The following is a 72089-nucleotide window of genomic DNA, read 5'->3' as shown; positions in this document are numbered from 1 at the left end:
AAAGCCATATTAGGATGCATGAGAACTAGAAACAATTAACCAACAAGACTAAAAATTGTAAATTTAATTGTAATGAATATGCACTTATGGAACATGTTTAGAGCATACAACTAATCTAAGACACAAAAAAGAAATAATATAAAATTGAATGAACAAAGAGATAGGTCATACACCAAGAGGACTCAAAGATACCGATGTGGAAATGCCTTGATGCCAGGATTGTACGCCTCTAATCTAAGTCCTAAGGGGGCGCAAAACAAAACATGAGTGGACCAAGTTGATATATAAGTAATACTAAAGTAGTTATTCATAAATGTACTAACCCCCAAAGTTTATGAAAACTCAATAGTATAATATGTAATAGGTTTTGCTAAAAACCCTAGCATGACATAAAACCTTTCATAAAACATATATCATATATAATGTGCTTGGTAGTGGTATCAAAATCGCCCAAACGCTCTCTATCACACACCTGTAGGCAGATCATTCACTCGTAGGTAGGACAGATGCCCATAGGCAGAACATACGCCTATAGGCATAACAGTGACCACTAGATAAGCCCAAAAACGTTGTATATAATCTTTCCAACATAAGTACACATATCTCAACGGAGCTCAGTATCTCAAACATCATATCTCAAAACATCTTCATAGTATATAGTCATCTATTATATACACTACAAAGAACATGAAATCGATAAAGTATGGTATTCCGAAATATTCTCAGTAAAGCATGATATCTCATAAAAAGTAAAGTCTAATTTACTCATAAAACGGTTCATAAAACGTAACCACTAAATCATGCTTTTCATGTATGCATTTCTAATAGAAATTATGCATCTTGGAAGGGGTCCACTCACAAATACTCCGTCGTCGATGAGCCGTGTGAAATAGGAATGACGAAAACACCACTAATAAACGCACCTAAGCACATAAAAGGTCCAATTAATAAAACTCTACCATAGCGATTGAATTTCAAAAAATGGATGTCATAAATGGATTTAGGATGTCGAAAAACATAAGGGGGGACCTCAGGTACCCCCACACATCGCCGCACGCGCCATCGTAAGGTGGTGGCCCTGATGGCCACGTGTCGAGATGGGTTACTGGAAAGTTCATCGGAAAAGTCATTGGTGCCGTCATGATCACCACTGTTCCATGCGCCGGCACAAGCGGCCATTCATGCATGCTCACGCACAAACCCACGCACCATTTACACATGGCCTGGGTTCTAGGATTCGATTGGGTCTGGTCTGGATATGGGTTAGGTCTAGGCTTAGTTCCTGGGTTTAGGCTGAGGGTTTTGGATTGCAAGGTTGGGCATAAGCACTGGACCAAAGGTTCGATAGCCCAAAGGCCTAGGTTTGAGTTTTGGGCTTAAGGATTTAGCGTTGGGTTATATTGGGCTTGGGCTTGAAAGCCCGACCTAAGTGCTTGGGCTGGTACAATGAGTTTTGGGTTACTGGGTCGGGTCAACTTTGTTTTTAGGCTAGTTTCGATGAGGAATAAGACTGGAGCTTCCCAAGCTCTGATCAACACCGATTCTCAACCATTTCCAAAGATTTAAAAGCCAAAATAAAGGTGGAAAGATAAGGAATGAGATCGTATGTTTGTGGTCCATCGTCATGGCTGGAGCTAGCCAAAAATTGGCTCGAAATTTGTTAGACTCGCTGGAAAAACTAGGAAAACACCTCCCTGAGTTGATTTTCGTGTTTAAACCTTCACTAACCCCTTCCCCCTCGCCAAAGCTTTAGGGTTTTATGGTTGGTAGGTGTTGCCGTTGATATATGAGTATGGGCAGGTGTGTGGGTGTTGCAAGAGAGGGGAGAGCACAGAGAAAGCTTCGAAGAGAAAGTGAAGAAGAGAGAGAAAAGTCTGAGATTGTGCGGAGGGAGAGAGAGCATGGGTCCAAAGGGGAGGAAATGATGGTGGGCCGAGGGACAACCCAAAAGCAAGTGGCCCTACAAGGCACATAAAATAAGGCCCAAAAGCAAACCCAAAAGAAAATATCTAGCCCACAAGGGTAAAATTACCAAAATACCCTCATTCCAAAAATCCGTAAATAAATATCAGGACGGGTTGTTACATTTTGCATGATGGGCCATTAGAGGACGAAGCTTTTTGTAAAGAAAAATGTTGTAGTGCTATGAAGGTACACATTCATCACGTAATGTTTGGAAAAAAGGCAGTAAAATCCTAGTTTGGCACTAGAAAATTGGGCAACAAACCAAATGCGTTGTGCAAAGTTTTACGCAACATTATAGTTCTCTATTGTGTAAAGGGTATTTGTGCAACGCGATTGATCCGTCTCGCAATTTTCTAAAAAAAGTCGGTAAAATACTGGTTTGGCGCCAGAAAATTGAGCGATGGATCAAATGTGTTGCGCAAAGGATTTTTGTGCAACGTTATAGTTCTTTATTGCACAAAGATCCTTTGTGAGATGCGGTTGATCTGTTGCCCAATTTTCTAGAAAAAAATGCAGTAATGTTTCGTGCCAAACAGTATAAGCAACATTGTTTGATACTTTGCGCGACTTGACCTTCGTCGCACAAAGTCCATGAGTATTTCTAGATAACAAAGCATCTGGGAGGCAGAAATTGCAAACCAAATTGTAGCAGCTATCTCCCTCCCTCATCTCTTTTGAAAACCTTCTCCAATCCTTCCCTTGCTCTTAAATTGATCTATCCCAATCTTGTAAGTGGTTTGATTTTGTATATGTAACTTTGAATTGAGAATTCAAATTAAAACAATTAAATTTGTTTTGTGCAAGATTTTTGTATGCGAATATCATTGAAGAACGAATTTGTAGTATTTTTTTTCGCTAAATCAATCTTTATTAATTTTATCTATTTTATTTAGTTTTAGTAATTATTGTGATTTAATTTATTTGTATGCAAATATTTTTGTACATCGCATACAAAATTGTTTTGTGTTGTACGAAGTTAATACTACTTAACTTCATACACTTTTTTTTCAAGAAAAGCTTACCCTCCCATTTGAGAATTAGTTAGATTTTGTTCATGGATGCGAAAGCATGACTGCAATCCAATTAATTCTTAAATTGTCCCATCTTTTGGACAGTTTGGGAATGCATAGTTATGTGTCATAGTTTACGGTTCATGGATTAGGTTTCGATAATGGGATTTTTGGTAACATTCCATGACGTTCTTCGAGTGCATGGTAGATATTATATATCTACGATGTGGACTTGAAGAACTGTAAGAAGATGTTGCTGAAATTTGCCCACGTCAAAATTTATTCCAATGGAACCGTAAATTACGAGACATAATTGTGCATTCCTAAATGGGATAGGGCCTTTATTGGAAGCATAAGATGACAAGACAATAGTTGAAGTTGTTGTAATTGATGAGTCAATTTCATATTATATATTTTACCCTATTCTTAGTATGTTTTGGTAATTATTTTGGTAGAATTTTGATACTTTGCTTTATATTTTCAATATAGGACATTCGACTTCCTCTAGAGCAAAATGTGATGAAATGGACGAATTTTGAAGTGATTCAAATTGGAGGACGTTTGTGTGTCCAATTGTTCATGTAAAAATTTTGGCTTTTTCTACCAAACGGTTATTTTCTGGCGATGAAATAAAGAAGTAGTGCGCAGTGCGGTCAAAGTGACGTTTTGAGCTTATTTGGGCTTTTCGACATCCAAGATGATGACTTTTGGGTTCGAGGCCTTCTGCAATTATAATCAGGACATCTCGAGATTTATTTCTAGTAATTTTGGGCCTCTTTTGGAGTCCTGAAGATCTTGAAACGTGATGTTCTTTGTGGCTGGATAGATTTCCCAAAGTTAGAATATGAATCATTTCTTAGTTATCTTATTCTATTATGTTTCCTAATTTTTAGAAGACCTTTTCTAGTAAGGATCTTAATTGTTTACTAGTATAAATAAGGTTTTTTAGCCATTAGTGTTAAAGAGGGAGAGAAGAGAAGAATGCATTACTTTAGAGAATTCGGCTTAGAGAGCTTTTGATGATTCAAGTTTATTTATAGGGTATTTTCTATCCTTGTTTTGAATAATATGTCGTTTTATGATTGTTCGTAACTAATTTCTTTTTGCTAGCATGAGACCACAAGCCATAGCAAGAATACGTAGTTTCTTTTCAATTTGCTTATGCCATTATGCATGTAGGTTTTGAATTATCAATCACCAGTTTAAACTATGTATTTGTCTTAATGCTTGATCACCATTAGGATATTTAGAAAAGTAATTTGATGCAATTTGATGCAATTTTGGTCGGAGGTCGGTCCTTAAAATTGACGAAGGTCTCTTGTGGTTAATATGTGCAAGTTCACTTAGGATGAATACCATGTCTTAAGGGTTGCATGGTTTTTCAAAAGGTTTCACAAAGTTTAATGAGTCTTGCATGTTTAGATTTGATCTGAATAACACAAATGGGTTGCATATTTAATATACGCTCTATGTTGGGGTCCAATTAGGCATACTTAGGAAAAAAGACCTAACCTTCAAAATATGCATGTGTAATTCATAAGTAATTGGAAGAATTGTATTAAGGTGACGGCAGAATCCTAGTGCTTTTACAATTTAATTTTCAATAACCCTTTTTTTTTTAACTTTATTTTATTTTGCCGATTTATTTAATTATTTCCATTAAATTTATTTTTATTAATTTAAATCACAAAATCAACATTTTCTCAAACTTTGTTTTAAATAATTAACTAAGATTTGATTTTACATAAATTATTCATTCAATCCTTGTGGAAAACGACTTTGCTAGAGTTGTTATACTACGACTACCTTGTACTCTTGCAAGTATTTAAGTGTTTTTATCCTACTTTTGATGTGGTAAAAGTCTCATCAGTAATTCTTGTATTTTTATTGTGATTGCAGACAAAATGGACAGATAATGGATATAGAATCAGAATAGATGTGGTGCTGAGTACTTGGATGGAATAGATGAGTTCATTGAATTCGCAAGTAGACACAACATGAGTTCAACTCATATCTGGTGTCCATGTCACAGATGTAACAACTCAATGTGGGAGAGATTCAAAAATGTTCAATTTCATTTAGTAAGAAATTAGATGATAGAGACTTATGCTACTTGGAATCATCATGAGGAACGATTAGACCATGCTTTGTGTTCATACGTGACATAGGTGGAAATTGTTGAATATAATGTGCATCCTAACGAACAAGTTATGGATATTCTAAATGACATTTATCCATATACCTTGACCAACACCAATTAGGAAGGGGGAGATGACGTCCCTCCAACCATGAATAGTGAGGCATTCAAAAACTATGAAAACTATTGAAAAATGGCAAGCAAGAATTATACCCGAGTTGTGAGAACTTTTCGATGCTTACGATAATTGTGGAGTTGATACATGGCAAGATCAAGTTTCGTATGTCAAACAAGTGTTTTGATTACTTTTATAAAGTTATCAAGAGGATGCTTCCAAAGAACAATTGTTTACCTCAAGATCAAAAAAAGCCCAAAAAGTGTTGAATGGTCTCGGATTAGGGTATGAAAAAAATCCACACGTGTAAAAAAATTTATATTGTTCTATAAGAAGAACAAATAGTTGGATAAATGCCTTGTATGCAATGAGCTAAGGTTTAAAATGACATCATAGAATAGAAATGCCAAGATTCCATAAAAAAGTAATGCGTTATTAAAGCCTAGGTTGCAGCAATTATACATGTCGATGCATATCACAAGCGACATAAGATGGCATAAGGAAGGATGGGTAAATGACGATGTTATAAGGAATCCTGCAGACGGAGAGGCATGGAAAGAGTTCGATCAGATGTATCCTGATTTTGCAGCTGACCCGCACAACGTCAGATTGGGACTTGCCATTGACATATTTAATCCATTCGGGGTTATAAACCAAACCCACATCACTTGGCATGTCGTCATGTTTCCTTACAATTTGCCGCCTTAGAACTGCATGTAAAAAAAAAAAAAAAAATACATGATGTTGGCTCTATTAATTACCGAAGATCCAGGAAAGTCCATTGATGTTTATTTGCGATCGCTGGTTAATGAGCTAAAGGATTTATAAGAAAATGGTGTTCGTACATATGATAAGTATACTAGGTAGGTGTTCACCATGCGAGCAGCAGTGATGTGAACTGTAAAAAAAAAATTTCACGTATGCAATGGTTTCCAAGTAGATGACGAGGGGTTACTTGGCATGGCCAATATGCAAGGAGAACGTAACATCATCTTAGTATGCAGGAAAAGTTTTTTTATCTTGGTCATTATAGATGGCTCCTTTAGGACAACGAGTGGTGTCAAATAATAAAGCCTTCCACAACACAATAGAGACTTGCCCAAGACCAATAGAATGGTCTGACATAAGATTTTGGATCAATTAAACTGTTTGGATTTTGATCATTTTAGCAAAGGGGCTGTACGATTAAACCAAATACACATCTAAACTAGATGCACAATAGTATGTTATTTGAATTCCCGTATTGGTCAAAGTTAAAAATGAGACACAACCTTGATGTTATGCATGTTGCGAAAAATGTATTTGATACTTTGGTCAAGACAATTCTAGACATTGAAGGAAAAACGAAGGACACGATCAAATCTCACCTTGATTTGGAATGAATGGGCATTAAGTCATCCTTGTGGATGAAGAGAGTTGGTAGTACATTGAAGAAAGACCATCTGTTTTTTACAATTAAGTCGGATAAGAAGAAAAAGTTTTCAACTTTATTTAGTCTATAAAGTTTCCAGATGGGCATGCTTCCAATATTTGACATTGCGTTAACGTGAGGAGATGTAAATTTTCTGGACTGAAGAGTCATGACTATCATGTGATACTCGAAAGCCTTCTTTCGGTTGGAATTTGACACCTAGTGAAACTAATCGTGTTGTCGATATTTTTTTCGCAATTGGCTGCAAGGTGTTTGCGGAAGTTGAATGTTAAACAGTTGCGCGACGACATTGTGAACATCCTATGCAAGTTTGAACATATATTTCCTTCAGCTTTCTTTACAAGTATGATTCATGTGATGATTCACTTGTCAGATGAGGCATTGCTTGGTGAACCAATCAACTGCCAATAGATGTATCCATAGAAGGGTACTTCATTAGGCATCTATATATATAATAGATTCATGATCTATGAACGCTTTGAATAGTTTGTATCATGCCTTTTATTTGTACAGATTTCTTGCTGAGTTGAAAAAGTGTGTCCAAAACAAAGCAAAGCCTGAAAGATCACTTTTGGAGGCATGGGTCGCATAAGAGTCGCTTACATTTTGTGCAATGCATCTTGAAGATGCTGAGAAGGCTTTCGATCATCCTTAACGCAATAATGATGATAGTGTAAGAATAGAGAAACTGTCTATTTTTTACCAAATCACGAGACCCTTAGGGGATCCTGTAAAAGGTGAATCGTTTACCAAAAAGAACATGGAGGTAACGCATTGGTTCATACTCAACAATTGTGACGAGGCTGTGCCATACCTTGAAGAGCATGAATAGTTGATGAAGCAGGAACATCCTTCACATTTATATGCCAAGAAGCACTGTGAATTGTTTCCTTATTCGTTTTGCGAATATGTAAGTTGTATGTGTTTTGTATTAAGCATATTTTTCAAATTGTTCATGCCCGTCTTTAAATATGGCATATTTTTCAAATTATTCATGCCCGTCTTTAAATTTGGTTACACTAACAAGTTAACTTTTTGTATATGTTATATTAGATGAACAAATTGAAGGAATTGAATTCACCCTCTTATAATGAAGGATTATATAACTTGGCGAGATGACCGCTTCACGTTGAATTGTACTCGGGTTGTCATGTTAATGGGATCAAGTTCTTAGGGGCAACACGTGATGACAAGTCGTCTACTCAAAATAGTGGTGCCCTTATCCCGGGTGCGGACAACAGTGAAGATCTTAATTTTAATGGTAAACTAACTAGTGTAGTACAATTGCTTTACAAAGACAGGTGTTAAGTGATCCTGTTTAACTATCTTTGGTTTGATACAAACCCACGTAACCGAACGAGTGTTAAGCAAGACCATAGTTTACTATTAGTAAACACTACCAGACGTTGGTACGATGAAGACCCATACATTTTGGCAACTATAGCAAAACAAATATTTTATCTAAAGAACCCTAGAGCTAGCAGTGGTTAGAAAGTTGTTCAGAAGATTGATCAAAGAGGGCTATATGATATTCCGTAACTAGATCATGATGACAACAACGGCAACGTTGCTGACCAACAGCTATCATCTTCAATATAAATGGTGAATAAACACTCCAGGATACGAATGTTGTCTAAGAACCATTTCAATTAGCTGGAGTTCTTGAAATCAAAATACCAATACAGTCAATTACAATTGACCTAGGTGATCTACCACGATACAATGCACTGGAAGAGGCAAATGAAGATGAGGATGAACAGGAATTCGAAAATGATAGTAGTAAGGATATCGATAGTTATTATTGTAGTTTAGATGAGGATTAATGTAAACTTGTTAAATTGAATGGTATACATATTCATTAAGTAGCTTTATATTTTAGTTATTTTGTATGTACAATAAATTTTATAATCATTTTTTTTTAATATAACTTGCTCAACGCCACATTGTGCAAAAACCAATCGCGCGATGCCACGAAGGGATCATTACGCAAAAACCAATAGAGCGATGCATAATGGCTTGTTGCGCAGAAGCCCATTGCGCAATCCCATACAAGGCTCGTCATGCAAACACCCATAGCGTGACGTTGTATACATGCGTTGTGTAATTTGTTAAATTTTGGCGTCCAACTAGAAGAAATGGCCTTTTTTTTAATTCCAAATTTCAAGGTCTTTTTAATATCAGAGTCCCCCTCCCTTTCTCGCCTTCTCTCTCACTCTGCTTTCTTTCCCCCTCCACCGTTTCGTTCTTGGTCCACTGCAAATCGAAACGAAAAATTGCTCACTCAAACCAATTTCAGTTCACTCGCACCTCAGCACTCCGTTAATATCCCCCACCAGCGGACTCAATGACGTTTACTAAATTCCTCTTCACTAAAGTTAATAGAAAGTAGGTTACCCTCTTCACCTCCTCAAGTAAATTTGATTATCTATTAATTCATCAACTTGTTTATAAATGTTTGTTTACTTTGTACTAGTAACTACAATACCTTAAATGTATTGTTCTCTACTGGGGTCTTATTCATCGATCAAAATGATATATATGGGTCTCTAGGATTATTTAAAAATGTTTGTTTATGGTTCAAAAATGTATTGATGTTGTAGTTGATCACTCCTTGTTAGGGTGTGACCAATGCGTCTCCCGCATCTTCAGCACCTACCGTTGCAGCTGTGAGTTCCCTATAGACTGGGGAGCCTACATCGGTTACTCATGCTGCTCTCGGGGTGTCGGTTTAGCCGTTCAATGCACGGTGACCTCACTAGCGCCACTGTCATTTGTAGTCTTCAGATTACACTTCCTCAGCATCCATAAATGAGGGTGGAGGCTCTCAGCCAGGCAGTTTTTTCTAATTCGCACTACATCGTATTTTTTTCATTCTAAAACTATTATTTTTATGATTGTGAAAAATTGTTGGATTGTGAAAATGTGTTGTGGATGTGAATTACTGTTATTTTACTATTTCTAAGTTTTGGGAAATGATATACTATTAGTGGAGGTTCCACCGAATTTTTGGTAGAAATTTTAGAGTAGGGTTTTTGACCAATCTTTTTTTTTTTTTTTTTTGGATGGCTAAAAAAAATAACAAGGGGCCTAATCGAATGTTGAAGCCGGCGCACAACGTACATGTGTCCAACGAATTGATCAAGATTGTGTATAACCCGTGACATAGTGGAGCGGCTACATCACAACAGCATAGCAACATCATTACTAGCGTTGGTTTTGTTATTCAGTGGCATTGTCTTATGCAGTGGGAGTCTTAGGCTGAAATTTTTTAGTAAACGAAGGCAGCGGTGCGACATGAGTTGTTGGTTATTATTTTCATTTTTAGTCCTTATCCTTTTTTAATTTTGTTTACAAATACTATAAACTTAACTACATGAGTTGTTGGTTAGTATATTATCTTAATATTATTAAATTTCTTACTGTTATTTTATTATTTTCATATTTGTAGTACAATTATAATCTTAAGGACATATCCCCCGAGGCCACTGCCTACTTAGAGAAGAACTTAGCAACCTGGTACAAACATTGGAAGTGCGATAGAACCCGAAGCCAATGAACTCTCAAAAGATCTCGTGCTAGGTAGAGATGGGAATATACATATAAGGCTTACAGGATCTGCTCCCCTAAGCGATGTGGGATGTTACAATCCACCCCCTTTAGGGGCCCGACGTCCTCGTTGGCATACCATAGCCAGGGTTAGGCTCTGATACCAAATTGTCACATTATGGTTCGGGGTCCACCACATCCCGGCCCCGCTCCCCCACCGTAGCATGATATTGTCCGCTTTGGGCCCCGACCACACCCTCACGATTTTGTTTCTGGGAACTCACACGAGAACTTCCCAATGGGTCACCCATCCTGGGATTACTCTCACACGAACTCACTTAACTTCGAAGTTCTGATAGAACCTGAAGCCAGTGAGCAACCAAAAAGCCTCACGCTAGGTAGAGATGGGAATATATATATATATATATATATATATATATATAAGGCTTATTTTATTTTATTTTTTTAATAACATTTTCTTTTTTTTTTTTTTTTTTTTTTTTTGGGGCTTCAAAAGGCTTCTAAGTTCCCAAAGCTCGACATGTTTTTATGTTCAACCCGGTGATGAGACCGTTGAGTAGCTCCATGTAAGTATATGTAATTGTCACGATTTGTGCCAATGTTATACATTTCGTTAGCCAACCGTTAATTTGTCAGTTAAATGCTGACGTGGCTTGATCCAGACCCCACTTTCTATTAAAAAATTAAAAAAATATTAAAAAAAACTTAAAAAAAATATTTTATATTTGTAAATAATAAAGAAAATTTAAAAAAAAAAAAAAAAACAAAACAAAACCTTTCGTCCCTTCCACCCCCTCCACCCTCTCTCTCTCCCCATCTTCATCTTCTTCCCTACTTAATCTTTAACCAAAAAAAAAAAAAAAAAAATTGAAAACCCATCAACCCTCCCCCCCCCCCCGGGGGGAAGAAAAAGAAGAAGAAGAAGAAGAAGGAGAAGGAAGAAGAAGAAGAAGAAGAAGAAGAAAAAAAAAAAACCCAACCTAGTTCGTCGCCCCCTCAAAAACAAATCCAACTCCTTGCAACCCAGAAAGAAGAATGAAGAGGAGAAGGAAGAAAAATAATAATAATAAATATAAAAAACCCAGATCCCATTCGCCAGGCTGATTCCGCAGGGGGGTGCGAGGTTAGGTGCAGAGGGTGGATGTGAGGGGAAGACAAACTGGGATTTTTTTTTTTTTTTTTTTTTTTTTGGGTTGCAAGTAGGGGTTTGGGTAGGGGAGAAAATGGGGTGGGTGGGGATAGGGGAGAAGAGAGAGGGACGCAGGGGGAAGGGGAAAAGATGAAGTTTTTTTTTTTTTTTTTTTTTTTTTCTTCTTCTTTTTTTTTCTGGGTTGCAGCAGGTAGATGGGGGGAAAAGAGAGAAGGACACATGGGGAGGGGGAAGGGATGAAGTTTTGTTTCTTTTTTTTTTTTTCTTCTTCTTCTTTTTTCTAGGTTGCAGCAGGTAGATGAGGGAAGGGGGAGGGAGGGAGGGAGGGATGGAGGGGGAAAGGGACGAAAGGTTTTGTTTTGTTTGTTTTTTTTTGTTTTTTTTTTTTTTTTTACTTTTCTTTATTATTTTAATATTTAAAAAATATTAAATGATTTTTTTTAAGTTTTTAATAATATTTTATTAAATTTTTTAATAAAAAGTGGGCCTTGAATCAAGCCACGTCAGCATTTAACTGAGAAATTCACACCAAGCTAACGGAAGGTATAACATTGGCACAAATTCGTAAGTTGAGGTATGACATTGTCAATTTTAAAAGATAAGGTATGAAAGTATCGTGACACCAATAGTTGAGGTAGTTTTTTGTGCTTTACCCTAATTATTATTATTATTCTTATATCTATAAACCGCTTAAATATTAATTACATTTTTATTAAATATTAATTTTTTTTTCTTATTATTACAGGCTGCTAAGCGGCATCCCAACTTCCCCTGGAAATCCCGATCAAGGACGTCACTATACTCGAGGACGCGAGTCTTCAGATCTTGACTAAGACCCTAGATCAGACGTTCGGTCATCGTCATGGCAAGGCTATTCAGGGGATGGGGAAGGTGCGGGTTTGTGAGTCGAGTGCCTCCTCTTCCAGACCGACCACGGGACAGGTCGTCGCCCTGATGGAAGAAGCTGCAACCCTGAAAGGTAAGATTGTAGCTTAGAAAGCCCAGATTACGACCCGAGATGCCCAGATTGTGCCGAAGACGAGAAGATGAGCATGATCTTACGGACCTTTGAGTTGTCCAGCCTCCAAATCCCGATGCCAGCACCTAATCTTGCTCCACCTTCGACCTCCCAACCGCTTCGTCCAGTCGACACTTAGTAGCCTGATGCATAAAACTCAGACGATTATTTGTTGTATTTTTTTTTTCTTTTTGGACAGCTTATACGTACATTTTCATATATTTATAATTAAACACTTTTTTTTGGTTTATTAATAATTTTTATAATTTAATTAAAATATTTATAAAAATTAAATAAAAAATATATTGTAAAAAAAATAAAATAATAATAATAACTTTGCAGTACGACGGTGTAAGCTACGACAATAACCAACATTGCGCACCTATCTTTGCGCAATAATGAGAGAAAGCTACATCGGCAAAAGATTTTGCGCTACATAGGTTATTGTCATCGTGCAAAGACCTTTTGCGCAACATAGCTTATGTCATCATTGCACAAACCCTTCTTCCACGACCTTTGTGCGACGAACTGTGCTTCTTCGTGCAAACTGTTAATTATAGTAGTGGTAAGAGAAGGGCAAAATGTGTACCAGAGAAAAGAAAAGAGATAAAAGTATATTTCTTGTTCTTGTTCTTTCTAGTTTTTCATCGACTCTTAATCCTAGAAGCTTGGCAAGGTTATCTCGTGTAATTGTGATAACCCGTCCTTAATTTTCTATGTAACTTCTCCCCAAGCGTGTAAATTGATATTTATGCCTAGGTTGGCAAAGTGACGTGGACATGTTTATGCAGCTTTAAATTATTTTTCTCGTTATCGTAATTAAATAGTATTCATTGGTACGATCATGTGAGCATGAGTTAGACTCGAATTGGATTTGTAACGAAAAGTTACGTTACATTAAAGTACGTAAATGATGGGTAGAATCGTACACGTGTGCGTGTTAATTTATCAATGTTAGAATCACTATTTTGGATAGATTTCGTCTGATTACTTTTGTACAAACCCTATCCTTTTCCTTCTTTAAAACCAGATCCGTGCCTTACACCTCACCACCAATCAATTTTCACTCCTCAATTATCTCACCCAACCAGACAATTTCCCTCACTTTTCCACCAATTAGAAAAGTTGTTAGTCTCTTTCTCTTTCACCTTCTTCCTCTCTCTCTAACCCGTACTCTCTCATTCTTTGCAACAAAGAAGAACAACACCAAATCTTCACAGATCGAACTTAAAAACACTACCATTGTGTTCCTCTCGTCATCATGAACCCAGCCATACCAACCGATTCTCAAATGGACGAGTTTAGACTCATTGACTCGGAAGCTCCGACTCGAACGACTTAGATTCAACATGATCCCGATCAAGTTACGAAGTTTTGAAGGTTGTAGAAACTCCAACTCAACTCCCTGAGGCTCCGAGTACAAGTTTAGAGAAGGTTCGACGTGAAAACAAGCGAGTTTAAGGAGTTAAGTTTTTTACCGAACTTTTCGAGGCTTTTTCAATCTTTTTCCGTTCACCTTTTCGACTTCTAAGAGGTAAAATCATGTTCTCCTTGTCACAAGCTTCAAATCTATATAAATTTCATGAAAAATGGTTGAGAAATGGGCAAGATATAAAGGTTTGAAAATTTTCCAGAAACCGACGAAAAATCCTATTAGATCCCACATCGCCCAGGGGAGAGGATCCTCTATGCCTTATATGTACATGCCCACCTCCATATAGCACAAGGCCTTTTGGGAGCTAACTGGCTTTGAAGTTCATCAGAACTCAGAAGTTAAGCGAGTTCGGGCGAGAGCAATCTAAGGATGGGTAACCCACTGGGAAGTTCTCGTATGAGTTCCCAGAAACAAAACCATGAGGTATAGTCGGGGCCCAAAGCAGACAATATTGTACTATGGCAGAGTCGAGGCCGGGATGTAGTAAAGCCTGGGTCGGGATGTGACAATTTGGTATTAGAGCCAATCCTTGATCGAAAGTGTGCCGACGAGGACGTCAGGCCCCTAAGGGGGATGGATTGTTAGATCCCACATCACCCAAGGGAGAGGATCATATATGCCTAATATGTACATGCCCACCTCCATATAGCACGAGGCCTTTTGGGAACTCATTGGCTCTGGATTCCATCGGAACTTGAAGTTAAGCGAGTTTAAGCGAAAGCAATTCTAGGATAGGTAACCCCCTGGGAAGTTCTCGTGTGAGTTCCCAAAAATAAAACCATGAGGGCGTGGTCGAGGCCCAAAGCGGAGAATATCATGTTACGGTAGAGTCGAGCTTGGGTCAGGATGTGACAAATCCCCAGTTTTCAACGAGCCAAAAGCGGTGCCGGCGGACGACGAGGCTCACTGGAGAAGACGACGAATATTCCGTCAGACTTGACAGAATATTCTAACGACGTCAGATTCCGTTAACTGTATAACAGAATATTCCGTCAACTGTGACGGAATATTCCTATCTTTTGTCAATTCTACTAGGCACGTGCCTGCTGTGACCGCTCGTGTGGCCATGAGTTGGGCGACGCGTCCAACCTTCAGTGAATGGTTGATACGTGTAGGTCCGTGACTTCGAGTAGAACATTTTCGTATATTAAAACTTTTCGTTTGAGCAAATTATGGGGAGTTTTTCCTAGCTTTTTCGTATATGTGTTAGTTAAGTAATTATTATTAATTGTTTCGCATATAAGGGAAACTTACCCTGAGGACGTATGTGGACAAGTGAGACTAGGGGGTTACGATCCATCGACATACCAATGAGTGGGCATTTTTGTTTTCATATATATATATATATATATATATATAAACTTTATAGTTTCCACAAATACTTTTAAATTGATTTATGCATATTATGCCATGATTTACTTAAGATGTTATGTGGTTGAGATTTATATCGTCATGGCATATTCATATGCAATTTACCTGCTCATAAATATTATACTATTTTGTAATGCTAAAGAAATTATACTAGACGGGCATGTAAGTTCAGCTAAGTTCATTGTGTTGGTTACAATCATTGAATCATTATGGTATGCATATATTCATGTACTGCTCATCCCTGCTGCACTTCGGTGTTAGTCCTCCCGCCCCGGGCTAGGGCTAGTCCTTCACGTGATGTTTACCTCCCGCACCGCACGCTCGCCTCGGATCCAAGTAGGTGTTAGCCCTATTTTACAAGACGCACTAGGCGACTCTGACTCGTAGATGACCCACGCATAACGCTAGTCTTCACGTGATCATAGCACTAGAGCATATATTATTACACCTAGCCCAGTCGTACAGGTCATATCAGGTGACTCTAACTCGTGTGCTAGCATAGATTGATGAGCGATAGGTGCAGTCGTACAGGTCACATTAGGTGACTCCGACTTGCGTGCTAGTATAAGTTATTGAGCACATTATTATATTTATATTGTTAATGAGACATTGAGCTGTGTCATATTTCTAGTTTTACTGTTAGCATGCATTTAATTTCATACTTATATATAGTATGATATTCTGGAAACTATACATGTTTTACAACGATGGGTTAGTATGTTCAGAAAATAGATGGATTTTACAAATCTTGATTTTTGTGCCCACTCACCCTTCTGTTTTTCGCCCCTCTAGGTCCTAGATAGTTGAACACTCTACGGCGTGCGAAGATTTGACAACGATTCTGACATACCTCCATTTTAGAATAGGAACTTATCCCAGTTGTGTAATAAGTACTTTTGTAGTACGATTGCTTTACCTGTATGTTATCTATGCTTTGAACATTTGTAGTTTATGGGTTCTACCCACTACTGCGCACTCACTTTATTAGTTTAAATAAGTTCTATTTTTTATTTTAATTTTTACACATTTTCTTACATCACTTAAACTTTTGGTTATGTCACCTGCGGGTGACGGCCAGCATGCCTCGACTCCAGTCGGGGTGTGTCAGTTTTGGTATCAGAGCATAGGTTTTAGGCAGTCCTGCATACCTCATTTGTGCTATAAGTCCTAATAATTTTTTATCTCTTATGTCAAAATCATGCCACCTCATAGAGAGCCACGTCTCCCATCTGAGGCTAATTTCCCAGATTTTAGGCAAAATGGCGATGCCATTGCCAGTAATATTCAGTCTTCACTTCATCCTCCTCAACGGGCTTCTTCACTTCATCTTCCTCAACGGGTTTCTTTAGAGGTAGTGTCCCATCTTCAGATCAATAACCTCTTTGGCAATGAGGGACCTGAGAAAACAGATATTTGGCTCGATCATGTTGAGAGAACTTTCCGAGTTATACAGCGATACGGGAACCTTTCACCAGAGACATGGGTCAAGACAGCGACGTAGTTCCTTCGTTTGGGAGCTGCATCATAGTGGACTCATGAGTTAATTCCATTGTTTGCTCAAGAGGCCATGGATTTGGATGTTTTTAAATGGCTATTTGAGGCTATATTCACTCATCTTGAGTATAAAGATCGGAAGAAAGAAGAATTCACAAACCTAAAGCAAGGTAAGATGTCGGTCACAGAATACCATCAAAAATTCATGGACTTGTCCCAATATTGTCTTAAGATCGCAAGGAATCCTAGGGAGATGCTCCAATACTTTAAGAAGGGGAAAGGCAAGCGGTTGCATTCTATGACGACTACTATTGTCTTGAGATCGCAAGGAATCTTAGGGAGATGCTCCGATACTTTAAGAAGGGGACTGGCAAGCGGTTACATTCTATGACGACTACTACTCCATGTGCTACCTATTAAGAATTCTTCGAGGCTCTACCTCAGGTTGAAGATTCCAAGAATGCTCTAGATTATGATGATGATGATGATGATGATGAAGATAATAATAATATTCAGAGGAACAATAATAGGGGGCAGTCTACCTTGGCCCTGAAAATACCCAGAATTTCAAGCGAAGTGGAAATAATTCTGATCATTGAGCGGTTGTTCAAATTTCAATACGCCATGAGGAGGCAGCAAGTCCACAGGTGGATTTCGCTTTCAGAATTAGAGGAACCCTAGTAATTTTGGTACTCTGCTCTGTTGCAGATGTAATAACCACCATTTCAGTAAGTGTAGGAGAGGAAGTAATGGATATTTCACATGTGGACAGATGGGGCATAAAGCTAATCACTACTCGTAGAATTAAAAACCTCAGCCTCCTACCTACTCTACTACATGTAATTCCTCTACAGCAGATTTAAGGACCTCGTGCCTACACGCCAATAAGTTATGAGGGTGCTTTTCATTATCAGGGTAACGTAGCTTAGTATCCAGGATGAGCATATCAGTACCTACCTGATCTTTATTACCAGGGCAGTTATACACAGTACCAGGGGGCGCTATACGTAGTATACGCCGTATTAGTGCAGCAGATCGCAGTGGTATGTCGAGGGCTAATCCCAGAACCTTAAGGTAGTTCTAGCAGTGGCTCATCAACCAAGCAGCCTGATCTAACAAATCATGGTCGAGGTAACCAGGGACTAGGAAATCAGAACGAAGGAAACAGGGGTCGAGGAGGCCAACAACAGGCACAGGGTTGAGTCAATCACATCACCTTGCAGGATATGCAAAGTAACCCTGACTTGATTATGGGTACATTAAATGTTCTTGGCCATTTTGCTAGAATATTAATTGACTCTGGTGCTACACATTCAATTATTTCCCATATGCTCAAAAAACCCAACCACACCCCACTCCTCTCGGTCATGAGTTAGAGTTCTTGATGCCTAGGGGTGAAGTTTGTTATGTGGGTTGGGGGTATCAAGGATGTCCCGTTCTTATCGAGAACGTCGTGATGCCAACTAATCTTTTTCATTTGGATATCGCTGATTTTTACATTATCTTGGGCAGGGATTGGTTACATTACAATTGTGCCAAGTTCGATTATTACCAGAAGATTGTTACTTTTCACCGACTGGGCATGCCAATTATCACGATTGTTGGTGAATGTAACGGTCTGAAACATAGAGTTATCTCTGCCGTGAGGGCAAAACGGTTGTTGAAGAAGGTTTGCAAGGCTACTTGGCTCATGTAGTGGCGACTGAAAATAATTCTGCTCGCGTGGAAGATGTTCGGGTAGTCAGATATTTTCCTGACGTTTTTCCCAATGATTGACCTGGCTTATCACCGGAACATGAAGTGGAGTTCACTATCGACCTAATTCCAGTTACCTATCCTGTTTCTTTAACTCCCTATTGTATGGCTCCTATTGAGTTAAGAGAATTGAAAACCCAATTGCAAGAACTTATGGATAAGGGTTTTATTCAGCCGAGTACATCTCCTTGGGAAGCTCCAGTCTTGTTCATAAGGAAGAAAGATAGAACTTTAAGGCTATGCATTGATTACAGACAGTTAAATCGGGTGACGATTAAAAACCGTTATCCGTTGCCTCATATCGATGAATCGATGATCTCTTTGATCAGCTCTGCGGTGCTAGTGTCTTTTCAAAAATTTATCTAAGGTCCGGTTACTACCAGCTGAAGATCAAAAGAGATGACTTTCCGAAAACAGCCTTCAGAACTCAATATGGTCATTATGAGTTTCTTTTGATGCCATTGAGGTTGACTAATGGCCCAGCAGCTTTTATGGACCTGATGAATTGGGTATTTCCTCTGTACCTCGACAGGTTCATAATCTTCATTATTGATGACATTCTGATATACTCTAAGAGCGAGGCTGAGCATGTTAGACATCTACGTCTGGTTCTAAAGAAGTTAAGGGAGAATCAGTTGTACGCCAAGTTCAGTAAGTGCTAGTTCTGGCTGGATTAATTGTCATTCTTAGGACACATGATATTAGCTTAAGGTGTTCTCGTGGATCTCCAAAAAGTAGTAGCAGTAGAAAATTGGGAGCAATCTAGGACTGTCACATAAGTTCATTGTTTTCTTGGTCTTACAGGCTACCATCAATGCTTTGTGAAATACTTCTCAACTATAGCCCTACTTCTGACAAGGTTGACCAGGAAATGAGTAATTTTTTAGTGGAGTGATGATTATGAATGAAGTTTCCAACAGCTAAAGTACTATCTCACACATGCACATGTCCTGGCACTTCACAATGATAGTGGGAATTTCGAGATCTATAATGATGCCTCTCTAAATGGTATGGGTTATGTATTGATGTAGCATGGAATGGTGATTGTGTATGCTTTATGACTGTTAAAGCCCCATGAGATGAACTATCCTACTGATGATCTCGAGTTGGCAGCAATCGTTTTCGCTCTGAAATTTTGGAGGCATTATCTTTATGGGGAAAACTGTAAAATCTTCACTGACCATAAGAGCCTCTAGTATATCTTCACTCTGAAAGAGCGTAATCTCCAGCAACGAAGATGGATAGAGTTGCTCAGTGACTATGACTATACTATCGAGTATCACCCCGGCGTGTGAATACTTTAGCTGATGCCCTCAGCAGGAAATCTCACAACCGACTTAATGCTCTTTATGCATGTCGTGTTCCTCTTCTCACTGACCTAAGATTTACTGAAGCAGCTTTAGAAATGGATTAACATGGAGCCCTACTTATCAGTTTTCAAGTCAGACCATATTGTTGGATCATGTTCTCAAGGCCTAGATGAAAGACTCAGAATCCCAGGCGTTAAAACAGGTAGTGTTGAGCAGCAAAATAAGAGATCGCAGGATTCGAAGGCCTAATGGTATGCTGATGCAAGATGATCAAATGTATATGCCAAATGTGGAAGAACTGAATAAAGAAATTCTCGATGAATCGCATATCCCAGCTTATGCGATGCATCCCGAGAATACAAAGATGTATCATACTATCCGACCTTTCTATTACTGGCCAGGTATGAAAAAAGAAATTGCAGAGTATGTGAGTCGTTGTTCAATCTGTCAACATGTCAAAGCGTAAAGAAATAAGTCATTTGGGTCGCTACAGCCACTATCAATACCCCAATGGAAATGGGAAGATATTACCATGGATTTTGTGTACAAGCTGCCTCGTACGTGAAATAACTATAACGGCATAATCATCACATTTTTTACCTGTTCGTGAGAACTACTCGTTGAGCCAGTTGGTGAAACTTTTCATCTCTGAAATCGTCAAGTATCATAGTGTTCCAGTTAGTATCATTTCTAACCGAGACCCCAGATTTAATTCAAAGTTCTAGGTAGCTTTTCAAAAGGCTTTGGGATTGAGATTACTCTACAGCACCGCCTATCACCCTTAGACTGATGGGCAATTAGAGAGAACTATCCAGACACCCAAAGATATGTTGAGATCACCAGTTCTGCAATTCGGAGATGCCATGCACAAGCACTTGCCGTTGATAGAATTTGTCTACAACAATAGCTTCTATTCCAGCATTGGTATGTCACCATTTGAAGCATTGTATGGGAAACCATGTCGTACCCCACTGTGTTGGTCCAAGGTAAATGAAGGAGTTTTGGTGGGCCTTGAGATTGTAGATGAGACGACACAAAATATTCAGGTGATAAGGGCTAATCTAAAAGTAGCCCAGGATCGGCAAAAGAGTATAGCTAACAGACATTCGATCGATAGGGTATATAAGGTTGGTGATTAGGTATTCTTACAGCTGTCACTGTGGAAATGTGTTGTACGATTTGGAAAAAAAGGGAAGCCGAGCCTTCGTTACATCGGACCATATCAGATTATTGAGTGAGTTGGTGAAGTTGCTTACCAACTTGATCTACCTCCAAAGTTATCGACGGTACATAATGTGTTCCATGTGTCGATACTACAGAGATACGTATCTGATTCGTCATATGTGATTCCTCCTTAGCCGTTAAAGATTAACCCGGACTTGACTTCTAACGATGTTTTAGTGACTATTCTTAACTGGAAAGATAAAGTACTCAGGAACAAGACTGTGAATGGTGAAAGTCTTGTGGAAGAACCACTCAATTAAGGAAGCTAATTGGGAGACAGAGGAGCACATGCGAGACTTGTATCCACATTTTTTCTTTGATTAACTTGTACTCAATGTTGAAATTTAGGGGACAGAATTTTCTTAAGATGAGTATATTCTGGCGACCCGTTCTTAATTTTTTATGTAACTTCTCCTCGAGCGTGTAAATTGACATTTATGCCCAGGTTGGCAAAGTGACGTAAACGTGTTTATACAGCTTTAAATTATTTTTCTCGCTATTGTAATTAAATAGTATTCGTTGGTACGATCATGTGAGCGCGAGTTTAAGTAATTAAATAGTATTTGTTTGTAACGAAAAGTTACGTTATGTTAAAGTACATAAATGACAGGTAGAATTATACATGTGTGTGTGTTAATTCATCAGTGTTAGAAATACTATTTTGGATAGATTTCGTTTGATTACTTTTGTACAAACCCTATCCTTTTCCTTCTTTAAAACCAGATTCGTGCCTTACACCTCACCACCAATCAATTTTCACTCCTCAATTCTTTCACCCAACCAGACAATTTCCTTCACTTTTCCACCAATCAAAAATAGTTGTTAGTCTCTCTCTCTCACATTCTTCCCCTCTCTAACCCGTACTCTCTCCTCATCTGCAACAAAGAAGAACAACACCAAATCTTCACAGATCGAACCTAAAAACACTACCATCGTGTTCCTCTCGTCACCACGAATCCAGCCATACCAACTAATTCTCAAATGGACGAGTTTTGACTTGTTGACTTAGAAGCTCAGACTCGAACGACTTAGTTTCGACGTGATCCTGATCGAGTTACTAAGTTTTGAAGATTGTAGAAACTTCTACTTAACTCCCTGAAACTCCTAGTACAAGTTTAAAGAAGGTTCAACGAGAAAACAAATGAGTTTAAGGAGTTGAGTTTTTGGCTGAACCTTTCGAGGCTTTTTCAATCCTCTTCCGTCCACCTTTTAGACTTCTAAAAGGTAAAATCATGTTCTCCTTGTCACAAGCTTCAAATCCATATGAATTTCATGAAAAATGGTTGAGAAATATACAAGATATAAAGGTTTGAAAATTTTCCAGAATTCAGCGAAAAATCCCCAGTTTCCAACAAACTAGACGGTGACGCCAGCGGCGGCAAACGGTGAAGCTCATCGGAGAAGACGATAAATATTCAGTCAGACTTAACGGAATATTCTAATGGCATCAGGTTCCGTTAACTGTTTAACATAATATTCCGTCAACTCTGACAGAATATTCCTATCTTCTGTTAGATTCTGCTAAGCGCGTGGCCGCGCGTGTGGCCATGGGTTGGGCGGCGCGTCCGAACTCCGGCCAGCAAGTGGTTGATATGTGTGGGTATGTGACTTTGAGTAGAACATTTTCGTATATTCAAACATTCCGTTTGAGCAAATTATGGGGAGTTTTTCCTAGCTTTTATGTATATGTGTTTTTAAGTAATTATTATTAGTTGTTTCATATATAGGGGGGACTTACCCTGAGGACGTACGTGGACAAGTGAGACTAAGGGGCTACGATCCATCGACATATCAGTGAGTGAGCATTTTTGTTTTCATATATATATATATATATATATATACACACACACTTTATAGTTTCCACAAATACTTTTAAATTGATTTATGCATAATATGCCACGATTTACTTAATTTTAAAATGCTGTTATGTGGTTGAGGTTTATATCGTCATGGCATATTCATATGCATTTTACCTGCTCATAAATAATGTACTGTTGTGAAATGCTAAAGAAATTCTACGGGACGTGCAGGTAAGTTCAGGTAAGTTCATTGTGTTGATTGCAATCATTGAATCACCATGGCATGCATATATTCATGTAATGCTCATCATTGCTGCACCTTGGTGTTAGTCCTCCTGTCCCAAGCCAGGGCCAGTCCTTCACATGATGTTCGCCTCCCGCATCGTACGCTCACCTTGGATCCAAGTATGTGTTAGCCCTGTTGTACAAGTTGCATTAGGTGACTCCGACTCGTAGGTGACCCGCACATAACGCTAGTCTTCACGTGATCGTAGCATTAGAGCATATATTATTATACCTAGCCCTATTGTACATTAGGTGACTCCGACTCATGTGCTACCATAAATTGATGAGTCATAGGTGCAGTTGTATAGGTCACATTAGGTGACTCAAACTTGCGTGCTAGTATAGGTTATTGAGCACATTATTATATTTATATTGTTAATGAGACATTGAGCTGTGGCATACTTCTAGTTTTACTGTTAGCATGCATTTGATTTCATACTTATACGTAGTATAATTTTCTGGAAACTATACATGTTTTACAACGAGGGGTTAGTATGTTTAGAAAATAAATGGATTTTACAAATCTTGATTTTTGTGCCCACTCTATGGCATGCGAGGATTTGACAGCGATTCTGATGTACCACCATTTTAGTGTAGGAACTCATCCTTAGTTGTGTAATAAGTACTTCTCTAGTTCAACTGCTTTACCCATATGTTATCTATGCTCTGAACATTTGTAGTTTATGGGTTCTACCCACTACTGTGCACTCACTTTATTAGTTTAAATAAATTCTATTTTCGGTTTTAATTTTTCCACATTTTTCTTACATCACTTGCACTTTTGGTTACATCACCTTTGGGTGACGGCTAGCATGTCTCGATTCCGATCAGGGTCTATCAGTAATCATTCTTGGTGTTGATTTATCTTGGTTATTTTGTTTTTTCGATTTCGCGAATTTGTTTGTTTTTTTTTTTTTTTTTTTTTTTCTCATTCTTAAACACGATATTCACAACAACGCGCGAGCGCACAGAGAGAGAGAGATATATATATATATATATATATATATATATATATATATATATATAGGTTCTTCTTGGGCATTTGCTGTTGTGGCTGTAGTAGAAAAGCTTCACAGTAGTCGTACTGACTTCCATTACAACCTGTCCAAGCAACAGGTTTTGGACTACATCGAAAATCCTAATGGATGCAAGAGTGGTTCAATAGACAATGCCCTTGACAGCGTGATACTAAATAAAGGGCTCACCTTGAAATAAATGGTGAGTACTTTCATTTCGAAAAAAAAAAAAAAAAAAAAACTGAAAACTAAAAATAAAAATCTGAAGGCCAAATTTCAAAAACCCACAAGTAGTTTTCGGTTTTTGATTTTCAGTTTTCAAAAAGAAAAATGAATTCAAAATAGATATCAAACCGCCCTTTTACCAAATGAGAAAATTAAAGAGGCCTGATTAAGGCCCAATACGTTTCGACATGGAATGCTTCGCGAGGATTTCAGTTCAAATTCAAAGTTTCTCCACCGGAGGAAGGATTAGGGTTTGCATGATTTGCAACAAAACTCTCGGTTATTCGGAGGTCAAAATCCACGTGTAGCTATCTGATAGGTCCTAGTGACGTGGAACGAAAACACCCCGTCTTCCTCTACCTTACAATAAAACGCAAAGGACTGCAATTTATATGTTTTTGTATAAACATTTTTTCACAAAAATACATTTAGCAAACATTTGCGCTCAAAAACTCTGTTCGAGAATTGAGGGGGGGAGAGAGGGAGAGAGTGATGGTGATGGTTTGGAGTTGCTTATCCGCCATGGATATGGTGGCTTGGAGAGGGCTGATATATACTGGGTTCTTACTGCATTTCGTGTTCGTCTGCCAGCTCCTCCTTCTGCAACCTCTGGTTTCAGCTCTGGGTATGTCGGTTCTCTCACTCTTTTATCTATTTCTTCTTGCTTTGATCTATTGATTTTTGTTAAATTTCATGCTTTTTGTCAGTTGGGTTGTCTTCATTTTTGCGCCAAATTTGAAAGATTCTTGCTTTATGGCTGTTTTTAAGGTTATTGGTGTTCTGGGCTTCAGGGGAAATCAAACTATTTGCTGTATTATTGTGTTTGGATTCTTCAAACGGCTCTGTAGGTTATCACTTTCCATTGTACTAGGAAAAGTACGAGGTGGTTTTGTTTTTGACAATGTTGTATTCTGGGCTTTATTAGATTGCAGTATTCCTAGGACTGTGTCAATCAAAGAATCAACTTAATACGTGGGGCGGGACCGAACCGTGTACTATTTGCATTAATTAAGTATGCAAAGTTTGAAACTTGAACGAGCGTTACAGCTCAATGTTTAACATTAGGAATGTTTAGGTTTGAGATGAATTCTTTTTGGCATTTTGAAGATTGTAATCAAATTGGGGCAGAAAAAGGTAATAGCGTTACGATTCTAATCATGAATTTTGCACGCATCCGAGTCTTGTATAACAGGAAAATTGACGAATCTTGATTATCTATATGGTCTATATTTTTAGTATAAAACTGGGAGATTGCGTGTCTAGAATCAAAATTGTTCTTCATATGTATACATTGTCGAATTGTATGGTGTTGGCATGGTATCGAATATGCTGTAACCACAGAGATGCAAAGCCTGCTTTGTTTTGAGTTGTTGAGTTCTACCTCTACCTTGGCGAGGTGTGTTGGTAATGGCTTACACAACGTGAACCTTGCATGTGCAGATGGAAAACCTGGTAATACGGCTGAGTTGTTTGAGAGGGTTTCACAGAGTATAAAGGTGAAGCATTATAGCGAGGCACTTAATGATCTTAATGCTGCTATAGAGGCAGACCCTGCACTTTCAGAAGCATATTATCATCGGGCATCCGTTCTTCGTCAGATATGCAGGTACTTTTTAAATAATTACCATTCTGGCAGAATAATTTTGGTTTCGTTGAAGGCTGTTTCAGCATATGCCATTTTCTATTTGAAGTTTTGGAGAAAATTAGAATGTTACTGAGCAATTATTGACTGTATCAAATTTAGGAATGTTGAATACATTGATGGGTGAAGATTTTTGGTTCCCCTATGTTTTCCCTTTGGACCTCCCTTCTTAGCATTGTCTATCTGTGGTACTAGTTTATTCACAACAAATCCACCTTTTCCTTAAACTGATATTATTTCTTCTTATTTATGGAAACTGCTTTTATTTGGCGTGTTGCTGTGATCATACTCTCTAGCAGCTATCATTCTGATCTTCTTTGCATAATTAGTGGTCCCAAAAGTCCATTATCTCAAAGCTTCTAGAGTGCAGCACATAAGCTATGTCTGTGTGTGCTCAAAAGCCAAAAGCAACTGAACCATGGGCTACTATCCATAGTCATTCATGCACTATCTAATTGGGCTACCAGCGTACCACTAGTCAGCCGCTATGATATTGCTGATTAGGCCAAAACTGTTGTTCTTGGCTTTTACTCAGTGGCCAATTCAATTATTACCCCTTATATTTTCATTAGGTGTATATTGAGACAGACGTTGTGAGAGAAGAGAACTTATCATAACTTATATAGCTTGTATTAATTTCATTAGTTTTCCAAAGGTCTCTAGAAACCCCCATCTCCCTTGTCTTTCCAATTAATGATTGGAAACTTATATGATTCAGGCGCTTTTTGGCTGATGTAGATATGAAGAATCAGAGAAGAGCTACAAAAAGTTTTTGGAGCTAAAACCACGAGAGTCAGTTGCAGAAAAGGAGCTTTCTCAATTGATTCAGGCTCAGAACGCTCTAGATACGGCTATGACTCTCTTTGAATCAGGCGACTATGCAAAATCTTTGGAATATGTTGAAAAAGTTGTACTGGTTTTCTCTCCAGCATGCTCAAAGGTAATCACATCTATTTCATTTCTTATTGGTTGTCGTTATTTGTTTAATTTCAGTTCCGTGTATTTATTATCTTATACCCAAACAGCGTGTTGCTGATCCAAGAGAGTTGGGATTGAGAATATTATAAATTCAGTATTCTGAAACCTCATAATTCTGATCTTCTTGTTTGTTGCAGGCCAAATTGCTGAAGGTGAGATTGTTGTTAGCAACTAAAGACTATTCTAGTGTCATTTCTGAGGCTGGTTACATTCTCAAAGACGATGAGGATAATCTGGAGGCATTATTACTCCGGGGCCGTGCCTACTACTATTTAGCTGATCATGATGTTGCTCAAAGGTTTGATCGGCACCTTTTTATATTTTGAGTATTTTCTTTATAATTTGGTTACAGTTGTATAAACAAATATATATAATTTCTTTAGGCATTACCAAAAGGGTCTCCGCCTAGATCCAGAGCATAGTGAACTGAAGAAAGCGTATTTTGGACTGAAGAACTTACTCAAGAAGACTAGAAGTGTAAGTCTTAAGAAATTTCATCTGAACTTTTGTTTTTGTTAACTTTTTTCTTCTACCCTGAGGGGCGGGGGATGGTGAGAAGTTTGGCAATGATAGCGAATCTATTTTCTATGCGAACCATTACCAATTCTCCATGTGGTGCATCATGTGATATTCTTTCTCAGACAATTTTTCTTTACGCCAGGCCGAAGATAATGTAAATAAGGGCAAGCTGCGTGTTGCAGTAGAGGACTTTAAGGCAGCCCTAGCGTTGGACCCTAATCATCTTGCACATAATGTACATCTTCATCTTGGCTTGTGTAAAGTTTTGGTCAAGCTTGGGAGGGGAAAGGATGCTTTAAGCAGTTGCAGTGAAGCACTTACAATTGATGAGGAGCTTCTAGAAGCTTTAGTTCAGGTTAGCTAGTGCTTCAATTATCCCTTGTTTTCCTTGGTATTCGTAGAATTTCGTATTATGGTAGTGTTTAATATTTACCAGTTTGTGTACTATTTTGTGATGTATAGAATATGGCCATGCTCAAGTTTGTTTGCTATTTTGTGTTTATAGAGGGGTGAAGCTAAACTTCTGACAGAGGATTGGGATGGAGCTGTGGAAGATCTCAAATCAGCAGCTCAACAATCGCCTCAGGTTAGCGATTATGTTTTATGCCTATAATATGCGATCTATGTATTATGCCCTTCTCACACTTGCAGCTACCGTTTTAGTACTTTAATAAGTAGTTTCTTGGATTAATGCTTGCTGATTATGCAGGATATGAATATTCGGGAAGCATTGATGAGAGCCGAGAAAGCCTTAAAGATGAGCAAGCGCAAAGACTGGTACAAGATTTTGGGAGTTTCAAAAACCGCGTCCATATCTGAGATTAAACGTGCCTACAAGAAGCTTGCTTTACAGTGGCATCCGGATAAAAATGTTGAGAACAGACAAGAAGCAGAGGACAAGTTCAGAGAAATTGCTGCTGCATACGAGGTCTGTATATCCTACTGAAGTTCCTTTTAATCTTCCCTTTCTGTTGACTGTAACATCAAAATGTTGGACTACTTGTATCCATCTGACTCTAGTATAAATCCTTTTCCAGGTTCTCGGTGACGAAGACAAACGTACGAGGTATGATAGAGGTGAAGATATTGAAGAAATGGGAATGGGTGGTGGTGGCGGCGGTTTCAACCCTTTTGGTGGTGGTGGTGGTGGTGGTGGTGGAGGACAGCAATTTACATTCACTTTCGAAGGGGGCTTTCCTGGCGGTGGCGGTGGCGGTGGTGGATTTGGAGGAGGCTTTCCTGGTGGATTTGACTTCCAGTTTTGATTATCCCTAAACGACTGTGCCATTCGAAAGGAGCCCCCAGAGCAGTTTTACTAATTGCTGACAGCCTCTCGGTGAGATATGTACTGCGGCCACCCCAAGAAAGTTTGATATGTTTTACATGGATTTTTCGCCCATTGAGAGTTGCTACGCGGAAATGTCAAGAGTTTGGAACTTTGTATTAACGAAATTTGATGAGACCATTTCTGTATATGTTGCCATGTACGCTTTCGATAATGGTTTCTCATCAGACTTTGCATGGTTCTTGTTAGAAGGCGAGGGTGAATCTTTTTAGTGAAATTTTTTAATCACAAGAAATATGTTCGTTGATTAAACTGTATTATCAGGTATATTTAGTTCAAACTACAACAATTCGTTTTATTTTATTTTTACTTTTGGTTTATAGCAAATCATTTTACTTTATCATTCCTTTACGTAGAGTGATGTAATGGCCCAGAGATATGCAAAAGGATTTGCACTATGGATTTGGAAAAATGTATGTTTGGGCCTCAAGAGAAGTTCTTTGGACGATTATAAAAAAGAAAGGAGTACAAGTAGCGTATATCTAGCAATTAAGTGTATGTATGATAGAGCAAAGACTATAGTCAGAACAAGGACAAACTGAAAGCTTTCTCATGTTCAAGATGATATTTCTTGATATATGCTTTTTACAGATGATGTAACGTTGATAGATGAAACGTAGGAGCGAGTAAATTCGAAAGTGATGGAATCTAAAGGTTTTTCCCTAAGTAAGTCAAAGACAGAATAATTGAGTGCAAGTTCTTTGAGAATGGCAATCCAAATGAGATAGAGGTGAGGATTGGAGATCAGAAAGTACCAAAGAGTGAGCGCTTTCCTTATCTTGAATCTATCTTGCAAATGAATGGAGAATTTGATAAAGATCTTAACCATAGAATACAAGTTTGATTGATGAACTAGAAGAGGGCATCAGGTGTGATGTGCGACCAATGTGTATGCCACTGAAGCTCAAGGGAAAAAAAATTATAAGACGGCAATAAAGCTAGCAATGCTTTATGGCACAAAGTGTTAGGCGGTCAAGCATCAACACCTACAAAAATGAGTGTAATGGAGATAAGAATACTTCGTTGGATGTGTGATCACATGAGAAAGGACAAGATTAAGAAAGATGTATCTAAGGGAAAGTAGGAGTGGTCACAATTGAAGATAGATGGGAGAAAATTGATTAAGGTGGTTTAAACACGTGAACCGAAGACCTATAGGTATTCTGGTTAAAAGATACGATTATGAAAGACATGCCCAAAGCATAAAAGGTATAGGAAGACTTGAAAAGATACTTTAAGAAAAGACATAAAGTACTTGGAGCTAACGAAAAACTTGACGTAAAACCGAGCACAATAATGTTTTAGGATTCATAAAACCAACCAAATTTAAAGCTCAAATACAAATTACATTAGCTATTGTATTGTGTGCGCGATAGGAATTGCATTTGCTTCTATGCAACCAATATGAAGTTGTGTATTCTGTCTGTTTGCTCTGACCACCGTGTCTCCTTGGCTGGAGACCTCAAATGATCGAAATCCTTTTCCTCGGCCTCTCCAACATGATTGTCTGATGGTCAACAACAATAACAACAAAATCTTATTCTACTAAGTGGGGTCAGGTATATGAATCCTAAAATGTCATTGCGCTCGGCTTTGTACCATGTCTTCCATTAGATCTAAGTAGTCTCAGTCTTTTCTTAGAGTCTCTTTTCAAGTCTTCCTAAGTCTTTCTTTATCCCTTTGGCCTTGAGCCTTTGTCTTGTAATCGCATCTTCTAATCGGAGTTGTAGGTCTTTCTTTCACATGTCTAAACCACCTTAACCAATTTTCTCTCACTTTATTTTCAATTTCATCTACTCCTAATTTACCTTGTATATCCTCATTCTTAATCTTGTTCTTTCTCGTGTGCCCACACGTCTAATTTCAATTGTCTGATGGTCACACTGAAATAATTTACCTTGTATATCCTCATTCTTAATCTTGTTTTTTCTCGTGTGCCCACACGTCTAATTTCAATTGTCTGATGGTCACACTGAAAAATTGCTCCCTATGCTTTTTATTTCACTACGTGCTTAAAGGTTTTAACTATGTGCTTGAAAGCAAAGTGGTTTTGAAGTTTCATATTGCACAAAAATCGATTGATATTTGACTCTTAAGTTATGCTTATGCATCAAATTCACCAGCTTGGATTTTTCTTGTCGTGAAGCTGGGAATGCACTTTCAAGTTATAACAGTTTTACCGCATAAGTTGTATCAGTGTTGAAACGAAGGGGTTATTCCAAAGAACAATGTCTAATTAATTCCAAAACATAACAAGGTTACAAAATTCTTAGCATCAAAGGCAGAAAACAAAACAAAACAAAAAGTTGAGACGATCACAGCAATTCAACTCGAAAATCACAACGAAAGTGCTGCAAGAATTGCTATGATCCCCACCGATGCTGCTTCTGCAATCCCATGCTGTTCCAGCCCCATTGCAGTAGAAGAATCAGCAGTGCTGCCGCGATCCGAGGACCCTGAAGGTGAATCAGCACCTTTAACTTTTGTTTCGGACTTAGATGGCGCAGGAGCGGGTGCTGCAGGGCCAAAAATGCTCAAAGGAAGGAGCACCTGGTCGACCTCATACACAGCCAGCTGACTGTCAGTAAAAATGGTATTAGCCACGGTTGCATTCACCACTCCTGTTGTTATGTTCACTAGGTTCCCTGACGTTGTCACATTCAACGGGCTGTTCCCAGCTTGCGTGTGCAGAGGGTTGGACACGGTTTGGAATTGTGCAGCAGAGTAGAAAGATGGCAGGATATGGAACTGCACCAGCTGCAGCTTCTGCTGCTCGGAAATCGAGTTTAGCGTGCCGGCTTTGAGGCTGGAGAAGGCGTTGTCAGTTGGTGCAAAGATGGTGATCCCTTGGTTTGAGGTGCTGAGTTGGGTGTTGATTTGGTCGTCCATTTTGGTGGACTTGAGGAGCTTGATCAAAGTGGTGAATTGGCCGGCCTTCTCAAGGACAGCAGTCACGTTGGTGGCAGATGGGGCGGGGGCTGCTGCCGGAGACTGAGCTGAAATATTGGATGAAAATGAATAGAGGAAGAAGACTAGCAAAACGAAGAAAGAGTGGGGTGCCATCTTTTTCCTTCTTCCTCTTTTTTTGGTGAATTTTTTTTTTTTTTTTTAAATGTTTGTGATTTGGTTTTGGTGTATAAGCTGGGGAGGGGAGAGGGTATATATTTTGAAAGTGTGAGTAAATGAGAGTGGAGAATTAGGTGAAAGGGAGTGGTTTTAAGGTGGCTAGACAATGCCATCTTAACAAAATGTGCACCGTTTACTTGGCAAATAAGAGGAATAGTGAAATATGGGGGAAGAGAGAGAGAGAGAGAGAGAGAGATTTTGCTTGGTAGGGGAGGAAAATAGCTGGATATGTGATTGAAGGGAGTGGGGATATAAGTGAGTGAGAATGATGGGGTTCTTTTGCTTTTGTTTGGTGCAACTTTAAACAAGAAAGCTTGCAGTTCAAGTATTTTTATTATAAGCAGTTAGGATGGGACCAATTTCTGCCATTCTTTGATTCTTGGTGACCCTTGAAATTGATATGGCATTCAAAAAAGGAAGGGGAACTGTCACTACCACAAACAAATCAATGTTGACAATAATAGTAAATCTCGGAAATTATTATTACGCTCTAAAAAATAGTTAACGGTTATTTTTTATTTTCTTGTTTTTAAATAGTGTATGATCATTATATTAAAATATCAATAATAGCACTTCAAATCTAGAATTTGATTATGAATTATTATGAGTGCATTAATCTTGAGTCAAATAACATGTGAAGCTTTAATTAACAATCTAAAAAGGTGAAAATCTAGAATTTCGAACTCCAACTACTAACTACTTTTCATGTTTAGCATTTGTAAAATTTTTAAGCAAACAAATGAAAAACAGTTGAGCAGGCAATTTCAACCATTTAATCTAATTTTACATCTTTCTCATTTCAAAAGAATAGATCCAATAACCACCAATGGGTCCGTTAATTCCAAATGTGATGTTAATGTATTATTGTATCAACTAGTGGGCTAGAAATCCAACTTTCTTCAAGTTTTAGAAGAAATTGGGCCAATCCTATCTAGGCAATGCCCAAAAGTCATAATCCAAAAAGCCTATCAATCCTTTTTCCATCATGTTTTTTGGTAATGAAAAATTGCTCTCTCTCTGTCTCTTGTTACTTCTTGTTTCTTTTCGAAATTGGCCCAAATAGATCGCAAGATCCATGTGAAGTACATTGTTAGACGACTAATTCTAGGAGAAATTCTTGTGTTTGACGTTCAAATTAAATGGATGAGTTTTGAACACTTATTTATTTTTGGAAAATTCTCGGTTGAAATACCCAAAATCCAGGAACACAAAGGACGACGGCGGAACCGCGACTAGCTCGCAGGAGAAGAAGACAAAATATTCTGCTAAGTTTGATGGAATATTCGTAACAGGAATTAGGTAACACCGCTAATTTTGACAAAATATTCCTAACAGGCGCATGATAATGCGTGGCTAGCACGTGGCGGCACGTGAGCCATGTTTTTAACACTTTCAACCCTCGTTTTGAGCAAATAAGGAGATTTTTGAGTCTTTTCCTTAGTATTTACATATTTTGGGTAGTTTAATGATTAGTATAGTGATTGGATGGGCTACAACCCGACTACATATCAGTGAGTGGATGGGCTTTGTTTTTGATCTTATATTACATATATAGTTTCATTGATTCACTTTGACGAATGCTTTTACATCATGCCATGTTTTTCTTGTGATTATAAGTAGGGTTTTTATCATAAATGGTCCCTGAAATTGACCATCACCACCTTGAAATAGAAAATCAATCAATGTAGTCCATGAAAATATGTGCTGCAAATCAATATGGTCATTCTATCACAATTCTATTAAAAATTTCATTAAGTGCTAATGTGGCACATAAATGGGTCCCATAATCTTTTTTTCTCACAAATGGTCCTTGAAATTGACCTGTGATATCAAAATGGTCCCTAAAATTGACCTGCGACATCAAAATGGTCCCTAAAAATTGAAAATTGATCAATTTAGTCTTGCAAGTAAGTGTCCCAAATCAATATAGTCATTCCGTCATAATTTTGTTAAAAATTCTATTATGTGCTGATATGACACATAAATGGATTGCATAAGTCTAATTTTAAAATTACAAATATGTTTATAATTTAATAGTTAATAAAAAGTTGTGAACCCAAAAACCAAGTTCTGTAATCACCTCCAATCCCAATCCACATTCCTCTATCTCATTCGCTGTCTATTCTCTAAAAAAATACACTCTTCTTTACACACTTCGACTCCCTTCACTGAATTGAACCTGGATCGATATCACCTTTGGTGATGGCTTGGCTGATTTGCAACAACTTCTAGGACATCACCGTTAACATTTAGGCAATCAACATTCTCACAACCTTAATCTTGGAGAGCTTGTTCGGTGCTTCCCTAGTGGTCTTATTGACACACCCCGACCGAGATCAGGGCATGTTGGCCGTCACGTGGAAGTGACGTAACCATGTGCACAGTGCGGAAGCTAATAAATAATAATAAAAGTACGAATAAATAAAAACCAGCTACACAAGGTACGAATATACATGTGCAAGCGTAAGTGTGAAAAAAAAACAAAGTTCAGAGCTCGAAGACCTAATGCAGTCCGGAAGAAATAACGCTACAAAAACACACCTAAAGGTGGTCCTACACTGATAATAATCTATCAGATATGCCGGGGAAATCCTCTGGTAAGCCACCAAAGTGCTAGCCAACTAGAAACCTCAAGGGGCGCAAAACAAAAAGTGTGAGTGGGCAAAAACAAAGCTTTTCGAAAACCATTTCATAAACAAAGTTCTAACCCCTCGCCGTAAAACCTGTATACTTCCCAGAAAAATAGAGTATACATATATATATATATATATATATAAGTCATGCTCAGAAATATGCCATGCCAAAAGCCTCAAAGTAAAATGCAAGTGCTCAGGTAATGTCAATCAATGCCATGTAATCTGTCAGCCGGAGTCACCTAACGTGATCTGTACGGCTAAATCTAGAGCTCAAATCTCCATCTCACTAACTATACCTGCACAAGAGTCGGAACCACCTAAAGTGGTCTGTACGACAGGACTGGGTGTAATATAAATACGCTCAAGTGCTACGATCACGTGAAGGTTGGGCGAATAATCACGGGTCACCTACGAGCCGGAACCACCTAAAGTGGTCTGTACGACAGGACTGTGCACCTAACTTGGACCCAAGATGAGCGTGTGGTGCGGGAGGTGAACATCACGTGAACCGGGGGTGCAGGTTATGAGCTCTCTATGCAATCTCAAACCACTACTGAATATAAGCATAAGCCATACTCACCTGGCACTTACCTGTGCGTCCGCAGCACCAAACATATATACATATAGGCTACTAATAATGCGTAAATAAACGGCAAACATAATGCATGGCATAAAATGTATAAATGTTTCAATTCATTTTCGATACGGAAAACAAAAAGCCCACTCAATGGTATGTAGAAGGGTCGTAACCCCCTTTACTCGAGTGACTGCGCTTGTCCTCGGGATAGGTCTCACCTATATGCGAAACAACTATAAAAACGTTAATTTTAAAGCACATAACCAACATCACGAAATAACTTCTCATACAATGCTCAAATGGGGTGTATGAATACACCAACGTGATCTACTCAACCTCAGGAACATCCCCATATTTTTAGAAAAATTTTCCACCGCCGCACGCGCCGGCCACGCGCATGCACGTGCCTGGCACACTGACGGCGTCAGTTAACGCAGTCAGGAATATTCCGTTAACTTTAACGGATTTCGTTAACGCCGTTAGGATTATTCCGTCCAAACTGACGGAATATTCCGTCGTCTTCTCCGGCGCCAGAAAACCGGGAAATTTTCAAAACCTTGTAACTTCTTCGTTTTTCAACCAAATTTCACAAAATTGGTACCAAAATGAAGCTTACAATGAGAGGAACAAATCCATACCACTTTCAAGCACTAAAATCCACGGAATCTCGCCGGGAAAACACCACCAACTCCGGCCAACCTTGTAACTCACGATCTCGACGTCCAAAACCTTCAAACGAACCACCCCGTGCCTCCTAAGGACATCACCAAGCTTCCTACAAGCTTGAAATTCCCAAAAACACAAGAATTAATATGTGCATGAACAGTGACCAAATCGGGGTATCCCTAGTTCGACGTGAAAATGAAAGTATCCTTACCTGGAATGGGTATGGTTGAACTCCTACGGACCTCACGAGCACGAATATGTAATTTGTTTCCTCGATCTGTGAAGGTTTGGATGGTTTTTGGGTGTGTCCGTACATAGAGGATAGGAAAGGGAGAGAGAGAGAGAGAGAAAAATCAGGACAGGGATGCAGGACAGGGGAAAGGGTGAGGGGATGTGGGAAAGTGTGTGTGGTCCAAAACTAGCCAACCAAAACTCAAAACAACCACACAACGAAACAAACATACTAGGGGCAAAATCATCATTTCACCCCTACGGTTCGAAAATCCAGAACGGGCTGTCACACTTATGACTCAAAGAATGACAAGGTCTGCCTTGAGATAATGAGGTTATAACCGAGGTGCGTCTATTGTTGGTTGAAAACTATTTACATACCCCTTTTAGGCCTTCGTTAAGCCTTGTGCCTTGGAGAATTTATGGGATGGATCTCTCTTCAGAGTACATCCTACTATAATAAAAAAAAAATTCATTGTGCAAAAAGGTTTTTAGACAACTTTTTTTAATCAATTATTAAACCCACATCCACACATAACAAATTTTTTTACAGAATTTTGGTAGCACCTATTTTCAAGGATTACATTAATCGATTTTCAATTTTAGGGACCATCTTGATGGTGTGAGTCAATTTCAGGGACTATTTATGATACAAACTCGTAAATCTTGTATAGCCCATTTATGTGCCACATCAGCACTTAACAGAAATTTTAACATAATTGTGACGGAATGACCATATTGATTTAAGACACCTATTTTCAAGGACTACATTGATTGATTTTCAATTTCTGGGACCATCTTGATGGTGAAGGTCAATTTCAGGGGCCATTTGTGATAAACACCCTAATAAGTATTATTTGAAGATGTTGAGATTTATGAAATTATGATGGCATGATCATACATATTTTTATCTACTCATCATTTATATTGGTTTCTATAGTACTTGTCCGGGCAGATTAGTTTCACGTACATGTTCACATCGCACTGTTACACTCACTATGGGTTCATTGTAGGTGTCAACCTGTACTGATTTTTATTAGGCAACTAGAACTCGTACGTGATGCACTTAAATGTAACTTCACGTGCATGTAGTACTTGAGCGCAAATTATTACACCCACTTGTTCCATGTAACTACTTTTTGCATGGACTTATGTGTCTGCATAATTGTGACAAGCATATTATTTTATATTGTTGAGATGCTGTGGTTTACCGTACATTTGAATATTTCGATTTTCATACTATTACATAGTATGATATGAGCAAAGCATATTTATACTGCTGAGCTATTGTGGTATAATATATACTAGGAAATAATTGTTTTATATGCTACTTGAATTTAATACTTATAAGTAGTATATTTTTTGAAACTTTATGGGTTTTTACGGCGAAGATTTTTGGAAACTATATGGGTTTTTACAGCGAGGGATTATTATGCTGAGAAAAAAACAAAGGTTTCATTATACTCTTATTTTTGTCCACTCACACTTTTTGTTTTGCACCCTCAAGGATTTAGTAGCTAGATTTCTGTTGCAAGCGAGGAATCTTGGGCAGCTCTGACATGCACTCCAATAATGTAGGAATTTTTAATTTTTAATTCACATACATTGTAATAAGGGTACATCCTGCTTTTTGCACTCTCGCCCTTAGTTTAAATTAGTTTTAGGCTCCGGTTTTAATTTATTCACAATTTTGCCCATCATTTTTATAACATGACTTCGTTACCTTCTAGGTGTCCGTCATACGCCTTAATTTCAATGTCCACTTAGATATCCGAATTGGGGACTTGTTCACTAAAATCTCTCCATTTGGTGACTTGTGAACCTCAACTTTGATCTTTATTTACTTCCAAGACCCAAAAAGGCCATTGTAACATCCCACATCGCCTAGGGGAGTGGATCATGTAAGCCTTATATGTATATTCCCATCTCGACCTAGCACGAGGCCTTTTGGGAGCTCACTAGCTTCGAGGCACAAGGCTTTTAGGAACTTCGAAGTTAAGCGAGTTTGCGCGAGAGCAATCTCAGGATGGGTGACCCACTGGGAAGTTCTAGTGTGAGTTCTCAGAAGGTAAACCGTGAGGGCGTGGTCGGGGCCCAAAGCAGACAATATCGTGCTACAGTGGAGTCGAGCTTGAGATATGGTGGGGGCTAGGCCGAGATGTGACAATTTGGTATCAGAGCCAATCTCTGGCCGGAAGTGTGCCGACGAGGATGTCGGGCCCCTAAGGGGGTGGATTGTAACATCCCACATCACCCAGAAGAGTGGATCCTAAGCCTTATATGTATAGTCACATCTCTACCGAGCACGAGGCCTTTTGGGAGCTCACTGGCTTCAGGTTCCATAGGAACTTCGAAGTTAAGCGAGTTCACGTGAGAGCAATCCCATGATGGGTGACCCACTGGGAAGTTCTAGTGTGAGTTCCCAAAAGCAAAACCGTGAGGGCATGGTCAGGGCCCAAAACGGACAATATTGTGCTACGGTGAAGTCGAGCCTAGGATGTGGTGGGGACCCGGGCCAGGATGTGACAGTCATGGCATCTATGCATTATGCAACTGCACCTGCATCCGCTTCTTCAATGGTCCTAATATTTCCCTTTCTTCTAACAATAATTATGGGGGTGTGATATCCACACATGTTTTACTTCTCACGCATTCTTTTAATTTTCGATCATCGGATCAGATAAATTGAAGACGATCAAATGACAAAAATTAACGAAAGATGTGTGAGAAGTAAAAAAAAAGCGTGTGAATAGCACACCCCTAATTCTAAGGCTCATTCTTTTCCGAAACTTTAATCATTAAATATAAAATAATACTAGAATCATTCGAAAAATTCATTCGTAGTTTTTGAAAAATTTACAACAAGTGATGTAAACTTAAAGTAAATTTCAAAATAGAGTGACAATATTAAACTCCCTTAAAAAACGGTCACACTTGCATCACACTTGCATTTCTTGTTTAATATTCTTACTTATTAAAAAAGAATTGTTTTTTTTTTTTAAAAGGCGATAGAATCTACATTAAAGGGGTAGAAGAGTGGACTAAGCCTAGCAATAGGTTATAAATAATGTGGTTCGAATTTGCTACCTAAGACCTATCACTTATATGTGAAGAGAAATATAAGTGACAAAAGAAATTGTTTCTCACATTGTTGTATTTTTTTGTCAATAATCCCCTCTACTCATCGAATTCTTTATTAAGAAGTCGTCAATTTGAAGTTGTGATTTCTTTCAAGATTAAGAAGCTAACAAGTTGGCTTTTTCATTGTATTGATCAAATTAAAGATAAAACTAGAAATGATTACAAATTTTTTTTAAATAAAATAAGAAACTCATATACTAAGACGCTCAGAACTATAATTTTAGTATTATGATATGACTATGAGTTGAATTGATTGTTTTTCTACAAGGAGTAATGCTAAGTAAATCAAATTTTTTAAATCAAATTTGCAAACTAAATGATGTGGTTGTAGATGATTGAATTATTAATTAAGTGTCAATTAGTGTGTTTTTTTTTTTTTTATTGGTGACACATCATTTGGTTTAAAAATTTTGATTTCCCTAGCATTACTCTTCTACAAGATATATCAAAGAAATGTGATTTGAAATTGGAATCTCAAGTACAAATGAAAATTGTATAAGTCTCTTTCTGTTGTAGAACAGTGGATGTCCACTCAAAGAATTAAATAATGGACCCTTCCATTGTTTGCCAAAGCTTGCCTCATACAACTCCTATTTTCTATATAAATACAAACTCCACACAACATCAAAAAATATAAGTTCACAGAAGAGGAAGAGAGAAAAGAGAGGAAGAGGAGAGGAGATAACAGAGAGAGTTATTTTGTACTCCTAGTATTCCACTGCACACACCGTCGATTTTACAACACTTTATCAGCACGAGAAACTCTCATGTTAGTGGAAAGCACAACGCCATAAATCTGATGAAGCACTATCTACCTCTCACCTCCATCAGCTAAAATCTCACAGAATAAAAGTTATGTCAATTTTCTGTCTCTCCAACCGCGCCAGAAATGCCCCACCAAATTCCGGTGAGAATTGAAATTTACAACGACCTGCATTCGTCAAGAGATGAGAAAACTCATACTTGACAACTGGTTTCCAGAGATCCAGAAGAATCTCATCAAACTTAGAAACCTAGATCACGTTGTTTTCAACGGATCTCGAGGACTCCTATGAATCCTCAGTTGTCTGAGATGGTGATGGCAGGACTGACTCCACACAGGCCTCCCTCTCTTGTGCCTCCATCAACCTCGATGTCATCTATGTCTTTGTATGGAGGTTCTTGCTTCGCGATACCATATTCTCTGGGTCATGCAAGAACAAAGCCAGTCTTTGGTAGCCTTTTAATTAAATTGAACTTGGGCGACCTCCACAACAACCCTACTAGCCCTGGGATCAAGACTGGCAGAGACAGAGAAGGAAGGAAAAAAAAAAAAAGGGGGGGGGGATTATGGAATAGTGAGGCACCATGTAAAAAAAAAAAAGGAAAAAAATATATGGAAAATGTGTGGTTTTGGTTGCACCCTAAGAAAAATATGATAATAATAATATAAAGGAATTTGAATGGTGCATGGCACCATTTGGTAAAAATAAAATAAAAAAAAATTGGAAAAGGGTGCCGACTAAAGAAGAAAAATAAAAACAAATATAAAGGCTTCTGATGGTGCACGGCACCATGTGGAAAGAAATATATATATATATATATATATATATATATTTATTTATTTATTTCATGTTATTGTTATTTATGTGAATGGTGTTACTTTAAAACCCTTTCACAAGTTCTATTTACTTTAAAGTAATTTATTTATTATGGATGGTTTTACCGCTTACTGCTTTAATTTTTTATTTATGTAAATGGTGCTGAATTAAAGCCTTTGTCACAAGTTCTATTTACTTTAAAGCAATTTATTTATTATGGATGGTTTTACCGCGTACTGCTTTAAGTTTTGATTTATGTAAATGGTGCTGAATTAAAGCCCTTGTCACAAGCTTTATTTACTTAAATGCAATTTATCTACTATGGCTGGAATTACCGCCTATTGCTTCAATTTATTTATTGTACTTATCTTTTGTTACGATGAGTATATATAGGACTTGAAGTTCCTTGATCAGATCAGAACCTGCAGTTTCTTGATCCTCATCATGTTGGACCTGAAGTTTCACCATGCGAAAGGATCGGGCATGAAGTCCTTTGATCTTTAAGATCAGGACATGAAGTTCCTTGATGAGTACCATAAGTTTGAAGTGTCGTAGGGCCTCAACTTAACTGTAATAAAGGCCAAAAGAGTCTCAGTCTACACCAGAAGTTCCTTATATCCATACTCAAAATGGTTTAGCAGAAGTATTTATTAAGTGGATGAAATTGATTACCCGCGCTCTGCTTATGAAAATGAAATTGTCAAGTTTCTACATAGGGACATGTCATTTTACATGATGCAATATTAATTAGGTTGAGACCTGTTGCTAACCATCAATACTTTTCAGTACAACTCGTGTTTGTGCACAAGCCAAACATTACACATTTACGAGTCTTTGGTTGTGTTATCTGTGTGCCTATTGCACTGCCACAATATACTAAAATGGGGCATCATCACAAACTAGGAATTTATGTTAGATTTGATTCATTATCTATCATTCAATATTTCAAACCCTTGACTGGGGATATGTTTATTGCGTGGTTTGTGGACTATCATTTTGATAAGACAATTTTCTCGCCGTTAGAGAGAGAAAATAACACCATTCCAGAAGAACAATGAGAAAATATCGTTCCAGAAGAATGATGAGAAAATATCGTTCCAGAAGAACGAAGAGAATTTGTCTTATTTTGATTCACGAAGCAATCAATATGAAAATGAAGTAAGAATAATTGAATGATGTGTCAATCAAATGCCAGATGCTTTTAATGATGCAACGAAATGACTGAAATCATATATACTTGCTTCAAATGTGCCTACAAGAATTGATGTCCCTATTAAACAATATAATGAGGCAGCAAATGATTTATCTATTGCATACCTGAAGCGTAACATACCCTTAAACTCAAAAGGTTCAGTTATTCGAAAGAAGAAGAATATGACACTACTGAGCTATTGCATTCTTGAAGCATAACTGTTTCATGACAATCACCGCATGGATACACGTCCCAGAAAGGACAATCCACGGATATGGGAATGTTGGTGTCTCGTGCATGAAGCATGGTAGAAATATAGGTTCCAATGACTCAACTCCCAGGAGTGAAGATTACAATCTAAGCTCTATAACGCTCAACAAGAGGTTATGATTTGCATTCTCTAAAATTATGACTATCCTGCAAGAGATAGTGTAATGCCTTTGAAGAGGCAATGGATATCCAAAAGAAATGAAAAGTTTTTATGCATGCGCATGCACTTGAGAATATGGGACCACAGATTGATAATAACCAATGGTAATTTTGGTTTTTACAAGTAGCTACTAAATTCATCAATGAGCTGTGTTGATATTGAGTCTCATTCTTTTCGGTCGACGAAAGGAAAGATTATTGACCAAAAAATGGAGAAAGGCAATTCCATTACAATTTTGTAAGAACGTAAAAAAATGAACCTATATACATGTATATAATACAAATGGCCAAAAGATGTTGTATTATAACCAAAAGATTTTGAACCAAGGAGGTTACATATGGGCATTTGTAATATAGTGAAATACAGTCGCATGATATGACACAAGTTACTCAGTGATGCCTGAAATTATACTCTTGTAAACAAGTTCATATGAATGGAGAATTATATACAAAGGGTTATATGTCGCCCACATCATATCTCAACAAGTAAATCCCTCAAGTATACATGGAAGCAAGTTGTTCTGTATAAAATTCAAAGGAAAACGTGTCATAAAGTGTAGAAAATCCCTAAAGGATTCAAATTGCATGAAGAAAGCCCTGTAGGGGTAAAGCATAAAATATGTACTTAATACCAATAGATAGTATAAATTGCCTTAGTGAGTACTGTCACATCCCGAGCTCGACTCCACTGTAGCACGATATTGTCCGTTTTGGGCCCCGACCATGCCCTCACGATTTTATTTCTGGGAACTTACACGAGAACTTCCCAATGGATCACCCATCCTAAGATTGCTCTCGCGCAAACTCGCTTAACTTCGGAGTTCCGATATAACCCGAAGCCAGTAAGCTCCCAAAAGGCCTCGTGCTAGGTAGAGATGAGAATATACATATAAGGTTTACAGGATCCACTCCCCTGGACGATGTGGGATGTTACAAGTACTATCACTATGATATTGTTGCAACATACTAAAATCTCTTGCAAGAGTCGATGACATTAGATTGGGACTCTTGAAGAGTCTAGAAAGATTATAAAGTGTTGAAAGGAATATTGTCTTGAACTGCAAATCGAGCAATATGCCAAAACGAATATTATCTATGATGTTTATGATATTAAAGAATCATATGGATTGAAGATTATGAGTTGAATACTCAGATGATGTATGCACTAAGAATGATCATTTATCTTCGTGAAGGTAAAGATAAATTGATATTTGGTCCAGAAGTACCATATCTTAGTGAAGTATATGCTTTATTGTATTTGGCACAATACATTGAATGAAATAAAGCTTATCCATTGATATCTCTGAGAAATTACAGGTATGTGCATACACATGAGTTAAAACAAACAAACAAGATGGAGCCTTCATAAAGGTTGCTCATGTGAAGCCTCAGTACTCGGCAGTACCCCAGAAGAAGAAGGCACTGAAGATTGATCATGCGACCCTCCAGTACTTGGTGAAAGACCAAGAGGGGAAGGCATCAGTTACTTTACTTTCAGAATCTAGCAACAAACCTCTGGTGATCACTTTAAATCCGACTTTCGGATTCTTGCAACTGGTCAAGTAATTATTGCACCTCGGCCATCAAGGATTCAAATTGGTAAGTTTGAGCAATTAGGCGTTAGCCCATATTAGAAACAGAGCCAACACACTGAACGTTAAGAGCCAAAGAGTCTTGAACGGCCGACTAATCAGACCGTTTTGAAATGATTCTATTATCCTTTGGAGTGAGAAGATTCCTAGTTACCACTGTAACGGTTATGTTATTCCTCATCACAGAGTCTCCAGCTGTAAGAGGGCCATTAGAAGATGAGAAAGATGGGTGCCATATATTATCCTGACGCGACTCGTCGGTATCCCTCCCGAGACTCAAATCTAAACAAAGGTTAGATGAGCAAGCCATTTTTAGAAATGATGAAGGAAAAATAAGGTCAGATAAAATCTCAAAAGTGCAAGGGAAAAATTCTACATGCAGCAATTTTCCGAGCATACATTTTGAGCACAATTGATGCCTCTATAAAAAGAAGAGGCAACAGAGCCACTTGTTCGAAGTTCAAAAAAGCACCGTTCTCCGAATTTCAAAAACCGGATTTCCTGGATCAAAGTTCATTAACATTTCTCAGACGCAATCTCAGCTTTTTAGATATCATGTGCAACTTTGTCAAAGATTTCTGACAAAGTTGAAAATGCGTAAATCTTACTATTCTAATTACACCACAGTTGCTGACAAGAGTAAAAGTACAACACCACTACTTGCTATTGGGAAATCTCTATATATGTCGACCTCCGTCTCCATAACAAGGCAGACTTGTAAGAATTCCTAACTTTTCCTCATCTTCGAGAATGTATCTTCAACAAAGCATCTCGAAATACTCAGTTTTATTCCTCTCTGAGAATACCTCTTCAAACAAGTCACACCATAGCAAGAGTATCTCATATCATCAGGGACGAAAGCAAAAGTATCTCATATCATGCAATCTTCCTGTCATTTCCCTTGTCCTTGTTCTCACCTGCAGGATAAGGAGAAAGAGAGCAATCAGTCGCCATATGGAATCAATCTCCCGATCTAGAACTGATTGCCCAGAATCTTTGCATGGTTGCTTACCTTGCATTGCTCTCGAGTACTCATTTTCAATTGTTGATATGATGTTGGCTATTTACACTGAAGCAGCCAAGCATGATGAGTTGATGAGAAGTGATGTTCTGAAGGACCATTCAAATGCAAAGGTTGATTTGCACTCCTGCATTAGGGGACAAATACTGCAAGAGAAGATGTCACACTTGCATATGGGAAAACTAGGGAAAATACCACTTCTGCGAGGGGAACATATAAGGCAAGTGAAAATGATACATTGAAGCATGTGGAGACAAGCACAATAAAACACGTGTCGATTCATCTCCGACGGAGCCGAATATCACTTGTTACGTGGAGCTGCTCGTGGTCCCATTTCATTCGAGAACAAGTCCCAAGGCCCTTAAAGAAATCACACGTCTGATTCAAGATCAAGTGTCCACCACCCTTGAATCAAATTTAGCTCCAAATAAATGAAGTAAATTTAGACATTTGGATAAAGTCTAGCAGAAGGCCCTTCATCCCAACTCAAGAACAAGCATTTGGAAAGTCAACAAGCGCAACATATATGGTACTACTCATCAGGGGGAGCATTCAAAAACAGATCAAGATTTTAACGAGTCAATCAAAGACTTATGGCCATTCAAGGGGGAGCGTTGTAGAACAAGGGATGTCAACTCAAAGAATTAAATAATGGGCCCTTCCACTGTTTGCCGAAGCTTGCCACATATGACTCCTATTTTCTATATAAATACAAACTCCACACAACATCAAAAAATATAAGTTCACAAAAGAGGAAGAGAGAAAAGAGAGGAAGAGGAGATGAGATAACAGAGAGTTATTTTGTACTCCTATTCTTCTAAATTATAATGAAGGCATCACTGCTGCTCCGAGGACATACTCCAGTCATACCAGCTGTAGAGGAACCTTGTAAATTTTGTATCTTATTTTATTTATTCCACTGTACACACCGTCAATTTTACAACACTTTCAAATTTAATACATTGTTTGAAGTCCCAATTTTGTTTTTTCAACAAGGAAAGCCCCCAAATGCAAACAAAACCAACCTCTTCCCGCAGTTCGAATCATCAAATCCAATCTCCGCCCTTTATTTGCTGCTTCGTCAAAACTCTCACCATCCGAAGTTACATTACCCTCCGAAAAAAAAAAACAAAAAATACTCGGATCCTAGCCGTCCACTCCATTGACTGGTAGCACAATGTTTAATCTCCATCCTTGAAAACTTACCAACAAACACTTGTCACATAAGCCGCAAAGAGGAAAAAAAAAAAAAGCCGCAAACCAGACGGTCCAAGCCATTTGATCTGGAAGCCATTGAAGCCCCCGCGAGAGCACGATAACGCAAAAACGGAGCAAAACCCACGTCTCTCCTATCGATTTCGAACCCAGAAGAACCAAAAAGTTGAAGCATTCCAAACCCTAGGAGGGGTCATGATCGTATGCTCCCAGGCATATTCTAATCGACAACGACGACACCATGATTAGTACGGCCAACGGTATGATGCAAACGGCGTCGTCTAGCAACGCTCAGTCGCCGGGTCTCAAGACCTATTTCAAAACCCCTGAGGGAAAGTACAAGCTTCAGTACGAGAAGACGCATCCTTCGGGGCTCCTTCACTACCCCCATGGCAAAACCGTCACTCAGGTGCACTGAATTTTCCGCCATTAATTTCTTTCGTTGCCCTTATTGGGAATTTTTCCTTTTCGAGTAGCAATTTTTGGGGTTTTTTTTTGTAAAGCTGTGGCCTTTTCTGTTTTTGGTAATGGCGATTGTTTAGGGGTTTTATCAATATTTATGACTCATGTGCTAGAAAATTGAAGATTGGAATTTAATTTTCTGGGATTTGTTTGGAGTGTGTAATTTTTTAGGTTAATTGTTGAAAGAAATGTTAATGCTGGAAATATGAGGTGCTTCAAGACCCAGTATTCGAACTAATTAATCCTACTTTGACATTTTCGTAAAGTTTAATTTTTTTTAGTGCAGTTTTGGATGAATTCAACTAACTTATACCTGTAAATAGTTTATAGTTCAGTTCAGTTACTCTGCAAGTATTTTCTTCATTTCCGATTCGTGATATGTAAGTTAAAAGCTTTCTGGGTTGTTGATTATCAGGCAACATTGGCAAATCTTAAGGATAAACCTGCTCCATCAACCCCGACCACGCCATCTTCAAGCTTCAGCACTGGAGGTGGCGTACGTTCAGCTGCAGCAAGGTTGTTGGGTGGTGGTAATGGGACCCGGGCGCTTAGCTTTGTTGCAGGGAATGGAGGAGGTAAGAGTGTCAGTGCGAGTAGTAGAGTTGGGTCTTTGGTGGCTTCCAGTTCGAGTACTTCGACTTCTACTTCGAATTTTGATGGGAAAGGGAATTATTTGATCTTCAATGTGGGGGATGCGATCTTCATCAGTGATTTGAATTCTCAAGACAAGGTATTTTAGGATTTTCTTTTGTAGGTTTAGGAGTTGCTTTTGTAGATTAGGAGCTGGGATTGGTTTATGATTGGTTTCTTGTGCATGTAGGATCCAATAAAGTCTATACATTTCAGTAATTCAAACCCTGTCTGCCATGCATTTGATCAAGATGCGAAGGATGGTCATGATTTGATTATTGGGTTGAGTTGCGGTGATGGTACAAATGTTTGCTTGCATTTGAAATCACAATCTTTTTAAGGGTTGTGATATCCACACACCCCATTTTACTTCTCACACACCTTTTTAATTTTCGGCCGTCGGATCGGTTGAATTGAAGAAGATCAACTGATAGAAATTATCAAGGGGTGTGTGAGAAGTAAAATGGGGTGGGTGTGTCTTTTAATTTTATTTTGTATGAAGTTAAAATATTTTGAATGGTTGTATGTTTATTTTTGTAGTCTACTCACTGTCACTGAGACAGCAATTGCAGGATGTTGGAAAGAAGCTTGTAGGTGCTCAGCATTATAACAAAGATGGCTCTGTTAGTAACAGGTAAGAATAGGATTGTCTCATATTTTTACTCATTTTTAGCTTATATTTTTCAAAGACAGCTTGAAACTAGAAGTAGATTAAATCATTAAATGCTTTCTTTATAGGAGGTTCGAAAGTAATGGTTGTTTTTGTAATGTTGAATGGCTTAGAACAAGCTGAAGAACTACTCTACAATTTGTTCATTGATGCAGTATGGGTTGGTATATTTGAATTTTTAAGTTGGCTTCTGTAGAGTTTAGAAGGTAGCTTAACGATCGAAAAAGGAAAATAGAACACTCTAAGTGGCTGTGGATCTTAGTCTATTTCTGGTTTAGGCTTCACATTGACCAGTATAATTTTCTCTCTACACATGGCTGGAAGTTGGTGCGTACTGTCTTGTTTCATCACTCTTGCAAGGACTGATTCTTGTTCTCTCACACCGGCCATTTTCAGTAGTCCAATGTAGAGTCTGGATCTTTTGGTTTCAAGAATGTTTTAGTAGATGCTTGGCTGAGGCCGTTTTGATGCCTTATTGTAAATTTTGGATCTTTCGTTTATAAAATATTAGCTAACATCCCCGTATCCTATGATTTGGGTCTAACTGAACTGGTGAATTTAGTCCCTGTAACTTGGACTATGATGCATTTATACTGATTTTTTGCTTGTGTGTCATTTCCTCAATGGGTATCATTTGAGAGCATGGTGACTCTTTGATTTTTTTTTTTTTTTTTTTTGGACACTTTTGTGGAGTAGCTTGATTAATACCTGTTTTCAACAGCCGTTGTACTAGTATTGCATGGGTTCCTGGTGGTGACGGTGCTTTTGTTGTCGCTTATGCCGATGGGAATCTGTATGTATATGAAAAGGCAAGCCTCTATTATCGGAAAAATACTTTTCGCTAACTTTACTTTTTTTTTCCATGTATATTAGGTAATTTGATTTGATTTTTATTTATCTTTATTTCTTTCTAGAGCAAAGATGGGGCAGGCGATTCCTCATTCCCTGTTATCAAAGATCCAGCTCAATTTTCAGTTTCGCATGCACGTTATAATAAGGTATTGAGTTGTGTTCCCCATGTTCCTATTTCTTCTAAAAGTGGCTGTGAAAGTTTTTCTATAATTTAGATAAGGCTCAACATGCAGCTGCTATGTCAATATGGTGAATTTAAGACTTCTGACAGTTAATAGACACCATGTTGACCTTTTGATAACAAAGTTTGTATCATATTCTGAGATATAAATTTTTTTGGGTGCTGTAGTTTGGTTATTAATTGACAGTGTAGATTCCTAGTCTACTACAGGCACTGTTGGAGACTAGTGAAACTCGGTCTTCATTTGCTAGGCTACTTTAACCTACAATGTTCTCAAATGTTAAGTTGTCCAAACAAAATCTATCGGTTAATTAAGTTCTGTTTGAGATCTTACAGGTAAGTTCTGTTTGAGATCTTACAGGTTCATGTCCATTGTACTGGAATATAATTGTGGTTATTTACCGAAGGCTGCGTTGCATCAACATATGACTGATAAACGTCAGATAGTTATAAGGGGGAAACGTATATCTGAAAAGCGGAATTTCTATTTCCTTTTCCAACTACCATTTTCCTGCTGACTTCCTGTTATGTGTGTGCAGAGTAACCCAACTGCCAGATGGCATATCTGCCAAGGTTCAGTAAATAGTATTGCTTTCTCGACTGATGGGTCCTATTTAGCGACTGTTGGAAGAGATGGTATAATGTCATTGTTTGCACCGTGCAATTGCTCTTTTTTTCCCCTGGTTCAAGGATCCTTTTATGCATTAGGTTAAATATGAGCTAAATTTAATTACTGAATGCAGGTTATCTACGTGTTTTTGACTACTCAAAACAGCAACTTATATGTGGTGGCAAAAGTTACTATGGGGCCCTTTTATGTTGCACTTGGAGGTGTGCATCTTTACTGGTTTTCTATTGAAGCTTGCTGCTAGTTTTTATAATATTGTTCTGATCTTGTAAATGACCAGTGAATTTTGAACTTCTTTTTTATTTGGCCTTTTTTGCATAAAGATATTATTATACTTTTGAGAGGATAGTATGATTGATTGAAATTGGAACAGTATGGATGGAAAATACATACTGACAGGAGGTGAAGATGATCTAGTTCAAGTTTGGAGCATGGAAGATCGGAAAGTTGTAGCATGGGGAGAGGGGCACAACTCTTGGGTTAGCGTTTTTTTTTTTTTTTTTTTTTTTTTAAATAGCATTGCGCTTGTTATATTACCTGATTGTGACTTGTTTACTAAGTTCTTACTGGATGATGTTGGCAGGTTAGTGGAGTGGCGTTTGATTCGTATTGGTCGTCACCAAATTCAGATGGTATGGGGGAGACTGTCATGTACCGGTTTGGCTCTGTCGGTCAGGTATCAGAAAAATAATTGTTGGATGCGTCAAAATTTGTGTATTTACATAATCAAATATCTCATGTAAAAAAAATGCCGTAGTTTGATTAGTTGTAATCCTTTTCTGTAAACTTTTATAGGTCACTGCCTTTCTCATCGTCCTAAAACTCAAGATACAAGGCTTAAGTTTATTTGAAAAGAAAGATAGTCTGAGCTGAAAATGAATTTGTGAGAATTGATGATCTTTGATTAATCTTGTTAGTTTTTCAGCTTACACTTTTCGTTTGAGCACAGGACACACAGTTGCTTCTGTGGGACCTGGAAATGGATGAGATTGTGGTGCCATTGCGGCGATGTCCTCCTGGCGGCTCCCCCACATATAGTGCTGGAAGCCAGTCATCTCATTGGGACAATGCACTTCCAGTAGGTACTCTGCAGCCTGCTCCAAGCTTGCGAGATGTTCCAAAATTATCACCGCTGGTTGCTCACCGGGTACACACTGAACCCCTCTCTGGCGTGATGTTTACCCAAGAATCCGTTCTTACTGTCTGCCGAGACGGGCATATAAAAGTTTGGGTGAGACCTGGGGTTTCAGAAACCCAATCAAACAACTTGTCCGAATTAAGTACCAGCTCGAAGGAAAAGCCTTTGTCCTCAGTCAAGGTTGGCAGTTCGGGTTACAAGCAATGACCAGACTGTCGTCAGACAAGGCAACACAAGTTTCTCTTTTTTTTTTTCTTTTTTTCTTTTTTCGATAATTTTTCCCATCGAGTTACAGTTTTTACCTATTTTCCTGTGTAGCAATTTTTCTCTTCTTGTCCAGTTGGTTTTGCAGACAAAAAAGCACTTTCGTGAGCATAATCTGATTGGCGTTGCGATGCGACCAACTGTTTCTATTGTATAGACAAAAATGTCATTGAAGGCAGTAAGAGGTTGGGAGGGAGAAAACCCCCATTTGTAATTACGAAGCGGCTTTTTGCTAGAATATATTTGCTGACCTACACGAATTATACGATGTTTGCTCCCTTGAAATATGTTTCATCTCATCAGTGCAACGGAGCGAAAGTCTACTTTTCAGCACGTAATGCATTCTTAAAGTCTACGAAGAACAGAGCAAGACGTTCTGATAATTTTTTCGCAAAACCATAACGAAGGATGAGCCGAACAATGTGGCTCTCAAGGCCAAACTATATGTACAAACAGTTTATGTACAACGCTTAACATGTGCTATATTTCGTATCAGTTTACAGCCAGACTTTCCTTTAGTACGCCGCGGTGGCATTCGTGCATGCTAAGGTAGAGAAGTCAGCTGCCATGAGTAACTTCTGCTCGTTCGAGTTCATTTTCCCGCTGTTGGGGATCCGTCTGTGTATGTCGTGTATTCTGGGGTGATTGATTCGGCTGCGCCACCTCCTGAGAACCACGCTGTCGATTTGACTCCTGAGAACGCCATCTTTCCCTCCATCCCAAAGCCTCGACAATAATAGAATTTCCACACATTGTAACTCCAAATCCTGCAAAGGTGGCGAGGAGAAGAGCCAGAACTGCCTGGATGTGAATCTGTGGACCGAACAAGAAAATTTAAGACATTGTTACCAACAAGGGGAACAAGCATATTCAAGAAGCGCATTCGCACGTCCCTCACTATTTTGATCGGCGTTTTTTTGTTCTAAGCATTTGTAGCCAAAATTTTGAAAAACCCTACCCGCTACTTGATTACAGGAGTAACTCTTACCAATGAATAAAGTAGATGTGACGCGAGAACCACCAGTACGAACTGAATAGTTGCATAAATCCAGACATATCTTCTTCTCACTGAGCACAAATTTCTCAGTCAGTAAAACAGAACGATCATTGAATTCTATTTTTTATACTGGAAGCAAAATCACTGAATCCATGCAACGCAAACTATTGCATGACAAAGTATTTCAAAGTTAGCTTACCCATCGTGCTCGATGTCATGGATGCCAGAAGACCCAAAATGCAGGAAAAAGGAAGAGAAAGAGCAATTGCACCCGATCCCATTTTCCCCACCTGTCCATGTGATTTAATTAGAATTTGAAAGGCTAAGAAAGAAAAGCATAACGAAGTTGAATGACGTACCAGAAGCTGCTCAAGAAAACAGAAGTAAGCAAGCATGCTGACTATGACAAGGATGGGAACATCCTGCCAAACCCTGACAAAATTTGCATGCATTATTAGTTATACCATCCTAGGAGGTGGTATCGAACACAATAAAGACACAGCAAGTGCAGAAATTTCTGCTCCCGAGCATTGCAACAGTTGAAAATTGTCACTTGCCTATATTGAGTAGCCTCAGCCTGCTGTGCTCTACTTGCTCGAAAATTAACGGCCTGAAAATTTTGAATTCGTAGAAGGGTGACCGGTAGGTTCTGAACCTCTTCTCCGCACACATCACATTTTTTATTACCTTTAATGCTGAACCATTTTACAGCACATTCTTGGTGGGCAAGAGCAAGGTCGCCTTTACATCTGCATTCCATCTTGAGGGTGTCAGCGTCTTCACCCAGCTCAACTAAGCAAATTCGACAAACAGCTTCTTCTTCAGCAATATCTTCACCACGATCATTGCTTCCACCTGAACCGCAAGACTAAGATAAGCCATAGGTTGGTTATCACAAGTTACAAAAGCAGGATCAAAGGTAGTTACAATCTGAAAACACGGACAATTGGTATATCATGGCACTCAGGTGCATTTGTAAAGGAATAGGAATGGTTTTTGTCGATATGGACAGAGACAATTAGAAGCAGGACTTACCAGTGTCATTTACAGGGGATGTGCTTGATGTTGTCGTGACAGTCCCTTCAGCCACTCGTGGCGTGGTTGGAATTACACGAATGACACTGCCTATACATATACTTCCATCTTTATTAATTGCAGGGACTGAAAGTGAACGGTGAATAGGTTGTTGGGCCTCTGCTTTCTGCAAAGCAGAGAATCATGTAAACATATCTGTGAGGGCTAATTGAGACAAAATAACCATGCTAGAAATACTCGTTCCTTATAAAATGCGTGCAACAAGTAGACGCACTCAGATGCCATCTCAGGATGCAGAGCTCAAGGCTTAAAGTGCTGATCTGATGAAAGTTCTAAGAAAAGCACCTTATGGAAGTAATTTTAAAAGAAACAAACTTTTGGAACATCATAAAATGAAAGGGTATTGCAACCCACTGTAGGAACTCAACTTGATAGAGGAAAGAATAGGAACCAATGTTTAGCCTCCGCTAAAAAAAATTCTTTGTGGTGCACCGATGGACAACTTAAGCTGCTAATCGATTGTGATTAACACCCACTTCATTTATTCTCTAAGTCATCAAGAGAAGGCGAAAAGGTTGTCTTTTGGTCCCATTGATATTTTCAGTGGAAGCAGTACAAGAAATTAAGGGGGAAAGTCAGGGAACCCATCACAAGGGCGGTGCACCACCACTAGAACATACGATGTTGAGGAAACCGACTATAAACATACCTTAGTTTTCTTCTAACAGAAAACTGTCGAAGATTAGCAAGCAAGCAGAATTGCCAAAATATAGGAAAACTTACACAGATTCAATAAATTTATACATATGAAAAGCATGAGACTTCAAATTCTATTTACGATTCTTTGTTATTATAAAATTTCCATAAATTATGGTCAACTTGAATTCTTCTCAACAAAACGGTACTCACCAGATCAGTTGTGTTCCTGCCATGCATAGACTCTGGATTTGAGTGAGCAGTTGGAGTTACAGGCAAGGATGATGTATTTTTCGTTCTGGGAGTTAAAAGCTTTGTAAGGGACCAGGCCCTTGGAATTGTAGGCTTCTCACGTGTCCCTGCAGGTAAGCCTCCTAGTGCTAAAGCGGCGGCCTTCTGAATCTCCGAAGTAGTGTTCCGATGTTTGAAACTTAGTTTTGGAAGGAGGCTTCTTTTTGTGGTTGATTTAGTTTTTGATGATGAGGGACCTGGGGAACCACTAATCTTGGCTACAATGGGGCTGGGTAATGGGGAGAAGTCTACTCTTTTGGGAGTGGGACTCGGCGTTGGGGGCATGTTTATGCTTACAAAATCTTCTTTGGCATCCTCAAGAGTTCTTGGAGGTATCTGTAACACAAGGTTCTGTTGTCTCCATGGATGGTCAGGAGGAGCTTCTTCAATTATCTCAGTGGAATCTCCACCCTGTGAGAGAATAACAAAAGAAAGATTATTCAGGATCAGAAAAATATGCATTCTAAACACACTGTCTTTACCGGATCAACTACTAGTTATACAACAATCTCAGACAATCATGTCTATGATGCACAACAAGATGAGAAATGAATAGCGAAGAACTCGCACGAGTCAATATATCTTCTCTGGCATAGATGTCAGAAATTACAATAGAGCAAAAGCATATGAATTGTTCTTCGTTAAGAACATCATGAAAACACGGAATTTTGAAAACAAACAGAAAGGCAAGTTCTTTTTACCCAAAAAATTAAGAAAAACACACAGAAATATAACACGAAAACAATAACAGTGTAAACCCTGACTAGTTCTAAAAGGATTTGGATGCTTACAACTTGAATTTCATAGTTATACAGATACCAACTTAAGATTGAAAGTACAATAATCGGCAGTTTAATCATGCATTAACCCAGTTTAAGTAAAAAAGAACAAGAAATTAAGGAAGAAAACTCATACGAACTTAGAAATTTCACAATTCACAAACAAATATCTGATAAAGTCTTAAACGGATTGAAGCAACAAGTGGGGAAAACGGAAAGCAGGAAACAAATATATAAGAACAATCCACCAAAGAATTTTCAAAAAAAAATGGGGTACCATGTGGGCTGAAGGCTCAGCTTCGTTGGTGAAAATGTTGCCACCATTTTTAACGATGCTTTCATCTTCAGTCGCCATAGCTCAAAAGCTACTGCTACAGGTTCTGCAAAAAACACTAAAACCCAGTGGAGGGAAGGGGCAGAGGAGCTGAAAAAAGCAGAGAGAGAGGCAGCTGAGAGTCTCTCTCCTCAGACTGAGTCTCAAGCAATTCAAGGGCCCGCAGTTCCTGCAAGGGAGGGGGATAGGAAGGCTCGTTCGGCGTCGTCAAGCATTAAAAGGGTTTTAGCGTTTTGGCATGTTATGGCTTTGCAAGTTTGCGGTGACAAATTTGGACAATCCTTTGCATTCCCGTTATGGAAATGGAATGGGTCATTTTGATTCATATCCCTAATTAACTTAATTGTTAGACTAAAATCTTATTTGTTTAAATATTTTGATCGAGGTTCTTAGCTTCATTTAAGATATTTAATTCATGCATAAAATTCATGCATTTATGCATTTAAGGTCCCACAGATTATGAAATTTAAACAAATTCAAATAATATTTTTAAATATAATAAATACTTAAAAATCAAATTTAGAGTAATATTTAATGTACCCACAAAATTACTAACATATTTTAAAAGTTAACTGTTGAAATATTTTAAAAGATAAAATAAATACATATTTAGCATGGGTACATTTAGCAAAATTAAAAATGGGTACAAATAAATTAAAAAATATAGATACAAATACAAATAAAAGTTTAAAAAATATGGGCACAAAAAGGAATTAATATTTGGGTACAAATTAAAATTGAAAAGAAAATTTGTACAAATTAAAAAAAAAAAGGATTGCAAATTAAAAATGGATACAAACTAAAAAATAAAAATATATGATAAAAAATTTAGCCATGAATATAAATATAACAAATGTAACATTTCTAACACTAAATGAATATATTTAGAAATAAAAAATATTTTATTATTGAAATAATTAATGGCATTTATTAAAATCTAAGGACTTTGATAAAAAATTGAAAATGAAAAAGGTTTTAATTAATGAAGTAGGAAAAATAGGGATGGGAACCTAATTTTTCCAAATAGATATATATCTCATCATTGCGAATAGTATCCATATAAATGAAAGTTTATCCTAAATATGTTACTTAATATTTATATTGTTATTTTGTTTTATATTATAAATGACTAAACGATGTTTGATTTTAATAAATGTTTGTAAAGATGATCTTTAAGTAAAAATTAAGAAATTATTATGCACTCTTTCCTTCCTTAATTTTAGTGGGGGGCTAATAATTGGTTCGAATTTTCCTTGTAAAAGAATTGAACTTAAGACCTTTTACTTATAAGTGAAGAAGAATATTATCAGATCATTGTGTAAAATGATAATGTATTATGTTATTATGATGCTTTACGAAAAGCAATAATGTATGCACGTAGGTACGAGTTCAACCCCTCAAAAAAAAAAAAAAAACAAACAAACAAAAGCTATTTAACCCACTCCCAGTATCACTCTAAAAACAATTGATATTGCAATTCTTTTTCAACGATTCAATGAGTTACAGTTTTTTTTTGTGGAACAACAATGAGTTACAGTTAACAACTAAAAATTTATATCTAAATTTAGAAACGCTTTGGATTGGTCAACTTTCATAAAAAAAAAAAAAAATGGTAGTGGATATGAAAAAAAGAAAAAAGAAAAGTATATAGGGAATGTATGATTAGGCGAGTTGAACGGCCCTAGAAGCTTGGAAGGAACGAAACTCTTGATAAAATGCCCCCCGATGCTCCTCCAATATTTAACCAACAAATTAACAATTACGTTCTCAAATAAAGCCTCCGAAATTAAATGAGAAAATACTTGAAGTCGAAGTACCGACATTGACAATATACACTATAAAGTGAGTAAGGTGGTGGGCAACACATCGTCTTGATGACGAACATAAGTATAATTAGCTTCAATGACCCCAACAACAAAGTTTTTGCATCTTCTATAATATGACCAACGATAGATATGCTAATGGACGACTCCTACAACACCGTTATGATCTAAGACAAATTGTTTTCTAAATAATTATTGTTCGTAATTATTGTCTATGAAATTTAAACTTAGAACTTTTTAAATTAGATTAGTTCATCATCAATAAGATATATATTGATTTAGATTGTTTGTGAGGTAACATTGAATACCATATTGTTCAGTTACTTGTATCATGTTTTACGTATGCTATGATAAAAGATCTTATCTTTTTTTTTTTTTTTTTTATAATAAATAATTTAATACAACTTTCAAGATAAAACAACGGTGTGGTTACTGAAAACAGTGGGCAGCCGCCGAGCCATCAATGTCATAGGGGGAAAAGGTCGATTTCAGAGTAGGCCATCTAGCACCGCAAGATCTGAACTCTCAGGTGTTTTCACTCAAAATTCCTAAGCACATCGTAAACTCGGTAGGTTAGGCTTTATTTCATTGCAATATTTCATCGAGCACCCATTGAATTTACGACAATAATCATGTTCAAGAATAACCAAGTACGAGAGGTGCCAATGATGAATACATCTTAACGATGACTAGAAATGTTTTAGATTTGATTTTCGTCAAAAGTGAATTTAAACCATATTATTACTAGTTCATTGTGAGGCTTAACTCACTCTCCAATTCCTTTAATGTAAATAACATCATTTGTTAAAAAAAAAAAAAAATTAGCTCAAGTTGCAAGATATTTATTATGTATGCATGAGAGATTGATTTTGTGTTTGTTTTTCCTCTTTTGTATAATTTGTATTAGCAAAGACGTCATTTTTTTCCCTTTGATCCTCTACAGATCTTATTTCAAGCTTATAAAAAATCAAAACCTATAAACTCTTACACGAGGAAAATTATTAAAATCGAATACAAAATAACCTAAAATTTATTTGCCATATTCGCAAAACTATTAACGGTTTGTGTTCGTTGTCGTAAGATATGATTAATAGTTTAACTCAGCAAAAGTCATCATTATGATACAAAATCAGTTTTGATAAAAGGAAATAATGAATTTCGAATGAGTTAAATGTCACATTTTATATAATTTGTGTTGCTTTATGTACACACTTCCGTTTGGTGGTATGTAAAATTGAGACTTGCCTTGATTCAATTCATTTAAAACTTGTAGTGTAGTTTGCGTTGTCCCTTTTGCATGAGAAAAGAAGACAATCCAGGAAGCTGCCAGCAGTCAACGTACCGTAGAGAAGGTTGTGATAAGAATGGCGTTAGCATTTTTATATTTAGAATCTTGAAAAACAAGCATAACACTTGCATCTTGACTCATTATCTATAAAAACTAGTTTACGCCCATTGATTTTTTTTGGTGAAATCTTAACTTTATTCAACTATCATACGAAATTAATTCATTAATGACATAATTTATTGTGGAGATATAATTGAACCACTGACCAATGATAATACGCACATGGACTACAAGCTTTATATGACGGTTTTACCTTTGATGTTGTGAGCATACCACCTTCTTCGCCTAAATGGCCACAAAGTACCCATAGGCAGGAGGCCCTTTGTGCCATTGCATACGCCATGGTGTCCTTCGGTGCCGTCATGTACCCTCTTGTTTTTTGCGATCACGATTAAACTAAATCAACATTTTATATTATTTTTTTTATACAGATAATATGATAAAAATGAATAGTAATATAAAATGTTGACGTGGTTTAACCGTAACCACACAAACAGGAAAGCACGAAAAAACACCGAAAGTGAGAGGGCAGACAATCCTTGTCCCTCTTCCACAACTCTTTACCCATGCGGCTTGAGTAGGTTTGAGACGACTTTTCAGAGTTCCTTGGGTGTTTTCCTTACTGCGGTAGGGCACCAGTCCAAGTACTAGTCCTCGCTAGACGTCTACTCCATTAGTTTGCCTAGCACGGTGCATCCTTTGCTGGTAGACGACTTATGGACAACTTCTTTTATAAATAGCAAAATCAACTAGAGAAATCAGTAATCCCAACTTTACTTCTCAAAACTCGTTAATATTTAGGCTCGCACAAGTAACTTGGATTTTCAACTAGGGACGATCGGCGATTAATTTACAGGAAAAGGTCTATGACTTTCTCGATCCCTAATTGCAAATGCAGGTTTCTTAAGTCTGATTCCTTGCTCAATGGCCCATCATCCATCTCAATTTCTTCACTGCTGCACTTTCCAAAAATAAAACCAGTTGAACCTACCATTTATTTCGGATTACTGGCTAAACAGTATTTGTCGGACTGTCAATCGTTTGATCTTGTTTTTTATGAAGCTTCTATGAGTAATTGTTTGATTGCCAAAGCAATGATATACCCATATATATACAAAAAAAAAAAAAAAAAAAAAAAAAAAAAAAAAAAAAAACAAAACAAAAAACAAAAATGCTGATCATGTATACAGAAAAACGGTGTAGTATGAACGATTTGGTAATATGATCAATTGTTGATTTGTTTAATGACAATCTGTTTTTGAATAAACACAATTAGGAATAGACATAATTATTGGATGCAGGTACAGTATAGTGCAGGATTACAGAGACTTTGATCCAGAAAATCCTAAAAGAAAAGTTAGAATATGGCTGGATGCATTTTTTATATTATGATTATGATTACAATTGGAGAACCTGTTATAAAATATGCAAATACACTTGTGTCTCTCTCTATGGATACGCATACACACATCCATGCACGCTTTGACACAAACATTTAATTGATTCCATGTTTTTGGGTTGGGTTTTATGTTTTTTATGTTTTGTATGTTTTGTCTCTCATTGAGATGTTTATAAACTATGGAGTTTTTTAAAGTACAGTGTATATTGTTGTCAAGTTTACAGTACCTTCAAGAAAAATTACCCCAATATACCATAGGTTTGATAGGATCACAATGGGAAGCAATGAACCCTCCCCTTGATATTGTTCCCTCTCCAAATCATGTCTGTATTATGTTGTTATACACTGATACTACTAAAAATATACAAACTGACACACCTCAACCGAAATCAAGGCGTGCTGGCAGTCAAGTGAGGGTGACATAGCCATGTGCACAGTGCGGAAGCAAAAGATAATAATAAAAGTACGAACAAATAAAAACCAAACTACTAAAAATCTAGTTAAGGTAACACACTAATGCGAGACTAAGTGTGATAAATAATATTCATAGCACAGAAAGCCTAAGTGCAGTCCAGAAGAAGAATACTAATTACACAACACCCAAAGGTGATCCTACATTTGTGATGTTCTGTCAGAACCATCGTCAAGTCCTCGAGAACCACCAAAGCTGCTTCTAACTAGAACCTGGAGGGCCGCAAAACAGAAAGTGTGAGTGGGCAAAAACAAAGCTTTTCAAAATCATTTCATTATCAAAAGTTATAACCCCTCGCCGTAAAACCTGCATAGTTTCCAAGAAAATAGAATATACACATATATCATAAACATGTTCAGAAATATGCCATGTCGAATGCCTCCACATAAAATGTAAGTAACCCAGGTAATGTCAATCAATGCAAGTAACATGTCATCCAGAGTCACCTAATGTGACTTGTACGGCTGAATCTAGAGCTCAAATCCCTAACTCACTAACTATACTTGCACACGAATCGAAACCACTTAAAGTGGTCTGTACGACAGGACTGGGTGTAAATAAATACGCTCAAGTGCTACGATCACGTGAAGACTGGGCGAATAATCGCGGGTCACCTACGAGTCGGAACCACCTATAGTGGTCTGTACGACAGGACTGTGCACCTAACTTGGATCCAAGATGAGCATGTGGTGCGGGAGGTGAACATCACGTGAAGGACTGTGCCTTATTATGGGCGGGAGCACTAACACCGAGGGTGCAGGTTATGAGCTCTCTATGCATCTCACATAACCACTAATTCACAAACATAAACCATAAAATTACCTAGCACTTACCTGTGCGTCCGCAGCACTAAACATACATATATGCAGCTACTAATCCATAAATAAATAGGCAAACGCTATGCATGGCATTTAAAACATATAAACACTCTATTTCATTTTCTGGGAAAAACCACAAGTATATAGGTATATACGGAAAACCAAAAGCCCACTTACTGGTATGTGGAAGGGTCATAGCCCTCAAGCCTCGATTGACTACGCTCATCCTGAGGATAGGTCTCACCTATATACGAAACAACTATATAAACGTTAATTTAAAGCACATAAACAAAACTAGGTAATAACTTCTCAAACATTGCTCAAATGGGGTGTTTGAATATACTAACGTGATCTACTCAACACCACAAACATCCCAATATTTTTAAAATAATTTTCTGACCACCCACGTGCCGGCCACGTGCAGGCACGTGCCTGGCACACGTACGGAAATCCTAACGGCGTTAGGGAATATTCCGTCCAAAAGCAAGCATATTCCATTAAAACTAACATGATGTCGTTAACTGCCATTATGAATATTCTGTTAAGATTAACGGAATATTCCCCTTTCTTCTCCGGCTAGTCGCCGGACTCCGTTGTCGTCGCCTAAAACTGGAAAAAACTTCCATTCGTCATATCTAACTCGTTTCTCAACCAAAATTCACGAATTTTATGTCAAAATGAAGCTTAGGACAAGGGAAAGAAGTTTATACCACTTTGAAGCACCAAAAATGCCGGAATCTCGCTGGAGAAATCTCACAAAATCCGGCCAACTTTAGAACTTGCTATCCTGACGTCCAAAATCCTTCAAACTTGCTTTCCGAGCTTCGTGAGAAGGTTCTAAAGCTCCCTACGACCTTAAAAACTCCTAAAAAGCTCACAATAATTAGTGCATGGACAGTGCATGAAATCTAGGGTTAGGGTTATTGAGGTTTTCGAAGGTTTCAAGTCTCACAAATGGTATATATGAATTCAGAAACTTGCAAGGAGTTCGAATCTTACCTTCTAGACGTCGATCCATGCATGAATGGTTGGTTTTGAAGTTCGTCCGTACAATTGCAAAGGAATAGAAGAAATCCGAGAGGAAAAAGAGAGAGGGTCAACGGGAGAGAAAAAGAGGGTGTGAGTGTGTGGTTCAGATGGCAGCCAACCAAAAACAAAAGAAAACAACTAAAAAACACCCCCGCAACGCCAACTAACATCCAAGGGCAATTTAGTCTTTTCACACCTACGGTACAAAAAGTTCGGGATGGGATGTCACACAAGCCGATTCTTCTAAAAAAGTATACAAAAGTGATTTTACATGTATTTGAAATTGATTTTGCAAAAAAGGTCAACGATGGGTTGAACTGATTCTGCAAAAATGGTCGAAGACGAGTTAAATTGATTGTGAAGAAATGGTTGAGGACATGTTGAACTGATTCTGCAAAAATAATCGAGGATTGATTGAAATGGTTCTGCAAAAATGATTGAAGATGGGCTGAATTGATTTTGTAAAAATGGTCGAATATGTGTTGAACTGATTTTGCAAAAATGATCAATGATGGGTTGAACTGATTATGCAAAAATGTGCTAATCCTATATAACTTACCTATAGAAATGAATAATGTGCTAATCCTAAATATATTTATACAGAGGTAAAATTAATTAGTACAAAAACATAGACATATCTGATTCAAAATTAATTTACCTATATTTTACATAAGAACATAAACAATTAATGTGGATATCATAAATTATAATTGTATTAGTCAACTCTTGAAAGAATCTCCAATTTTTAACTCCCACAAATAGTAGGTGGCCTCCACAGTGGTATAAAGGAGTGTTGTCCTTATACCACGACGTGAGTTCAAACCTCGTCGGCTTCCTAATCTAACATCTAATGTAACAAAATTTATCGTTTGACCACCAAATAAAAGGAACTCCCACAAATAATGCACCTATTATTTAACATTTTGAAAAAAATTGGAAATAAGGATTTCACGAGAGAATAAAAAAAACTTGAAATCATGCCCACTAAAAATCAACCAAATTCATAGTTATTGTAGGTACTTAACATAATTAGAGGTTGTTTGTTTTCCCCACTAAAGTTCATTAGACTGGACTAAGGGTTAGTCCAGTCCCATTTTTGTTCCCTATAGGGCCTAGATTTAATGAGACTAACTTTCACTCGCTTTAGCCCAAGTAGGGGGCTAGCCAGTCTTAGCTAAACATCCCAAAATCCATGGGATCACTAATCCCGTCTCCAAACTTGCATACGACGATCGCACACTGTAGGTCTTATGAACACTCAAGTCTGCAAGCATGCGTTTGGGCAACTCTATTTGTCGACCCATTTCCCAGTTCTAAAACCTAGCCCCACCCACAACCTAAATCTCAACACCAAAATACCAAAAAAAAAAAAAAAAAAAAAAAAAAAAGTGCAAAACGATAGAGAAAGGGAGAGGGTAGAGTTGGGACGAAGTTGCAAATAATTTGAAAGAATAGGTTACTTACTTACCCCCACATGTTCCTTTTTTTTTTTTTTTTTAATAAACAGAAAAGAAGAGTTACAATGATCTATTTCTAAAAAGTTGTCACCTCAATTCTCATATCCAATGTTTTGTTACTTCAACAAAATGACAACGCAATTTTCATTCAAATAAAAAACATGTGCTTAGCACGTGATCAAATTTAAAGTAAACTAATCAAACCAAATTAAAAAATATTAATCATTTGGCGAAAAAGGTCATTATGCTGCCACATATTATTCCACTTAATTATATGGTAGATTTGTAGTGCACATAAAGCAAAGAAGAAGCAATAAAGAAGCTGGCCCTTCATCTTTATGCCGCTATATGTCAACCCCCTAATTATATACATTGTAATAATTGGGATTAGAGTACTATTTAGTATCAAACGCACACAAATAGATTGAAAGCTCAGTTGCCCAGGGATTAGATACTCTTTGTTATTTTATTCTTGTAGAAGTCAACGTACAAAAAATCGTTCTTGCAAGTAATGGTTCAGGTTTATCCTCCAATTTTTTAATGTGCCACATTGGCCGGTATTAAACTCGTTATATATATATATATATATATATATATAATGGTCAGATGATTAGGACACATTTGTTTTACACATATGTTGATGCATTTTCTTGTGGTTCTTATTCTAAAATTTTATCTCAAGGATATGAACAGTTTATATTACAATACATCATTCACATATTATCTTCATAAAAAACAAAAAAAAATAAAATTAGACGAATTAAAATCATTACGACATTCAATTGTAGTGAAAAAATGGACGAATACAGCTCTACAAAGAAACATTAAAAATGACTACCATTCAATCCATCTGTCATATAGTTTCAATTTTTTATAAGAACGATATTTAAGGAAACATTTGAATCGTTGAAATACATATTATGGAGTTGACGCTAAGAAATATGTGTTAAAAGATGTGACTCATCCTCATGCACATATATGTGTATGTCTGTGTGTGTACTCCCACCAGAATGTAATGAAAGCTTAGTCTCCACCTCTCTGTTTTAAAAAAAATATTAGAATTTGTTGCTTCTGCTAGAAATGTTTCCATCTGGCTTGAAGGGGACTTCAAAACCTACTCATGTCAGCACACCACCCAGTTCAGCTACCAAGTCATCAGAATCCAGGAGTCGCTATATAGGCACTTACAGAAATGCAATATATGGAAAACCTTGTCAAAATGTTTCGATAGTAATTGACATGTTTGTTTTTTGTGCTTGCTGAGGGCAACATGCCCTTGGTTTCGGTTGGCTTTGGTCCCATATCTTATTTAGTGGAATTGACCTGCTTACCTGCCACTTTGCGAGTGCCGAATGATGAGTAACTAGTTATATCAACTAGGTATGTGTAAGAAGTTGGGATGATTCTAGGATGGTCATCCACGGTTGGGTGAGTATTGTCAACTTTTAATACCTTATATTGTGAAGACTACGTGCATCGAAGGAACTCACAAATATGGACGTGGAAATTTCTTCCTACTTCCTAACACACCCCATCTAAGTTTAACATCATTACCTTGAAAGCAAGGCTTTTTATTTAAGTTGTTAAGTTCTCACTAAATTTATGGTGACAACCGATTCTCTCCAAATCCCTAGCATATATGATAATTTCCTAGCCAGCGAATGCTAAGAGATTTCACTAATGAAACTACTATAACTCTGTACACGCTCTTAATTTTCAGCAATTAAGAAAGCTTTTGTGGTTAATGTTTATTGTGAATAATACTAGGTACATAAAAAAAAATTCTCAAATTTTATCGATTAAAAAGAGGGTGCTGCTATTCACATACCCCTTTTTACCTCACACACACATCTCTCAATTTTCATCTGTCAAATCGAATGAATTGAAAAAGATTAATAGACAAAAATTAACAAGACTGTGTGGGAGGTAACAACGGGTGGGTGATTAGAACTACCCTAAAAAGAGTGATATGCAGGTGAAGTAAAGATTAAATATAAACATATAATTTTCATATGTTTGTGTTATTTGTTTTGGTTTCTCTAAATTATATGTTTATATTTAATCTTTACTTCACCTGAATATCAATATTATTTGGGTGATGCTATTCACACACTATTTTTTACCTCTCACAAACATCTCTCAATTTCCAACTATCAGATTGGATGAATTAAAAAAGATCAATGGACAAAAATTAATAAGGCTGTGTAGTAGGTAACAATGGGTGGGTGAATAACACTACCCTAAAAAGTGTGATATGCAGGTGAAGTAAACATTAAATATAAACATATCATTTTCATATGTTTGTGTTATTTGTTTTGGTATCTCTAGCTAGTCTTCAGAAGCCCCTTTCATCACTTGTTCTTTGTTTAATTTTGTGGAACTGATATTGACACTCTAAAATCAAAATCATTTCCTCCTTGTGCTATATACACTTTCTGCTTTTATAAAGGAGTGTGCAGTATAATGTTGTTTTTAGATTGCAGGATTAACTACCTAATCTCTCCAACTAATATTTGTTCCCAATAATCATATGTTTTGTGATGGGGCCAGGGAAACATGTTTCTATAGACTGTTCTTGAGTCCAAGCCTCCTAAGCATATGAAATCTATGTAGTTCAGGCCCAATGACTGGCTTTATAGTGCCAACTTCGAGTCCATTTCTGGTCTAAAAAGGGCAAAAAATATTGGGAAATGAACACAATAGTGGGCTATTTTATTGTTCTTGGGGTCAAATGGAACAAATTGACCATGCACACTCCATGCACACCATGCACATAAGAAAATGATAAAAATACCCGCATATTAATTGTAAAAACTCATATATATGGAGTCATTTTCTGATTTCGAAGTTGGGGATGTCAAGAGAGAGGGCTGTGAGCTATAGGTTTTTGGGTTGAACTCAGATGTGTGAGCTTTGATTTCAAAGAGAGGGAAGTTAAGAGAGAGGTGGGAAGAGTGAGATATGGGTTTTGGGTTAAGTTCAGAGCTCTGATTTCGAACACATGGGTGTCAAGAGAGAGGTGAGAAGAGTGAGGTTAGAGTTTTCGGGTTTGGGCTCACACCTGTAAGCTATGTGTGTTGTTCTTCCATAACCAAACACAACAAATTCTTCCATCTTAAATATAGGATGTTTGTACCATATTTTTTGTTTTGGCCGGAAAAGTTCCATTTTTTTCGACGACTGAAGTTTCAGCATGCATATTTTGGCACCCCAAGCATTTACTCGGTTTTGGAAGGTAGTAAGGTAGGGTGTTTAATTCCAAGTTTCTATATCAATGATTTATGGAATATATGAGTTGTTTGTAAGATGAATTAATACAAGTTAAATTAGGGTTTGTGCTTCATATTGGGGCCTATGGATTGTGGAAAGAACTTTATTTTTGACATGCTAGAATACTACGTATGTTCCAATTTCTGTTTCAAGTTTTCAATTCAAAAATTTGACAAAATTTTCAGTTATATGCATATGTTGTGCATGGTGTGCATGACTGTGACTTAATATGACAAGTGTGAATGTCCACTAGTCCTGATGCATTTATGTTATATGTAATTTCAGGTTTGTGCAACAAAACATAGGAGAAGTACCTGTAGTGATTTGTCATAGTGGGAGGTAGGTTACATTCGATAAGGAAAAGGAGTATGTAGGCGGTGAAGAGAAGGGAGTTGTTGTGTCTAAATCTATAAAATTCATGGAGTTTTTGGAGATTGTTTCGAAGATCGCGTGTAGTGTATTGACATGGTTACTTTTGCTTACTCTCTTCCAATGGGGTCGCATGCAAACAAACATGTGATGATTCAGGAAGACAGTGACATACAATATTTTTTGGAGTATAGCCAAGCAGTTATTGGTACGAGGGTGACACCTATATATGTATCGATACTCAACAAGCCAGCCAGTATGAATTGACCTTCTGCTAATGTAATACCCTGAAAAAAAATTTAAGTATATGAATTTGGTATTCATAATTATGAATATGTGGAGAAAATTGAAAATAAATCGATTTATGGTTATGAAAATTTAATTGAGAAATTTTAAAATTCGTGGATCGTTCGAGGTTACAATTTATATTATCGAATAGCACTCGATCTCACGAGCACGTGGGTGTAAACCATTCGTGAAACAGAGCTATAACGAAGGAGTTATTAATATTTAAAGTCAAAGACATTTTTGTTAAATTAATCTTCTCTAGAAGGCTCCAGATTTTCTGGAGCACTAAGTTGTGCCACGTGTGTGGCTGGGATGAAAGGAAAAGAAGAGAAATGAGAAAGATGGACGGCTGAGATGAAAGAGGAGAGGAGGGAAATGAGAGAGGAAGGAGGAGGGGTGTGGCCCAATCAGGAAGGAAGGAAATGAGGGAAATGAGGGAGAAGAAAGGAAGGGAATTGGACCCTCATCTTCGACCCACCGACTCGACCTGGCCACATTTTCTGATTCCGACCACCATTGAGGACGAGGCCGGTGTCAAATTACTCCTCACTTCGAACCCAGTTGAGCCATTTCCTTAATTTTACCTATGGGTTACCATGTTTAATGAATGGAGCACGAGAACCCCTCGAACCCGCTGAAACCCTAAAGCTGGCATGTCCATTTCCGGCAACAATCACGGTGGGGCACCATTTGGTAGCCTACCTTGTAGGAGTAAGGGCTGGTTTGGTATTGTTGTGCTTTGAAAAAAAGCTGCTTCTGCTGTGCTGTGAGAATAAGCAGCTGTGAAATAAAGCAGCAGAATGTTTGGTAAACTTTTTTGTAAAAGTGCTTTTGAAAAAAAAAAAAAAGCAGTATTAGAGTGTTTGGAAAACTTTTATGTAAAACAAATGTGAAAAAAGGCCGGTTTTTCAAAGCTGGGTTTTGCAGCTTCTTGTTTTTGGCTTTTTTTCACCCAAAACTGTGAAAAAAAACTGAAGCTGAGTGTTTACCAAACACAAAAACAGCTCCTAGCTTTTTTTGATAGCATCTTTTTTCAGAATCACCTCAGTACCAAACCAGGTCTAAAACCCATCAATAATCACGGTCATCGGACCTTTGACAGAGGAACGACGAGACTCGAAAGATTTCGATCACCGGCCCTTTCGTGGGATTTTACGGCCACTTCCTGGCCGAACTAGGCTTCGGTCCAAGTATGAAAAATGTTCCTCTCCTTGAGTTGTACACTTCTGCAAAATTTGGTGAATTTTAGAGTTAGTCGGAATTTGGGGTTTCCATTTGCGGAAAACCACCACCCACGGCGGCACGTGGCCAGTGGGCCGACTCTGCCTTTTCATGCAAATTTTGATATTTTAAATCCGTAATTGGTACCCATTTGATGTGATTCGATTATGAAAGCTAATGTTGAATATTTCCGTTACTAGAACATTTCGGAAATGGATAAAAGAATGAATATGGACTAGGAAAGGCTTGATCTCATTCAAGGGTACGTAGGCAGTATAACGGGAGTTAGATGCAGCCTTAAAAATAACTGAGATTAATCTGTTGTTGAAAATTTGTCTGAGAGAAGGAATTGGGTGATTAATTTAAAAAAAAAAATTAACCTTATGTTTTTGGTAAACAAATTGGATTATAGATTTTGGGAGTAAATAAGAATTAAATAAAAGAATTGTGCTAAAAGGTCGAAAATAAACAAGAATTTAATTTGGGCTTATCATAGTAATTATCTTCCGAAATAAATTTTTCGGGTCGGGGCGTTACGAAATGGTATGTAGAAAATGAACAAGAGTTTAATTTGGGCTTATCATAGTAATTATCTTTCGAAATAAATTTTTTGGGTTGGGGCGTTAGAACTAAGGTCCCATTATGCTTTGATGCAGCGTTTGAAGTAACGACTACTTTAGCAGCCAAAGTAAGGGTTTTGGATCCTACGGAGGTGCCTTTTGAAGATGGTGATGACATAGATTAGTACGGATTTGGTTTAACTATTGTGAACAGGTATACAAGTGAACATGTCATGCCGATGCTTGACGATAATGAGGTACAACCAAATGGAGGTCTACATGTCCAAAGCCTGAAGCAAAAGAGAAGTACGTTTGCGAAAGACATCAATAAATATGCTGAAATTATGATGGTACATGAAAAGGCTAAGCTATGGTGTCAACAGAAACACGGATTGGCAGCTGTAGTTTAAAAAAGGTTGACCTTTTTATTGACAAGCAAGATATCTTGAGAAGGCTTCAATTGAAATGGATGCATCTTCGAAGAGGCGTCTCATTGTGAAGTGTAAGGATGCCCGCTGTCATTGGCATATTTCTGCATACGGAAAGGTAGTGGGGGAGTTTAGGATTGCGAAAGATAAAGTCACCACCGGTGTGATTTGGTTTTATTCAAGGAGTGTCATCTGCAAGTCAAATGCGGCTTATTGTCACATGATGAGGGACAAGTTCAATGATTCGACACTGTGTACATCGCTAAAGATGTTGTACGGGATATTAAAACCATTATCGGCTATAGGACAACATCATGGGCTAGATCAGTCGCATTGGCATCACAATGCGGTTCACATGAGGACTCATATGCCAATCTTCTCGTGTATTGTGTCTTCATTTGAGAGGCTAAATCTGGGTAATAAGACAACCATTCTAACTGACGAAGACCACCACGTTCGGTACTTCTTCTTTGCAATTGGTGCGTCAATTAGGGGTTTCTTGTCATGGATGCGTCCAGTTATTGTTGTTGATGCATCTCACTTAAAATCAAAGTACAAAGGTGTCATTTTAGTCACAACAACGTTTGGCCACAATCGCAACATTTATTGTTTGGCTGCAACCGCAACATTTACCATTTGGTTTTCGGCATAGGCGAAATAGAAAACGATGATTGCTGGGAGTGGTTTTTCAAGCAATTGCATGAAGTGACCAGGGATGTGCCGAATATGGTTATAATTTCGGACCGGGACACAAGAATTGCAAACGTCATGTATAAGGTTTTTAAAAAAGCTCAACATGGTTTATGAATGTATCACTTGAATGGTAATATCAAGGGTAAGTTTTGGCTAAGAAAGAACGACAAGTTTTTCTTCCACTACCACAAGGTCGCGAAATCGTATTCCCATGCTGAGTTCGACATACAGTTCATGAAGGAGAGAGACTTGGTAAAAAAGTACCTAACTGACGTGGGAGTGGAGAAGTGGTCGTGGGCTCGAATGATTGGGAAGAGGTATAACATAATAACCTCTAACATTGCATAGAGCATTAATGCAATGTTGCGATTTTCGAGGGGATGCCCGTACTGTACTTGATCGATTTCATTAAAGCAATGTTGCAAAAATGGTTTTGTGATAGGCGGGATATAGCGGGATGATTGTTATGCATTTAGCAACCTATATTTTAAGCTACTAATTACATGTTTTAAACTCGCAAATGCACAAGATCAAACACATAATATAGAAAGCAAGTACGAGATTATTCCCACGAGGATTGCACTAATATGTATCTAGGTTACGACTCCTAACAATTTAAATTTATTCTTCTACAAAAGCTATCAAATATGCACATAAAGGTTTAACAAAATTAATAGTTTAGGTGTCTTAAATTTAAAAGTATAAAAACACAATATAAAGAACGTAGGCAAATAAAAGTAATTGGCAATAAGGGTTTTGAAAACGATGTTTGAACGGTTATGACTTTGGTTTTCATCTCTGATCTTTTTCGTCTAAGCAATTGATACACACGATGATACAAGACAATTTAGATGTGTAACATTTGTCAACGTAAAGGCATGGTATCTACTCTTTAAGTTATTGATTTCCCTAAACAACGAATTAGGCATGGGTGTCTACTATAACTCTTTTCATTCTCGAAGTATTTAGCATGATATCTACTAAGTTGCACTTCGAGAAAGCATAAAATAATGGAAATCGACAAAAATACGAATCCTAGAACATGATATCTATTCCAGTTATTCGTGATAATTAATTCCAAGAACCGTAACTACTACTCTTATTACTCGGCATAGGTACAAGACTTGATCATCCAAATTTACCTATATAACGAACTCAATTACAAAGCCATTTCTATGTTGATCAATCATAAAACAACTCAATAAGTTGGAATTAAAATAAGAATAAACCATTAAGGCATTAACAAATTATCTTGTAACAAAGTGTATCGAAAATACTTAAGGAAACAAGATTAGGACTTCAGCCAAGTCCCAACTATGAATTTTAGTTGCTTATAATGAAAATAGGCAGCAAAAACATCAACAATAAATAAAAAGAGGAAGACTGAACTCTCTGATGATGGGATGGTGCGACTGCCAGTTCTCCTTGTTTTTCGTTACTGCTGCTTCCTCCTCCTTTTTCTGATGTTTTTTCTTTTCCCGCTGCCTCCTCTCATCTCCCCTTTAATTTGCAACCGCCAAAAGGCCAATAGCCTTCCTTTCATTTCCAGCTTAATGGGCTTTAAAATTTGAAGTCTCAATTTATTAAAAGAAAACTAACGAAAAGTTAAAAAAAAATATTTTTTTTAATGAAAGGCTCTTTTTAAAAGTATAATAAATAGTACTAGAAAAATGTATAAATGTGATTTTTCGTTAAAAGTGAGCAGTACCAGGCGAGTTTTGTTAAACCTCCCTTTATTAAAACCTTCTTATTTATTTTC

The 72089-nt window shown here is 37.6% G+C and overlaps 4 protein-coding genes across 4 annotated transcripts; 2 read left to right on the top strand and 2 right to left on the bottom strand.

Annotated features, from left to right (window-relative positions):
* The first annotated feature begins 24686 nt into the window (after positions 1-24686).
* Positions 24687-29095, top strand: LOC137723366 (dnaJ protein P58IPK homolog). Its single transcript, XM_068462548.2, has 9 exons — positions 24687-24933; positions 25749-25914; positions 26689-26890; positions 27066-27226; positions 27312-27405; positions 27590-27802; positions 27953-28033; positions 28157-28375; positions 28485-29095. Exons 1-9 carry the CDS (start codon positions 24801-24803, stop codon positions 28710-28712), a joined length of 1497 nt encoding a protein of 498 aa, XP_068318649.2. The 5' UTR covers positions 24687-24800; the 3' UTR covers positions 28713-29095.
* A 1910-nt stretch (positions 29096-31005) lies between these two features.
* LOC137721760 (fasciclin-like arabinogalactan protein 11) lies at positions 31006-32026 on the bottom strand. Its single transcript, XM_068460781.2, has one exon. It carries the CDS (start codon positions 31853-31855, stop codon positions 31130-31132), a length of 726 nt encoding a protein of 241 aa, XP_068316882.2. The 5' UTR covers positions 31856-32026; the 3' UTR covers positions 31006-31129.
* A 13997-nt stretch (positions 32027-46023) lies between these two features.
* LOC137722522 (uncharacterized) lies at positions 46024-51308 on the top strand. The gene is made up of 11 exons (XM_068461544.2): positions 46024-46607; positions 47076-47390; positions 47481-47589; positions 47831-47924; positions 48682-48769; positions 48875-48958; positions 49533-49629; positions 49737-49824; positions 49995-50100; positions 50205-50297; positions 50571-51308. Exons 1-11 carry the CDS (start codon positions 46440-46442, stop codon positions 50964-50966), a joined length of 1638 nt encoding a protein of 545 aa, XP_068317645.2. The 5' UTR covers positions 46024-46439; the 3' UTR covers positions 50967-51308.
* Positions 51309-51403: 95 nt separating this feature from the next.
* On the bottom strand, positions 51404-55453 carry LOC137723591 (uncharacterized). Its single transcript, XM_088692541.1, has 8 exons — positions 55099-55453; positions 53965-54453; positions 53056-53221; positions 52578-52875; positions 52380-52452; positions 52220-52310; positions 52012-52091; positions 51404-51836 (listed from the first exon to the last, which is right to left on the bottom strand). Exons 1-8 carry the CDS (start codon positions 55174-55176, stop codon positions 51582-51584), a joined length of 1530 nt encoding a protein of 509 aa, XP_088548667.1. The 5' UTR covers positions 55177-55453; the 3' UTR covers positions 51404-51581.
* Positions 55454-72089: the final 16636 nt, after the last annotated feature.

Source organism: Pyrus communis, chromosome 4 (genome assembly GCF_041283825.1).
Source record: "Pyrus communis isolate YQ-2024b chromosome 4, ASM4128382v1, whole genome shotgun sequence".
NCBI lineage: Eukaryota > Viridiplantae > Streptophyta > Magnoliopsida > Rosales > Rosaceae > Pyrus > Pyrus communis.
The sequence above is the reverse complement of the archived record's forward strand: the minus strand, read 5'-3'. Positions and strand labels throughout refer to the sequence as shown.

Excerpts from the sequence above, each read along its gene's own strand:
- LOC137723366 (XM_068462548.2), top strand. The coding sequence starts at position 24,801 with ATGGTGATGGTTTGGAGTTGCTTATCCGCCATGGATATGGTGGCTTGG. Across the intron at positions 24,934-25,748 it reads ACCTCTGGTTTCAGCTCTGG|ATGGAAAACCTGGTAATACG; the intron begins GTATGTCGGTTC and ends TTGCATGTGCAG. Across the intron at positions 27,803-27,952 it reads TTCTAGAAGCTTTAGTTCAG|AGGGGTGAAGCTAAACTTCT; the intron begins GTTAGCTAGTGC and ends TTGTGTTTATAG.
- LOC137721760 (XM_068460781.2), bottom strand. The coding sequence starts at position 31,855 with ATGGCACCCCACTCTTTCTTCGTTTTGCTAGTCTTCTTCCTCTATTCA.
- LOC137723591 (XM_088692541.1), bottom strand. The coding sequence starts at position 55,176 with ATGGCGACTGAAGATGAAAGCATCGTTAAAAATGGTGGCAACATTTTC. Across the intron at positions 53,222-53,964 it reads GCAGGAACACAACTGATCTG|AAAGCAGAGGCCCAACAACC; the intron begins GTGAGTACCGTT and ends TCTGCTTTGCAG. Across the intron at positions 51,837-52,011 it reads CACATCTACTTTATTCATTG|ATTCACATCCAGGCAGTTCT; the intron begins GTAAGAGTTACT and ends TTCGGTCCACAG.
- LOC137722522 (XM_068461544.2), top strand. The coding sequence starts at position 46,440 with ATGATTAGTACGGCCAACGGTATGATGCAAACGGCGTCGTCTAGCAAC. Across the intron at positions 46,608-47,075 it reads ATGGCAAAACCGTCACTCAG|GCAACATTGGCAAATCTTAA; the intron begins GTGCACTGAATT and ends GTTGATTATCAG. Across the intron at positions 47,590-47,830 it reads TGGGTTGAGTTGCGGTGATG|TCTACTCACTGTCACTGAGA; the intron begins GTACAAATGTTT and ends TTATTTTTGTAG.